At 25.4% G+C, this 72,089-nt stretch overlaps 2 protein-coding genes across 3 annotated transcripts; both read left to right on the top strand.

Moving 5' to 3' along the window:
• The first annotated feature begins 28,723 nt into the window (after positions 1 to 28,723).
• On the top strand, positions 28,724 to 30,783 carry LOC145830135 (actin-related protein 2/3 complex subunit 2-B-like). The gene is made up of 2 exons (XM_082938023.1): positions 28,724 to 29,291; positions 29,785 to 30,783. Exons 1-2 carry the CDS (start codon positions 28,743 to 28,745, stop codon positions 30,142 to 30,144), a joined length of 909 nt encoding a protein of 302 aa, XP_082794149.1. The 5' UTR covers positions 28,724 to 28,742; the 3' UTR covers positions 30,145 to 30,783.
• A 4-nt stretch (positions 30,784 to 30,787) lies between these two features.
• LOC145830136 (DNA-directed RNA polymerases I and III subunit RPAC2-like) lies at positions 30,788 to 34,511 on the top strand. Of its 2 annotated transcripts, none has more exons than XM_082938025.1 (5): positions 30,788 to 30,849; positions 31,913 to 32,004; positions 33,116 to 33,195; positions 33,991 to 34,052; positions 34,358 to 34,511. In XM_082938025.1, the coding sequence occupies exons 1-5, from the start codon at positions 30,817 to 30,819 to the stop codon at positions 34,397 to 34,399; spliced, it is 309 nt and encodes a 102-aa protein (XP_082794151.1). In that variant the 5' UTR covers positions 30,788 to 30,816; the 3' UTR covers positions 34,400 to 34,511. The 2 variants fall into 2 exon arrangements, with proteins under 2 accessions (XP_082794151.1, XP_082794150.1); XM_082938024.1 differs by having other exon boundaries at positions 33,991 to 34,070.
• The last annotated feature ends 37,578 nt before the right edge of the window (positions 34,512 to 72,089 follow it).

Raw genomic sequence — 72,089 nt, 5'->3', positions numbered from 1 at the left:
AAGTACTTAAAAATTTCAAGTTTTTTGATGCTGCAATCAAATCTGCCCATAATTTGATGTGATTTCATCTAAATTATGGTTAGTATTGAGAAGTTACTGCAATTAACTTGCTGCAATCAAATGAAAAATAAAATAGTGGCTAGGCCTTTTATAAATTTTATAGTTAAATATTTATAAAAAAAGAAAATAAATAGAAACTTGAACATACATTGTTTGATTTACAAATACATTTATGTAATTTATAATTAGTAAAGTTATTGAAGTACTGGCTTAGCCTATATAAATATTAGGATTTTTTTTTTAATTTCAAGATTTTAAAACAAAATAAAATTTGAACAAACAAACCAGCTGTTTCATTTTCTAGTATATTTATGTGTTTTATATCTAGTAACGTTATAGAAGTAGTTGCATATTTTGAATAAATATTATTGATTGTGTTTGTATTTGTAGATTTTATATACAAAACAAAAACTTGGATACACATAAATTGTTTGATTTATAAGTACATTTATGTAATTTATATTTTTTACAAAGAAAAATTATTTTAGCTACATATTAGAGCCGTAGACACTCTTTTTATGTTTACAAATTAAAACGACAAAAATCTCATTCAATTTCAGTATCTTAATTGAAGCAACACATAAATGACGTCACATTAAGTTATGGGCAGATTTGATTGCAGCAATTCTACCCATAAAATAGTATCCATAAAAAGACCTACTCATCAGAACATAATTGCAAAGTATCAAAACGATAGGACGTAAAATAAAAGTTTAGCGTCTAAGAAAAAACGTAAATTTTTTTCTTTCATCTTTTTTTGTCTTTATATGTCGATTATGACGTAATATTAGTTTGTTTGATTTGCAATTTAGCATCCATTTTAAGACGACTTATCAGTTCACAATTGCAAAGTATCAAAACGATAGGACATAAAATAAAAGTTAAACGTCTATGATAAGATGTAAAATTTACGATTTGTACGGAATTTTCGTTTTTATATGTCGATTATGACGTAATATTAGTTTGTTTGATTTGCAATTTGGCACCCATTTTAAGACGACTTATCAGTTCACAATTGCAAAGTATCGAAACGATAGGACATAAATTAAAAGTAAAACGTCTAAGATAAGATGTGAAATTTACGATTTGTACGGAATTTTCGTTTTTATATGTCGATTATGACGTAATATTAGTTTGTTTGATCTGCAATTTAGCACCCATTCTGAGACGACTTATCAGTTCACAATTGCAAAGTATCGAAACGATACGACATAAAATAAAAGTTAAACGTCTAAGATAAGATGTAAAATTTACGATTTGTACGGAATTTTCGTCTTTATATGTCGATTATGACGTAATATTAGTTTGTTTGATTTGCAATTTGGCACCCATTTTAAGACGACTTATCAGAACACAATTGCAAAGTATCAAAACGATAGGACGTAAAATAAAAGTTAAACGTCTATGATAAGATGTAAAATTTACGATTTGTACGGAATTTTCGTCTTTATATGTCGATTATGACGTAATATTATTTTGTTTGATTTGCAATTTGGCATCCATTTTAAGACGACTTATCAGTTCACAATTGCAAAGTATCGAAACGATAGGACATAAAATAAAAGTTAAACGTCTAAGATAAGATGTAAAATTTACGATTTATACGGAATTTTCGTCTTTATATGTCGATTATGACGTAATATTTGTTTGTTTGATTTGCAATTTGAGACCCATTCTGAGACGACTTATCAGTTCTCAATTGCAAAGTATCGAAACGATAGGACGTAAAATAAAAGTTAAACGTCTAAGATAAGATGTAAAATTTACGATTTGTACGGGATTTTCGTCTTTATTTGACGATTATGACGTAATATTAGTTTGTTTGATCTGCAATTTGGCACCCATTTTAAGACGACTCACAGAACACAATTGCAAAGTATCGAAACGATAGGACGTAAAATAAAAATTAAACGTCTAAGATAATATGTAAAGTTTACGATTTATACGGGATTTCCGTCTTTATATGTCGATTATGACGTAATATTAGTTTGTTTGATCTGCAATTTAGCACCCATTTTAAGACGACTTATCAGAACACAATTGCAAAGTATCAAAACGATAGGACGTAAAGTAAAAGTTAAACGTCTAAGATAAGATGTAAAATTTACGATTTGTACGGAATTTTCGTCTTTATATGTCGATTATGACGTAATATTATTTTGTTTGATTTGCAATTTGGCATCCATTTTAAGACGACTTATCAGTTCACAATTGCAAAGTATCGAAACGATAGGACATAAAATAAAAGTTAAACGTCTAAGATAAGATGTAAAATTTACGATTTATACGGAATTTTCGTCTTTATATGTCGATTATGACGTAATATTTGTTTGTTTGATTTGCAATTTGAGACCCATTCTGAGACGACTTATCAGTTCTCAATTGCAAAGTATCGAAACGATAGGACGTAAAATAAAAGTTAAACGTCTAAGATAGTGAAGACAGGTATATAACGTATATATGCTGTTTATATATATCGATCAAACTTCAGCTTAGTTTAAGAACCATTATAAAACAACTATTTTAGTCTTTTACTGAATGCTAATATTGTAAAGATATTTGGTTTATTAATAAAAATTATCAATTCTCTAGAAAACAAGCAAATATACTAGCAACTAGAGAATTTAATTACCGTATTAGATATTTTCATTAAGAAAATTAAATTACACTAAAATAAATAAATAAATTATTAAAAAAAAAATTTTTTACTAAAATATTGAATTTCACACTCTTACTTTAAGATTAATAGAACATATATATTTGATATTAGTCAGTTAAATTTAGTAAGTTTTTGTTAAGTTTGAGTAACTGAGATCATAAAACTTTTAATTTTTTTTTTGTTACTGTATCTAAGAAAACCTTTGTTTAAAAAAACAGCCAACAATTAGAAAAATCCCCTAATCATGTACTTGATAAAGAAAAATATTTTGATAACATTTTGAAATTTTTATTAAAACTACTCTTTATTAACACTGTTAAAACTAATTTTTGCCTTAGTTTTTTTATCCACCATTGTTCTGTATCTTAATCAGTTCTTATAGGGCTTTCTAAAAACTGGACTGCGTATGCATTTTTAACCTGTTCTGGTATATTTTCATCGGAATTTTTTTATAGTGTATATTTAGAGCAAATTAGTCTTTTATTTCATAACTAACCTAAACCATAAAATAAAAGACCAATTTGCGCTCATTATACGTTATAAAAAGTTTTACAAGGAAAAATAATAAATATAATATAATTAGTTTGTACATTTTTTACAGTTTTTTTCCTTTATTTGTTTCCAGGTGAGAAACTTTACTGCCGATATCAAGCAGGCAACATTGAATACTTTGTACCTGAATTAAAAGTAGTTAAAAAAGATTCCGAAACTGAATGCCAAAAATATCACGGTACAGTCGCAAAATTTAGTCAAGTGTTAAAGAATGAAAAAAGCAACTGCTTAATGAAATATTTTCCTTTGTTATCAAAACAAAACGACTCTAGCTTTGACAACACGGTGCTGCTAGAATTAAAACTCAATGAGATTACTCTAAAAACAACGAATGAAGGTACAAAAAGAAGAGTTTTATGTACAAGAACATTACTGATCCCAACAAATAACTCTGAAACCAGCAGCAGCACTAAAAGTTCGACGATCAGCATAAATGGCTTAATTTTAGCCATTATTTTATTAGTTGTTCTCGTAGGAATCCCTTCAATTTTATTCGCAATTAAACCAATCCGAGTAAGTTTAAAGTTTTTTTTTCTTAAAATTGTTATTAAGTACAATTTACTATAGCATTGTTTTAAGAATTATGCCACGACTAAATATTTCAATAGATGTTTAAGGAGCACAAGACTTAATGTCTTTTGATATTAATCTTTTAGTTTTAGTGAATAACAAAACTATAACATTTTAAGTTTAAAAAGTTTTTTTTAGTCACATAAAAACTAAAATAATATATATTTGAATTTATAAATTGAAATTCGAAAAGTTAAAATGAAATATATTTAAAAAAAATAAAAAATACTTGATTTTGAACTTGGTAAAATACTGATTAAGTTTGCCGTTAAAGAAAATATTTTATTTCCAGTTTTGCAAATACTTACATGTTATCATTTACCCTGTCCAGTCCAAACTTAAAAATCGAGAATAATTTATTTTAAGACATTCAGGCATTTTGTCTCGATTTATATAAGAAAAAAACTAAACATTAATTTTTGAAAAAAAAGACACTCGATCTAACAGTTAGAGCTAGTGTGGTTTTATTTCTTTTAATTAAGTCCGCACACTCATCCTTTCAAAATAATTTTATTTTAGTTTACATAGTATTCTATTTAGGTGTGCATAGTCAAAAAGCTAAGAAAAATGAATGGAGAGCAAACCAATAACGGGCAGCTTGAGCAGTTTAAAATAGTGGATTATATAGCCTCCGTAAGTATTTCTTCTTTTAGTTAAGTACTTAACAAAAAAAGAAACTTAAGTTCAAAAGGTTTAAGTTAACTTTTTTAATAGTAGGTTTTTCTCAAATAATTTTTAAAATCTAAATTTACTTCAAATTTTAGTATATCAAAATAGTTGTTTTTAAACAAATAAACATTCAGTTTATATTCTTATTTGTTTTGAACCATCTGAAATGTTACAGTTAACAACAATCTATTGTAGTACATTAAGCTTAATTTTTTAGCAAGGCATATATAAAAATGTTTTCGTGCTATAAAAGTAATTTTCAACAAGCATAACGCGTATGGTTTTTAAATAACTAACCTAATACAAAAACAAAAATGAACTTTTCATTTATAATTTTGTTATTTAATAAAATACTGTCGGTTACAAAATAAGGATGCTTCTGATTGGCTAAAACTAGGTTTTTATTACTTATTTCGTTTTTTGTTATATTTTTAGGTAGGGAGTTACGGTTTAGACTAAAAATTTAGTATAAAATGGACAGGGGTTCAAATTTTATTTATATGCTGTTGTATATTACCTGTTTTTATTTGAATAATTTATAAACAAAAAATTTTCTGCAGCGGACCCAATAAATTTTTCTGCGTTTGTCCATTTGTATATCTATAGGTTGACAACTATTTTTGGTTAATTTAGAATTATAAACATAAAAATATAGTTTAAAAAAAAATTCCATCGTGATAAACAGGGGGGATTCGGATCGACTATCAAGGTATTGGACACTTTAGACTGCAAATATATGCGTTAAAGATCATTGTAACCCGTAAAAAGTTAGTAAAATTAAATAGTATAGTTTATAGTTATATGTTTAATCAAAAATTTCGAACTTATTTGCTTAGGAAACAAAAAAAATTACTTTTAATTCCTAGTCTTAATGAAGTTCCCATGTTAGCATGAACACTTTTTAACAGTTTTAAATAAAGTTTTGTATATACTTAAAAATTATGTATTACGATAAGTACTCTATTAGTAGAAAGCACGGTAATATGTACTTAATATAAAATATAGTTAGTACTTATTTATCAAAAGCAACTTTTATTAGTTTTTTGAAAGTGTGTGTATGTAAAATTAAAAAATAGATTTTAACATGTAAAATTTTAGTTAACATAAACTATTTTTTAAACATTATGGATCATTTTATTATTGAAAAAATAACTTCAAAAATTTTAATTTTGAGGATTTTGGTTTAAATAAATTTTTATTGCTAAAAATTTATTTAAGTGAGAAAAAAACTGTAGTCAAAACTTTTGAGAAGATTTATGAAAGTCTCTATCTTACTTTTAAAACTATCATTATCATGTATAGGCAATAAAAAGTACATTTATATCAAAATTACAGTTAAGATTTTAAAAACTATTTTTTATTCATCATAACATGTTATGTATACAGCAAGAATCCGATGCAAATTAGTTTGCACTAGTTATCTGTTTAAAAGAAATACTAATATTTATATATTAACAAAATAGTTTTGTTTAAACTGAATAAATGTATGAAGATAAATGAGTAGGAAATTAATTTTTAGGTTCCTAAACACTTTTTTTTTTAGTAAGTTGTATAATTTTTTTAATATATTTTCAATTTTATACATTGAAATGTTGTTTTTAAATAAAAGAATCTAGAAAAAGGGTAATAGTTGTTTGAATAATATTTAATTATTAATTAGCTTTATTTAAAAAACAAGTACCTATGTTAAACTTTATACAAAGTTTTAAGAAATTTTTTGAAAATGTTGAGTTTTTAAAATTTTTGTAAATTTTGAAGTTTTAAATTTTATATGTTCCAAAGTATTTTTACTCATATGAAACTTTAACATAAAATCATAAAACAACCTAGAAAGGTGTAAAAAGAACCTTTAGATTAATTTCAAGTTTTGTTAGAAAATTTTACACTAAACACAAAAAAGTAGAACTACCAAGACATCATTTTAAGATTTGTCTAAACACCATTTGATGTTTGTTGAAGCTTCAACTTGAGATATTTGTTCTGTCTAGCCATATATCCAAACATACAAACTACAGCTACAATCAAAATTGAGCCTACAGCAATTAAAAGGCTCGTGTTAAAACTAGCAGTATCGCTAGTAATCGCTTCAGATTTGATCGTATTTTTAGGATCACAACAAATAAATAACCTTTCCTTTTCTCCGCACCGCCAGTTAGAACCTATTTGAAGTTTGTTTGTGCGTTCTGGGTCTAAAATTGCTACAGGGCAGTTTTGTGGCATACCAACATCGTTTTCTTGATAAACATGACCATGGACAGCATAATCGAACTTTACTCCGTCCGAGAAAACGCGTGTAGAATTGTCATCAGCTATATCTAATCCAACATGTTTTGATACGATTGTATCTTGGTATTCACATGACTTGATTGCTTCCATTACTGCATCAAATTCAGATTGTTCTTTAATTGGTGCAAGTATCGAGCCGCCTAGTTTGGTGCACCTTTTTTGCGCATCGCAAGCACTAAACACATAGTCATCAGTAGGGATTGTGTAAGTTCCCTTTACAGTTTCTACAATGAGTTTTTCTTTGGTGCATGTAGATGTAACCATGTTTTTTTCTGAAAAAAAAACTGTTTTAATACTAAACCTTATGCGTTCAGAAATTCAGGTAAATGATTAGAGACGATAGGTTAGTTTTAGGTTTTCCATACCACAATTTGGGTTATAGCTGTTGTAATTAACATAAAAAGAGACATTCTTTAAAAAATATGACACGACAGGTAGAAATAAAAACTACTTTACTTAAATCTGATGCTACAACTTAAATATGAAGTATTAAACGAACTTGCCATAGGTTACATCAAAATTCGATCAAGAAAACAAAAATTCTTATAACTTAAAGGGATATATCTTTATTTTAAATTTAGAAGATAAAAAATTCTCTGACTTAATAATTTTTAATATTATGATAGCGAAAAATAAGTAAGGAAAATAAACAGCATTAAAGAAAATAAATAATTATAAAAATGGCCATTTTAGTAAACTTATAGGTTTTTTATCTGAAAATGTATTTGAATTTGACTAATTGAAAAAATGTACAATAAAATCTAATTAATATAACTGTAGTGGTCAAAAGAATAAATATGATCTTACTAAAAGATATGTTAATTTAAAACAACTGAGGAGTAACCAATAAATAAAAAAATTGTACTTGCATTGTCCTGGACATGAAGTTAAACTGTTCTGGTGTATGAGTCGATAAACGAGAGGTTTTTTCGTGCACCAGGTCCTTACACCAAACTTTTTTAGCGTTTTTTGTCGTTTAATAAACAACATACTTACCCCTTGCAACATAACTTAAAAATTTACATAAAATACAATTTTCAAAATAAATACCTAAAGTTTTGTATCAATTTAGTTCATGAGATCTTAAATTTTCGATGCGTAGTACAACATTTATGATAGAAAGTATACATTTCTATTTTTTATTAACATTAAAGATCTTTTGAAGCAAAAAAATATAAATTTGTTTTTTGAAGAAAGTAGTTATTGTTTTTATGTTATAAAGAATTCAAAAGATTATAACTGCTACAGTTTTTCAGCAAAACTTATAAAAAATTTAATTAAGTCTATTTGTTTACACAACTTAGTTTGATTCAGCTTAAAACGATATGATTTATAGGTAGGGAAATAAATTTCTTTAGATAGTTTATGACAGCTAATTATTTTGATAAAAGATTAATAAGCTTTCGTCAAAAAATAGGGCAGGGCAATATACTTATATCTGATCCATGACGTGTTTTTAAGCATGAAAGTTTCTTTTGAAAATTAGATAGATATTATCAATAACAATTACTTTAAAATGTTTTCCTTAAATTATCACAGTAGTACGTATTAAATGGTTATATAACGGAATTTTATTTTAGGCAACACACTAAAATTTTTCCTGACAAATCCGTGCCGCTGACTAGAAATTTTTATCACCCCTAGCATAAAGAATGTTTTAGCTAATACTGTTTATTTACATTTTACGAATTATTAGAGTCATAACTTTTGGTAAATATCTCAGTAAAATTTCTTGACGTACCAGCAACTGAACTTTTCTATATTTAAAAACTGTTCTCAATTGAATCTTATCAGTTAAGTGTTGACATGACAAGTTGTGCTCAAATTGTTCTTTTTTGATACTATAGGGCCGCGCACTACAACGTATTTCAATGTTGCAATTAGTAAAAAAATGCAGAAAGGTAAAAAAAATATTTTGCAGTGAAAGTATAGACGTTATCAAGGCTGAGGCGGGAATTTTTTCCCGTCTCGACAATGACAATGTAACCGGTTACAAGTGCGCATGGAAAATTCCAACCGACGAAAGTTTCAAGTAAGATTTATTTGATGTGTTAAAAATAGTATATAATTTTTTTTAACTTTCAAACATTAAGATGCAATGTAAATTGAGGTGTTTAATGTACAATTAAATGTAATCTTCAACACTTTCTTGTATTAGGCAAAATCAAATATCAACCAGATTATTTTTTATATAAAGCAGTTTTAAACTGTTATAGTTGTATAATGCTGTTACATTTTTAACAAAATTTTAAATTTAATACTTGACTTTATCTCTTAAACGACATTAAATCTTTCTCCTTAATTGTGAACTGTTATTTTTTATTTGACTTTAAATTTAAAACATTAGTAACAAAAGATATTTTTCAGAAAGTTCTTAGCTGATTTCAACAAACAACAACAGCCCGAAACTCATCTCAATGGAAATGTACTCAGTCAAGATTTACTTACACATATTTTTATTATAAATTTCTTAATATAAAATGCTTGTTTTTAATGTAAATGAAAGTTTTTTCGGACAAAATTTTTTCACACTGTTGAATAAAAAATCAGTTAACAATCCAAAGGATTAGAATTAGACTATACTAAGTTATTAGGACAATGACGAAAATTAAAACCTGTTTATAATTAACAAAACATCTTTACTAAATTACAAACAATGTTTTATAATTTTTTAGACTTTGTTTTAATAAAACTAAAATTTCCTAATCTAACTAAAAAATATATATTCAATTAACTTAAAACTGCATGTTTATAAGTTCATACATGAACTTTGTAAATGATTATATGTATATATACACTACGGGAACGGATCAACGAAGACACTTTTGCACGAAAAGGCATTTTTGCACGAGAGTAAGAAATAAAATAAATCCAAAAGACAAAAAAAGTAAATAAATAATAAAAAATAGAAAGTAAAAAGATAAATTAAAAGTAAGAAAAAGTTACCGTCCGAGGGTCAGGTTTGGGGTAACAGTGATATAAAAGAAAATAACAGAAAAAGTTAAAGGAAACTAGAAAAATAAAACATTAGTTAACAAAAAAACGAAAAAGAAAAAAAAAACAGTTACCGACCGAGGGTAACTCATCTCCTTACAAAAATCATTAATCAAAAAAAAAAAATAATGAAAAATAGCTTATAAAAAAAGAAAATAAACGGAAAAAATACCGACCGAGGGTAATGGTTAGCGGTAGTACTGATAGCAAAAAAAAAATTAAAGAATGAAAACACTTAAGAAAAAATTCCACCCGTGCAAAAGTGTCTCCGTGCAAAAGTTCACTTCCTGCGTATTAGACTACTACCCATACACTACAGTTGGAATTTTTAGTTTACAACTCTTGCTTGACTACAACATAAAAATATTAAAAATCAATTGTCCTTTTAAATACTAGAAATTTAAATTTTAGTTCTTAAGTAAAAGATGTGTGCCCACTATTGTTATAATAAAATTGGTTTTAATTTACAGTCCCTACTGTTCTTGCTATCAAAATGGTATATTATAGAAACAACTTAAAGACTTTTGTCCGAAGTAGTAAAAAAAGTTTCAGACAAAAAGTTCAGCTTCTAACTCAAGTTAGTTAATTTTGTATAAAAAAGAAGTTAAATTACATGAGTATTTTTAATAATTGGTATTTTAATTTGCACAAGAAAAAATTTAGTTATTATTTTAATACAGTTTTGTGTGTTAAACTACTATAAAAAAAAATAATTTCAACTAAAATCTAAAATAAAAAGTAAAAACTACTAAAGTATTTATAAATTTTAAGTTTGTGTATAATTTATATTTAAAATATAAACAATATTTGTTATATATCACTTGCTAATTAACGACCATACATATTTTTTTTTAGTTTTTAAAGTTTTTTGATAGTATAATAATAAACAATGACTTTTAAAAATTAGTATAATTAGTATAACATATATTTACAGTACTTTTTATTTATTAAACTAACATATTTTTCTGTGTGATAGTAAGTTTACGCACTTCAACGGAGTTATACAAGTCCAAGAGATAATCGAGTATCTCTAAATACATTGTTTTACTATGGTTATGAATGTTTTTTAAATAAAGAGCCTTTGTTTCAGAGAATCATGAGTTTTTGAAATCATAATTTGCTTAAGTTTTATAAGATTTTAATTGTTGAACTTAAGTTTAATTAACTTGCTATAAAAAAACTAAATTAGTTCGGTTATATCTAAAATCTTAGTAATTTAAAAAAAAAATAAATTTTGAGCAGAAATTTTTCATTTTATTTTGTAGTAGAATAATAGTTTTAAAAACAACATGCTTTATTGTGGACTTAACACATTTTCAACCTATAAACAAAACGTAACTAATACTGTTGTTTTAATTTTTTTACTAAATATAAAAGCATAGTTTCAACTAAGTAGAAACAAAAGACAATAAGTACTTTAATTAAACACTTAATGTATGAAGATAATACATCAAAGTAAAAGCAGAAAAGCTCACAGAACTTTTTTTTCAAAGATGTTCACCGGGCTGGAGTACCTACACCAGAAGTGCATAATCCACCGCGATGTGAAGCCGGCTAACCTACTGGTGGAACAACCCGAAACAAACAAGCTGAATCTTAGAATAGGGGACTTTGGAATATCGTGCTTCGAAGATGAGATGTTGGAAGAAAGATGTGAGGGTAAAAAAGGAACGCCTTGCTTCCGCGCACCGGAAATAGTGAGTTTTAACTTAGATTTGGTTAACCGTGCAAAGAAACACTTTTGAATTTTGGGTATTTTTAGACAGACTCGAGTTAAAAGTAAATTAGGTTTTTATTTTGATAGCAAACAGTTTTTTTTTTCGTTATGAACTACTATTTTGTATAATTTTGAAATTTTGTAAACAATAAAGAGACTCAAGTAAATATATTATTAAATATTACTAATAACAACAGTCTTTATAGTTCTATATTTTTGTAATTTTCAGATGGTAGCACTTTTTTTTTACTCAGCTAATCTTTCAGTTATTGCAAGATTTATTATTCAGTGTTTCACAAAGTTTTTTCTTACTTGTTACAGCTTTAAATAATGGGACAGTGTTTTATAAATAAACGCATCTAGTCCTATAATAAGTCGCGGATTGATTTGCTTAGAAAATTTTGCTCGTGGGCATCATTATTTTTAAATAGTTATATTACGAAATTAAAACATAATTTTAAACATAAAAAATGACTAAAAAAACAATGTTAGGTCGATGGTAAAGAATAATTTTTAGTTTAAGAGACTAATTGTAGTTTTTAACTACGAAATCAATTCACAAGTTAAAATAGAAATACTTTAGCTCAAAAGTATCTCGCAGGCCACAATTTGCCGATCCCTTACCCGTATAGGACAGAAACCCAAAACTTTAATAGTATGTTTATGTAGTCTGTATTATTATAATTATTCTCACAGGAGAACGGAGGTCGTTATGACAGGCGAGTCGACCTCCATTCGTCAGGAATAACTACATTTTGCACGTTCAAAGAAAGCTGCATGAATTTCGCTGTTCTCACGGAAGAGTGCAAGTCTGGAGCCTTCCGTCTGAATAGCTCAAAAAAGCACGTTTTGTTGGTGGTAAGTTCGGTTTTTCCATCACTTATAACTTTCGCTAAAAACTATTTTTTTATTTTAACATTACCAGACGGAACAAAACTGATTGCTAATTGAAATAAAAACCTGTCAGCTTGGGGTTCGACCAGTTGTTAAACAAAGACATACTCTAGTACTACGCATAATAAAATGTTTGACACTTGAACCCGTTCAAACATGCGACTCTGAACAAACACTTTTCACAGGAGAAGCTGATAAAGGATCTCGCGGCGGAAAACCCAGAAGACCGGCCGTCCGCGTCCCGGGCCGCCGCACGAATGAACGCTGTCAACGAAACATTGGAAGAGGAAAATGTCGAAGAGGACATGGGAGGGAGCGCAGGAGACGTCGTGAGGCTGTTTTCAGAACCGGAAGCAGACGCGGCACACGAGGCGGGCTTCATGAGCCTCTTCAACCGGCCCCGTGTGTTCAGGAGACCGCGGCTGGTGAATGAGGGGAGGAGGCCGGCGCGAAGGAATCTTTTGGTGGAGCTTTTGGCGTCGAACGAAGACGAGCCGAGCCGTTGACGCCGCCGAGATCAAGGTTCGAAATCAAAAGTTGTTTTTTTTTCACACGAAACCTACGACAGTGTTTTATAAATGAGTAATACTTTGATCCGTGTTTGAAAATGTATATTTAAACTTTGTTTTTTTTTTTATAAAACTTGTTTTGTGCTTTTTTAACTGAGAAACGTACTCTTGCATCACGCATACTAAGATCTTTGTCGTTTGGTTTTACTTATAAATCACCAACCCTCACCGGAAATTCTCACCAAGAGCTCCACGGCTTCTTCGTTTAGCGCCAAAAACTCCCTTTTTTCCAATTCGTTTTTTTTTCTTTACATGCAACGGATTCTGCGTCTGAAAATCCAGAATCCTGTCTCTTGAAGACTGATTTTGTGTAAACTGTTTAGTATACTTTTCGTTTTAAGTTTTTTGTGTTCTGTTACAAAGTTTTTACAGGTGTATGTGTATGCATCCGATTTATGTTTTGTTTAAAGAAAAAATTATTTTTTTTTCCGTATTGAATATTGAACTTAATTATGCTTATTTTAAAACTATGCTCAACTTTACTTTTTTTTTTTGTAAATTTTGAATAGCAAATTTATTTTGTATAAACTTAAATTTATAACGATGGTATTTTCTAAATTAAAAGAATTAAATAGTTTTAAGAGTTTGATATTTGGTTCACAGTAGTTGTTATTTCAATAAAATAAACTTTGTCTGTTGATTAAAATAATTGTAATTTTTTTTAAAGTTAATATCATAAATAAACAACAAAAAACACTTCTTAAAAATATATAGAATAATTTCATTATTTACAATTGTAACAAAAATTATACAGAGTTAGAGTTGTCAACGCACGACGAACAATGATAATTTTTTTGCTTGATAATAAATTCTCCGAAACAAAAAAAGAACTTTTTATAAAATATTTCAGTAAATGTTCTCTTAGTTTAATTTTCAGCACACCGTATGCTTAAGGGTAATTTAAAACAACTTTGCTTTTATCAACTTTCTTATTACATTGTATTTAGGTTTTGAAAAATTACGCCGCCCATAAAATCAGTATTTTATAAATAAGTCAGACCCGTAGACTAAAATTATAGATCACATGTATATTGGTTGTCTTCAATAAAAGAAACAAGAAATAATTTTTTCATATTTTGAAAGGAATTAAAACTTGCTGACAGGAGTGTTTTTAAATTATAAATAAATTTTTCTACTTTACAGTTTAAGTGTAAAATAACAAAACTTAATTTCTTAAACTAAATTACTTTACTTTAAGTGCTAAGGAATACGACAATAAGTAAAATTAAAAGTCTACTTTTTAAGATCACTTCGTAACATACAAAAAGTTTCATGTAAAACAAATAAAAAGTTGAGATAGATTTGCTGTTAACTTCATAGCTCTTTTAGAAAGCACAACAGATTAAAATTTACATTACTTATCCTCTATATTAATTTACATGAAAATATTTTTTTATGTTGTTAGTAAGAAGACTATTAAATAAGAACAAATAAAAATTGCTTATTTATTTTAGAAAAAAAGTTGTGTCTCAACCATCAAAGATATTAATTTTTTTTTATTCGTAATTGAATTACATTAGCTATTTTTTTGTAATAACTATTTATCTCATAAAACATTAAGTTTAATTCACCTTTTGAATATTATATTGAGTTTATCTAAACTATACATTTTTGACTTGTTTGATTTTATAATTAATAAAGAAACCTAAAATAAATAAAAAATCTATTAGTTAGAAAGTTTTATGAAATATGTTGGTAATAAATACGATTATTTTTGGTGTACCAAATGTTGTGAGGTAGTAAATAAAAATTATTTTTACCTGCTTTTTGAGTAGAACTATTTGTCTGGTTTCCAGTAGCTTCATTTGCTTCTTTTCCGAGAATTACATATTTAATAAAACCATACAGAGCACCATACATTGCTATTAATCTTATTAATAATCTAATTTCTAACAAATCAAAAAGTTATGTTTTTAGCATTCCTTTTACCAAGTAATTCTACTTAGATTTTAAGTCTCAGCAAGTACTTTATTGTTTTTCAAAACGAGCTAAAAAATCTTTGTATCAAGTCTAACTTCATAACTAACTAAAACTGAAGAAATAAACACAGTTAAAAAATAGAACATAAAGTAAAGTAATGTAGAATTTTTTATTATTAAAATGTAACAACATATTCGATAAATAGATTGACAGTTTAAAAAGTTTATTGGCCTGCCTCCACAAGACTTTTTGCAACTATCAAACTACTAGCGATCTTAATTAAAAAAATTGTTAATAAGCTAGCTCAAATTTTTGGCTTATAAATTTAAAACAATTTTCATGTGTCTAGCAACGAACTTAATAAAATTTTATCTTTAAAAAACAAATCAAATGTTGTTAGTACAATTTTACAATTATGCTTAAAAGTTAAATAATAAAAAAATATTACCACAAATATAAAAACGAACACAAATGTAAGTTTTACTTTTTTAAAAAAAGCATTAAAAAGTTAATTAACTTTTAGCTACGTTTTGTATACCTTTTATACTTTTAAGACTGCTATTAATACAGTGCATAATTCAATTTGCAGTTAATCAGTTTCATATTGTTTTATTAGTTTATAACTTAATCAAAATAAGAAAAAATTAACTGAAAATTTAAAATAAATAAAATAACTTTAAAGTAGATCATAGCTATTTTGTTTTTTATTATAGTTAAAACAAATCTAATTAATGTAATACAAAGAATAGATTAGTTTATAAGTATATAAACTATGCTATTGTTTTTAATTCTGTTCTTTTAATCTGACTATTTTTCGTAATAAGGAAGATATTAAAAATCTGATTGTATAATATGCATTTTTGTTAACACTAAGTTTCTTAGTGAATTGTTTCAAATCTTGTCTGTTAATTTTGATGTGCAGATTTAAAAAAAGCTCATTCTTAATAAATTAAACTTTGCTATTATATTTTACAATAAATTATTAAACAATTACAACAATATTTAATCTTTAAAAATGCTACTATACAAAATTATTTAAATTAATCCACTAAAAAATATTAAACTTATATCGATATAAACTTAAAAAATATATTTACTGTTTGAAGCACCATAAGAATTGTTTTAAATTTGTTTTATCGTTAAGTATGGTAAAGATTTTTATTCATATACTAAATCTGAGGTATCTTTGAGTGCGATTCTACGACTCAGTTAACTAGTAGATAAAGAAAATGTCAAGTAGATAACACAATGAAGTTTGTTTCGTTTAAAGATATGAACTCATAATTCGAGGGAATTAAAATTATACTGACTAAGATTTAATGTACTAACTTTTCAACGTCTTTTCATATTAGCTTTCATCGAACTAATAACTATATAGGTTAACGTTAAAGAAACTAGTAAGTTGAAAAACAAGTAATATATGATGATTATGCGTTGTTTTTGAAAAATGATATTAATTTTTACATCAAACATGTTACAATTTAAATTATATTAAATAAGTTTTACTACACTTATTTTTTTTTTTTAAAATAGTGAAGCATATTTTAACAGTTATATTACACAGCAGTTGAAAAATAAGTTATATTTTAATAGGAATCCCAATCTTTTTATCATGAAATTTTTATAAAAGTGTTGAAAACATTTTTAAGCTTTAGTCTTGTACTTAAAGTTCATTAAATACTGAGTAATTCATTAATATAGTGACATTTAAACACTTTTAGAAAACTTAAATTGACTAAAAAATGTTTCTTTGTCATTTACTTTTATCATTAAATTTTATTCTATTTTATTTAATGAGTTTTCAGCTCAAAAAAATTAACTTACATATTTCAATATAATTAATGCAACTAACAAAAGATATACAAACATGAACAAATATAAAATCTTTTTTAAGTAAAACATCTTTAAAGAAACTATAAAAATATATAGTTTATTGAACGACAAAAAAAGCGCTCAAGATAATTGGTTCGAAGACTATGCTTGCAAAAAAATTTTTGGGTTATCGAGTTGGACATCACTTTTTTTAACGTCTTATCCAGAAAAATATCGTTAATTTTAAGTTGCTAACAATTAATCGATAATCAATTGTCACATATTTATTATTTTTTAAATAAATTCCTTTTAGATAAATTAATTATTATAATGCTGTATTAGTTGAAAAAATAAAGTTCATATTTTTTTAAACCTTTTCTTGAGAAAACTCCGATGAAAAAATTAAAAAAAATGGCTACTCGAAATGTTTTAGTACTAATTTTATAGAAAGATACTTATTTTTATCTAAATTTACATACTGTATTTATATAGTGTTTTATAAAGAGCTATTTAAAAAAAAATTACTGAACAGAAAAAAGTTGTGCTACCTCACTCGAATAACCTAGAAAAGCTCCTCGTACAGATGCAAGTTTATATTTTTTTAGTTTAAAAAACTCCATATGTTTGTATGTGTAACCAATTACTTACAAAAACTTAGGTGTCCATCAGTGTCAAACACGAAGCATTTTAGTCGGGGGTGACTCAACTAACAATAATTATACATTATAAAAAAAAAATTTAATTGCCTCAGCTAAAAAAAACTACAAAAAATAAGTTAGGTTTGTCCATAAAGTTTAAACCTGAAATTGCTTTAATTAAAAAAAGGAAACTGCCTGAGTTATCTTGAGTGGGTTGAGTGTGTTACAACAATGAGCTTAAATTGTTCTTCAATATAAACCGAGTTTACACGCATATTAAAAGTTTTCAATAAATATGCTCAATAAAGGCTATTATAAGTCTTAACTTTTTTTTCATATTACTTAAAAAAATATTGAAATATCTCAAAACAGTATTTACAAGCAAATGGTGTGTAGCTTAAATACTTAATAGAAATCAAAATGATAACAAATGACTTAACTTTTAACAGAGAGAAAAGAATAATTTTTAAGTCATTAAGAGTATACTGTGTAGCCTAGCTTTATCAAAACTCTGTTTTAAGTTTCAAATAGCATTGAATGATTTAATTTTTGTTTTAATTGAGTGTTGTTTATTAAAAGTGTATATATCTTATATAACTTTAAAACAGTGAACTTTAATTTTCTAGTTCAATTTTTTCTTTGATTTTGTTTGAACCTTACATTTCGTAATAAATAGAAATAAACTAATAGAATAATTCATGTAGTTAAGTTTAACAGCAGTTTTGAAAGTAGTATATTTTCGTTTATTGTTTACGTTAGATTGTAAAATGATATTGAAACTTGTATTGTTAAAAGAATGCAGAGCAGAAGCCTGTAATTTCGTATGCCAGCAGCCATGCTCAAGTTCAACAAAAGGGTTGATCATATCAATTCGATCATCAGACCACAAGCCTTCGGTAGACTGAGACCGGTTTCGTCCTGATTGAAACTCATCAGTCAGTCATAACCGAAAAACTTGCAGCTATCAACCTAAAACGATTTATAGATGCAAGCGTAAAGCAACCGTTTTATAGTATTAGTCAGTGACGTCAGCATTGTCTTTTGCCGTGCAAGTTCATCTACACCTACAACTCTAATGTAACTTACATTACGTCACTTAATCAGTCAGCTAACAGAAATCTCTGCTAATAAGCAGTAACAAGAATTTTAATTTTTAATTTCATTACACAAGTTATAAGCATGCACTGATTTAAACAGATGTGAATTGCTTATGAAACACTGATCTATGCAGTTATTTTCAAGTACTTATATTCAAACCACTTAGATTTGTGCATCTTAAGCTTTTTTAAGAAGAAACTTTTGATGTATGGATAAATGCGATATTGATTCAAAACTAATAACACTCACTACAGTTTCTTAAATGTTGGGCACCTAACTAAGTGACGAAAAGCTTTTTATCGCATCATTAGGTGCTTAGCATTAAAAAGTTTTGAGTGAATAAAAGTTTTGATAAAGTTTATTTTATAAATATGCTATAAAAACGTTCAAGCATTATATATCAATTTGTATTTTATTAACAAACCGAGTACTTTTGTTATTTGTTTATACACACAGTGTGTATGTCTTTTAAACTGTACTTGTCAATTAAACTGTAAAAACATTTTTATTTGGTTAGTTTAGGTTAAAATGTAAAAAAAATCAATTTATAAACAAATCAAAAGGTAGAATGGTATGACAAACTGTAATTTTAACTAATAGAAGTAGTCCTTTATAACCATTTTTTTAATTTTAACCAGGCTTTTTACTTTCTGTAGAAAGTTTTAGTCTATGTGGTGGTGGCAATCGTTTTACTTATCTTTTATTAAAAAAATCGAAGTGAAACATACTAAATAAGTTTTTGTTATACAACTTCTATTAAAAACTATATAGTGTTACAAAAAAGATGAAGTTAATTTTCAAGTTTATATAATTGAAATATTGCAACGAACTGCCTTAAAAGTAAGTTTGCATAATTACTTGCCTAGTGCTTATTACGACTTTCAGTTACACACTTTAAAACTAAGTTTTCTGTACAAGCTAAGTTTATTTTAAATAACTTATCATGTACTTTTCAGCATAGCGTTTTAAGTTAAACTTCATAAACATTCAGTACTCAGAATGTTTTATTGATTGAATTCTGACAACCCTATGTTATTTACATTTTTAAAAGCCATACTTTTTAAGCAACGTAAAAATACGAAAAAAATGCTTTGTTTAAAATGAAATTATTTTGATAAGATTTTTTGTTTCATAGTTTTATATTACTCTTTTTTTTTTTTAAGAACCTTTGGATTTAAGTTTTATTTGTCTTCTGATTTAAAAGTAAATAACAATACTCACAGTTTTTGTAAAAACATTTTATAATTTAAAATTTTTAAGTATTAAGTATAATTTTTGAATTATTTTAACAAGAACTTATTATACTACACTTCGAACTTATTTGATTTGTCAAAAACAAAGAATAACCAAGATAAACCAAGAACAAAAATTTCCCCAGACATTTTAAATTTTCTAACAAAATGGCTCTAATTTGCTTTGAACACACTTTATTTTTTGAGGAAATAAAGCTTTCAATGGCACTCCCAAAACAAAATAGAAAACCATGTTTTACAACTATTAAATGAATGAAAGTATTAATAAGTTTACCAGGTTAAAAAACTATCTAAAATAAAGTATATATAAATATATTATTACGAAATAAATCTTCTGTTTAAAATATTTCCCCACAGTTATTTTGAACTACTTATCATTCCTGTGGAAAAGAAACAAGTAAAATGTTGGTGATTGAGTAAACAGACTTAAGGATAAAGTATGCCATTGGTAGATAATTTCCATGTTCAATGTTGCCAGTAGTTGATTAAAAAAGTTATACACAATTAAAGTATGTGTAGCTCTACTAAAAAAAGCTTTTTTTCACACCATTCTATGTGACCACTAACATTTTTTGTTTTAGTTATAATCAGGATTGCCTTAAATTTAGGAATCCTAAAAAATCTGAAATTTAACAATTTAGACTAAAAAAAACTGGAACTCAAGAAATTTTGAACAAAAATTACTATAAATCCTGGAATTTTGAACAAAAATAACTAAAACACCAGGAAATTGGAACAATTTTTACTTCTTAAGTTTTAATATTTTGATTCCACACAAAATTTCTATTATAAAGAAATTTTTTTTGTCATCATTATTTTTTTATTTAAATATACATTTAAAGTAAGATAATTTTTTTTTTTAAAGTTTTACTTCTTCTTTCAACAGTTTTTAACCTTAAACTTAACTTTAAACTAAAAATAGACCAAAAACCAGGTACTTTCAAAAATCTGTAAGAAATTAAGAAAAGCTAAAAGAAATTTTTCAAAAACCAGTGGCAAGCCTGTATAATTAGAAAAATACTTTTAGTTATAATATCTCTATACACTTGGAAATTTTTTTTCTTGAACTATAAATAAAAAAGTGTATATTTATATGATCTCAGTATTTACTGTAAAATATAAGTTATATGTATAGTTATTATGTTTTTATAAGTATAATAAACTTGACACAGCTTTCTTTTCTCTTGTAAATTAGTATTAAAAGCTGATTAAAATTATTTTTTTTTCAAATTAGTTAACTGATAAGTATATTTTTTTCAATTTAATTTTAGTTTTGTAAATGTTTTGATAAATGTGTCAGGTAATTAGGTCTTAACAAGGTAGCCACTGGTATTTAAAATAACTCTTAGAATAATTAATTATATTCATCTAATTAATTGAAAAATAAGAAATCTCTCTGTTTCCCAAAAAAATTAAAGTTTAGTAGAAAATTTAACAGAAATGTTGAAAATCAATTGAAATTGCTAAAAAGATACTGTAATTCTATTTTAAATGTAATTTGTAGTAAATTAATTTTTGAATTTATTATTTAATGTACTTCTTATCTTATCTAAAATTCATCGTTTTCCATGTATGGCTGTTAATTTATAATTGTTTTAATTTTAATTTCCTTATTTTTTTATTATCAAATTCTAGGATTAAATTTTTAGTTGTACAAATTGCAATTGTTCCAGTATTCCTTGTTAAATGGAAAACTGGAACATTATGTACCTAATATAATGTACCTTTATAATTTTTGCTATATGTGTTGGCCATGGCTTCTGATCTTGCACACAAATCAGGCCACACAAAGAAAAAGCAGTTTCTGTATTAAGCTTAAGTCTAATTTTTACAATAAACTTCAAATTGAACAAAAAAGTGTTTGAAACTTAAGTTGAAACAATCGGTTATAATAATCCAGATCTAAGTACAATAATATTTATTTTCAAATTTATTGTATGTGTTATTCTTAAATTAATTATGTTTATGTTTTAAGACTACCTTTGCCTTAAATTCTATATAACAACTGATCTTATTTTACTCAAACTAGTATTTTTATTGACTGAAATGTTATGAAAATTCAATAATAATTTTATTAAAAATGTTCTACAGTAAAATTGCAAAGGCTAGAATTTGAGACTAATGATTTTTCCCATATAAAAAATAAAATTTCAAAAAAAGGTTTTGAAAAAGTTTGCAATAAAAGACTATAGACCTTATTTATTTTTTTTAATTTTGTCAGAGATTCAAGTTTTCATAAAAATTTTTCTATACATCTGTTCTTCAGCAGCTAGAGACCTCAAGTTTTATGAATATATTTGTTGTAATTTTTAAAAATATATGTTTGAACAGATTAAAAAAAAGGTAAAATAATTTGACCAGAGTAAAAAAATCAATGTCTGTTTATTTTTGGAAAAATATTGTATGTACTATTATAAGTATTAAACTGAGAATTTTAGAAGCTTACTTTTATTTACATGAAATATTTTTTTATTGCAGTTTTAGTTTGTGCACTTGTTAGGAACCTTTTAAACTTTCAAACTTTGTTTGTTTATATTTACTTTCATAGTTACTTTAAAATTTTTAGTTAAGTCAAAATTAAGGCCATAGGGGGGTAAACCATGTTTTTTACAAGTTGATCTTATTTCATAGAGTTTTTTCTAAGCTTCAAGATGCTTTTTATTGTTTTAATAAATTAGAATTATATTTTTAGATATGACCAGTCAAAGTCAGGCTGCATAACAGGTTCCTTATTGGAAGGGAAAATTAAAACAGCAAAAAAAGACTATTTCATTTAAAATCTATCTCCTCCTACATTTTTCAAGCAATCTTCTTCAAACTTTCACAATGTAATCTTTATACAATAACATAAAAACATTACTTTGCAATTAAAAAATTTGTTGTAAAAATATTATTAAAAAAAAAAAAACACTTTTTCTTTAAATTTTTGTGATAAAATTTTTATTAAAAAAAAAATATATATTTTAATACAAGGAACATTTCTTGAAAATTTTAAGAAAATTGCTTGAAAAATGAAGGAGATAGATTTTTAGTGAATTTCAAAATTTCTGAGAAAATTGACCCCAAAAAATTTGCGGTCCATACGTTTGTATTGGAAACTTTTTACAAAAAATAAAGTATCTCAAAAGTTAAATAATATTTTTAAATTCTATAAAAACTGGCTCGTAGTTTTTATTTAAAGCTTTCATATAAAAGCCAAAGTTATTTTTTGTATAAAAAAGTGTTGAACCCCCCTAATGCCTAAATTTTTTCCTTATGTTATAATGTAAAAAAACTATATGCAGGATTGTGTTAACTATTAGTGTTGAAAAATTCATTAGTTTCTGAAACAAATTCTCTGTTTTAGAATTATGTATTTAAAATTAAAATTAAAAAAAACTTCAAAAACACTTTTTTTTTATCTGCCATTAAACAACTTTTTAACATACTTGTCCTTTGGAAACTATTAAAAAAGCACATTTTTAAACCGTATTTTTATAACTCAATACAAAAAGTATTATGTACAGGGTTGCCACTTTACCTGGAACCTGGAAAAACCTGGAATTTGACAATTTAGGCAAAAATAACCTGGAAAAACCTGGAATTTTGAACAAAAAACCTAGAATTTTTAAGAATTTTAACATGTTCTGTAGTAAAATTTGGGTTTGACTCAAAAAATTTATCATATAGATAAAAAATGTTTGTAATCATTAAATTTTTTTTTTATTACAAAACACACTTTAACTAACTTTGCAGTATGTTTTCAATCTTTTTATACTATTTAACACAGTTTCTTACCTTAAACTTAACTTTAAACTAAAAATAGACCCAAAAATGTGTATTTTTAAAAACCTGGAAGAAATTTGAAAAACCTGGATAAATTTTTGAAAAAACAAGTGGCAACCCTGTATGTATTTAGGTTATAGGGTAGGGGAAATTCATGTTTTTTAAAGTTAGTCTTATTTTTTTACATGTAAAACTAAGTTACCAGTTGGTTCTACTGTTTTAAATATTCATAGTAACTTTTGAGGTTATAAGTCATTACAGTTAAAAGTTCAATAGGCATCTTAAGGGGATTTAAACTAAAATAAAAAAGACTGATTCACCAAAAACCTATCTTCTCTTTGAGTTTTTGAGCAATTCATTAAAAATATTTTAGATGTAATCTAACAACTTTAGGAAACAGCTTTTATATATTTTTTAATACATTTTAATAGAAATAAAAGTAATTTTTTATTATTTATTTTTTGGAAATTTTTGTTGTAAAATTTATTAGGTTTTTGTTATCCGCTTCCTACTAATTGTTTAATTTACTCAAAAAAAACAATAATTTGAAGTAAAAAAAAGTAATTTTTTCTTTAAATTGAAGAAAGTAATAGATTTTAAGTACTTTTTTGAAATTCTGAGAAAATATTAGTAATGAAAAATTTTGTTCCATATGTTTGTATAGGTTTTTTTCAACTGGTCATATCTTAACTTGATTGCATTTTTTCATTTTATGAAATATATCTTTTATTACATACTCTACTTTTAAATGAGAGTCAATGGTTATTTTTTTTAAATGTTGTACTCCCTTATTGCCTAGGTTTGCAAAAAAAATGTTTCATAATATAGTTTTTTATTTGTCTGTAAATATTTTTATGTTTAAATTATTGATAAGGATAACTCTTTTATTAAAAATAATTATATTTATTTAACTTTAGCTAAAAATTCATACATTTCACAAGCAGAGTATTCCACTTTAAAATAGCTTTAGATTTTTATTGTTTGAAAAATATTTATTTGTAAATCTTTATTTAATGAATTAATCATAATTTTAAACTTCATACAAATTTTTTTATTATACATTTTTTTGCGACATTTAATTGAAAAAAATATTAAAACTCAATTGACATAAAAGTTTGTATAATGTTGCTTGGGTAGTAGCTATTGTAGTTATGCTAGGTTGCCACACAATTAGAATAATTCCAGGACAGATTGAATGCTTTTAGATACTCAGGATAACTTTGTCTAGTTTAAATTTTCAAATAAAAAGCAAAAAATAGTTCTAAGATTTGTTATAATCTTAAGCCACTTTTTTCTAGATTTCAAATTAGACTTAATTGATTTATTTTTACTATTTTGTTATTTTATAATCAATAATGTTATAGAATTTGTTGTTTATTGATTTTAAATATGGCAACCTTGCAAATGTAAATATAGCAACTTTGTGGGTTCAGTTTTTAAGTCACTAAATTAATAGCTGATACTATTTTTACTACACTTTTTTTTTGGTGATTCAAAGTTCTTGAAACACTTGAACCTTAAGTTTTATTACAATTTTATATTTTTAGAAATATTTTTAATTTTTGACAAAGCTTTCTTTTCAATAAGGCTATTTTAAAATCTATATTGTAAGTATGAGGCTTGTTTTTAATAATTTCTTCAAGTCAATATTTGAAAAATTTTGAATGCTTGGTTGGATTTTTATTATTTAGTTCTTTTTAATATTTTCCTTAAGAAAAACTTGGTTTGTCATTGTTTTAACAGTATTTTTTTATAACAGTAATTCTTTTCTTAGTTATAAAATGTTTTCTGGGAGTTTTAGATAACTTCAAGTTATCTTAAATAAAAATGTCTATTAACAAGGTATTTAGCATTCTTGCTAATAAGGTTTCCCTTTTTTTATATGTTTTTAAAATACTTACTTTTTTAAAATGAGCTTAATCCAGTTTTAAATAGATTTTAAATAAATTTAAATTTATAACATTAAAACAGTAATCTTATCGTTTAAAGATATTTAGTTTTAATTCTTAATATTGCATAGCATAAGAGTTCAATCATGTACAACCACAAGCTTTGTAATAAGTTGTAAAATAAAGTATGATTAAGATACTATATAGGTTACAATAATTTTTCTTTTAGTCCTGTATGCTTATTTTTATTTGCTCAAAGAAATTTAGATTTTTTTACAAGTTTAGTTTCTAAGCAAATACAATTAGCCATGTTATTTTTGATTATACTCATTAGCAGCAATTAAACTAACTTAATTAATACTTTATAAATTTATCATTTTGTTACTTAAACAAGTATTAATTGAATTTTATTTATAAAATTTAATTCCTTAAGTCAAAACTCAATAATTTCGAAGATTTTTTGTCACTTTGTAATGACTCTTATAAAAATTATTGTAAGACTAGTAATGTTTTGTAAAACTTGTTTATTACATGTATATAATCAGTTTATCATAATTACATTGAATAAGAATAAACATTATTATTATTTTTTGAATTTGTCAGCTAAAAACAAAACAACTATTGAAAAGCTAAAACTAGGTATACTGAAAAATATTAAAATTTTGAAAGGTGAAAAAACTTTAAGTTTGTTTATTTTATAAGGTTATAAAATAAACAAATTTTAAGTTTTTTATTAAGTTAAGAGGAGTTATAGAATGATTTTGTTACTTTATAATGTCAAATTATAATGTCATACTTATAAATTTATAATTTTTTGTATATGTCAGGAGTAAATGGTCAATCATGTTTTTTATTTTAAATGGTATTTGGCTTGCAAGCATGTGAATTTGACCTGTTTTAAATCAGTGGTCTTCAAGGTAATCAAAAAATTCAGTGCATCCCAAGTTGTGATTTAGGTATTGAATATAGGATTGTCACAAAACCTGGAATTTTGAACAAAAATCACTAAAATTTTCAGTTTTGAAGGGCAACAATGCAAGCATGTTTATATACTTTATATGGTGGCTTGCAAGCATGTGAATCTGGACTGGTCTTCAAGGTAATCAAAAAATTCTGTGCTTTCCAAGTTGTAATTTAGGTAATTATTGTTTTTGTTGAAATAATCATTTGATAAGATAAAAAGAAATCTTGTAGTATGTTTTTGAAATTAATAAAATGTAGAGTAAACAAAAAGATAGTTTTTACACCAAAACTGCGGCCCTGGAAGACTTTAATTTGTGGAGTTAAGCTTGAAACCCTTGGTACATATGTTTGTTGGTGTATATTTATAGTTTGAATAATTTGATGTTTCATTTTACATTATGGCCGATTTACTGTCCAAGCTTAGTAAATATGACAATTTGAAACTTAACAAAAACTGTTGTTACAAAAGTATTTGTTGACATGTGTAGGTGGTAAAGTTTTGTATCTCCATCTAAACTATTGCCTAAAAACTTTAAATCCTGGAAAAACCTGGAGTTTGAGAATACACTTTTATAAAATTTAGTCTTATTTTTAAAATAATTAGATAAGCTACTGGTTACTTTTTACCACTTCACAAAGTTCAAAGTATCCTTTGAGATAAATTCATTCAAAGTTAGAGCCTTAAATAGGTTCTTTATGGAAGAAAGAAACTAAGAGGGCAAAAGTAGTCTATTTCAATAAAAATCTATCTCTTCCTTTAGTTTTTGAGCAATTGTTTTTAAACTTTTTCAAAGTAATTTTTAATAAATTTTCAAAAACTTGTAAAAAACTAAAAAATTTAATTTTAGTATTTTTTATTTTTAATAAACAAGTTTTTATTTCAAACTTTATTCATAAAATTTTTTTAAGGCTTTTTATCAAAATTTTGCTTTTTACTAGTTGTTTGTGTTATTAAAAAGTACATTTCCTGAAAATATGAATTAAGTTGCTTTATTAATGAAGGAGGAGATAGATTTTTGGGAAGTTTAAAAATTTTGAAGAGAATTAACCTTGAAAAGTTAAGTTGTATCAAATTTTTTAGTTTACAAATTTAGTTTTACAAAACTCTATTATCTCAAAAGTAGTTTGAATTTTTTTGTTCTATAAAAAGTATCTCATAGTTTGTTCTCTTAGCCTTGAGAGAAGAGCCAATGGTTTTTTTGTAAAAAATAATGTTTGAGACCCTTTTCCCTTAATTTATGTTAGCTGTATTTTATAATTGAACACAAATGTACATTGTTTGCAAGCTTCTGTATTTCTAAAAATATTTCTAATATAATTTAAACATTTATTTCTATTTATTTTAACTGAAGCCATTGGATAATTGTTACATCTTTAACAATAGTCTATAAAAAATTAAACAAATTTATGTATAAAAAACTGTTGTTATACTATTGTTTGTAGATTAAGGCCATAGGTGGGGGGGGGGGGGGGTAAACTATGTTTTTTACAAGTTGATCTTATTTTATAGAGTTTTTTCTAAGCTTCAAGATGCTTTTTATCGTTTTAAAAAATTCGAATTATTTTTTGAGATATGACCAGTCAAAGTCGGGCCTATGGGAAGGGAAAACTAAAACAGCAAAAACAGACTATTTCATTTAAAATCTATCTCCTCCTACATTTTTCAAGCAATCTTCTTCAAATTTTTACAGTCTAATCTTTATACAATAAAAAAAAAATTTACTTTAGAATTAAAAAAAAATTTGTAAAAATATATTTTTTTTGAAAAAAAAAAACACTTTTTTCAATTTTTGTGATAAAATTTTTATTTTTCTAAATTACTAAAATCCTTAAGTAACGTTTTTACCTTTTTTTATAAGGAACGTTTCCTGAAAAATTGAAGAATATTGCTTGAAAAATGAAGGAGGAGATACATTTTTAGTGAGTTTTAAAATTTCCAAGAAAATTGACTCCAAAAAATTAAATATCTCAAAAGTTAAATAATATTTTTGAATTCTATTAAAACTAGCTTTTAGTTTGTACTTAAAGCTTTCATATAAAAGTCAAAGTTAATTTTTGTAAAAAAATGTTGGACCCCCCCTATGGCCTTAACTTTGTTTCCAATTTAAGCTTTTAAATAATCAATTAGTATTAACTTGAATTAAAAAGTTCTAAAAATATATTCCATATACATTTAAGTTGCTATTTTAAGATAATTGTTTCAGTTAAAATTTTTATATATTTAAATCTAATAAGTTTTAACTTAGATAAATTCATGGTTTTTAACTTTATATTAAAGGGTTAAATTTTGATAAGTACCTTACTAAATGTTAATCTTGATTAATCTAACTAAAGATAGATTATCTATCAAATAGCCTAATTGATTATAAAAATAGTGCTTTCAGCTCTAACCTACTTCACTTTTTTTTCAGGTTTATAAAATTAAATAACCATCATGATCATGCTTGAAATAGAAAACCGCCTTGTGCACGACAACCTCTTGCACAAGTTTGAGTCGGCCCAAGCGGGTGGCAAGCACGAGACCACTGACATCACTCTAGCTGATTTTGATGGGGTTACCTACCACATCACCAACCCTGACGGTAACAAGTCAAAGCTCATCATCAGCATCTGCCTCAAGTTCTGGTCCTCCCTTCAAGAGCATGGAGCTCAGACTCTGTTGGAGGAAGTGTATGGGGAGTACTTGCAGTCCTCACCTGAGCCTGGATTCAGTGTTTCTGTCCTTGTTGACTTGACCGCCCTCCCAGAAGACGTCAAATCCCTTGCTTCAAAGATTGCTCTTCTCAAGCGCAACTGCTTTGCATCCGTGTTTGAGACCTTCTTCAACGCGCAGGAGCAAGGTGGATCGACCAAGACTGCAGTGATCCCGTACAGGGATGATGAGACAATGTACGTGGAAGCTAAGAAGGACAGAGTCACTGTTGTGTTTTCAACTGTCTTTAAGGATGAGACAGATGTCACTTATGGAAAAGTTTTTATGCAGGTTTGTGGTCTAAAATCTAAAAATGTGATATGTTTTAAGAATTTAAAGTTTTAATTATATTTTAATATATAGGATTGTTTTAAACTGTGTAATATTTTGGATTATAAAGCTGTGATCTAAATTTATTTTAAAAATTTGTACTAAATTTTAAATAATTTTTGGAATTAATTTTTATGTTTTTTGAAAACTTTCTTTTATTTAAAGTTTTAATTCTGAGTTCTTTTAATATTATTGTGGTTGTTTTATTGTTTTTTAATTTTGAAATCATGTCAATAAATTTTGTTTTAGTTTTTCACCTTGACTAATAAAAATTAGTTTTAATCATCTAACAGCAAAGTTTTTTAACTTGATCTTTACTATCATTCATTTTCAAAACTATTTATCAACATATAGTCACAACAGTTTCCTAACAGAAATACAAAACAGCAAAATAACATTTTCACAAACTCTACTCATATTTTCAAACTTTTATTTACCTTAATAAATCAAACAGGAGTTCAAAGAAGCCCGCCGCAGGAACCAGACCGGCCCCCAGGTCCTCTACTGCCACGGCAACCCGCCCGCCGAGTTGCAGAACCAACCCCAGGCCGCTGTGGGCGACAATATCGGTTACGTCACGTTCGTCCTCTTCCCGCGCCACACCTCCCAGTCATCCAGGAAGAACACCATCGACCTGATCCACCTGTTCAGGAACTACCTGCACTACCACATCAAGTGCAGCAAGGCGTACATCCACCAGAGGATGAGGGCCAAGACCAGCGGCTTCCTCAAGGTGCTGAACAGGGCCAGGCCGGAGGAGAAGAACAAGGAGAAGAAGACCTTCAGCGGTAAGACTTTTGTGGGAGGAAGATAAATTGGAGTTGTGGACATCCCATCAGAATTTGGGCTAAATTTTGTGACATTTTTTTGTATGATATAAATCTTTAAAAAGTTTCCTTGTCCAAATTTATACATTTCTAAGCATTATTTTGTGCTCCATGGGACAATTGTTATTTTTAAGAGTATAATTTTATATACAGTTTAAAGCTTTCTATTTATATATTTCTACTTAATATGTATTAAAAACACCAAAGACTTAAAATTTTACCAGTAAGCAAATTTATTATGTTCTTAGTTAACTATTTTACCAGAAAACTATTTTATGCTTTTTTCACTGACATTTGAGATTGTTTGTTTTTAAGATATTTAGTATGTATAAACATTTTTTTGTCTTCTATTATCTATTTACTGCTTAAGTTATGAACTTACAGAAATTTAAAAATAAAATTTTGAATACCATTACTTTTATTGTAGGTTTTAAAAGCACAACAATAGTACCTTTTATTTTATTTGGCACTCGTTGATTAATTTTTTTGTCAGATCACATTTTGATTAAAAAACTTATGAGTGTCAGCTTCATCGTTATAAAATCGTATTTATAGTATTTAGATAAAGCAATTACTTTTAAAACTTCCATTTCTACTTTTTATCATGTTTATGATCGATATTTACTTTACAGATATTAAAATAAAATTTTAGCTTCACTATGTTGTCTCAGAAACCGGAAAAACTTAAAACTGTTAGTTTGTTTTTGTATTTTTAATTTATTTAAATGAGTTTTATATTGTTGTATTACCTTTAATTATATTTTATTTAAGATAAGGTAATTTAAAAATGATAATTTATTAAAAAGTAAATGCATTTAGTTATGTTAACTCTACATTTTTGTATTTTCGAAAATTTAAAATATTTGTTTAATATCTTGCTTAAAAATAATCATCTATAATTGTAAATTTTCTAATTAAAGTAATATAATTTTGTTAAGCAAATATTTTAACTGCCCTCTATTTAAACTAAAACAGAGTATTGGTTTACTATTTAAATACTAATCAATATTTTCAAGTTTAAGTAATTTTAGTTGTTACAAATAAGTAAAATATTGTATGCATTATGTTAATTCAAAGAAATTATCTATATTTAGTAAAATTAATATATCTTTTATAAGTACGTTTAGTATAATCTATTATAAGGGTTACCACTTACTCAGGGTGGTTAGAATTTAAAACTGAGTAAAACACAGGCTTGTTTAAAATTTTCAGATTGTTCTAAAAAACTCAGATTTGTTTAAAGTTTTTACAATACTCTGGCTAAAGCATAAACTTTCTTTAAACCTCACGTTATAATTTTATATTTTTCTAGGCTGTTTTACTTAATGTTTAGGCAATTTTTTTAGACAATAAGCCCTTTGTTATAACTAGTATTTATTTGAGGATACTAGCTTAGTCATAACTTCAAATAGTTATATTTTGTTATTTAAACATTGTTTTACTCATTAAAAAAATTAAACAAGATTTCCAGTTGATTTCTTATTGAAATAAAATTTTAGTTTGATAGTATTCTATACTAGCTTAGTTAATGTTAATTTTTTTATGGCGTTCATAAAGTTTTTTCTTTAATTATTTGGCTAGTTTTTATTCACTCAGGCTGGCTATAAAAAGTGGAAACCCTGTATTTGGAAACTTTTTGTTGAAAATTTACTATTTAGTTTTCAATTAAATGCAAGTTTTAGTGGCTTATATGTTTTTAAAAATAAAGTAAAATACTTTTAATTTTATTATTTTTTATTTTAATATAATTAATAGTTGCCACATGGTAGCAATACCGAGAAAACATTCATAATTGCAGATGAGGATCATACTCTTGGTAATGCGCTCAAATACATACTTGACAAAAAGTTTGTTTAAAAGTACTTTTGGTTAAACAATTAATTGTATAGCTGTAATGTTATAGAAGACTACTAAAATTTGTTTGTTTATATTTCTATTACAAGTATATTTGAACAAAAAGAAGTTAAATTTTTTCTACTCTGCTAAAAGTTTTATCAAGTTGTAAGTAAGTTTTTTTTTGTTTGAATTGAAAAGTGTGTTGTTCGCAACATTAATTTTAAAATTCACAATAAAAGTTCTTCAAATTTGTCTGATTAAATATTTGAAAGTTTTTTACAGTCTAAGTTGTGTACATCATAAAAAAAAAAAAAAAAAACTTAGAGATATTGCTAATCTGTTAAATTTAATTAATTGAAATAATTAATGTCATTATGTAGTTATTGTCTCTAATGCATATATGTCAGAGTTCTTATAAAAAAATGCCCTATGAGTTTTTAGCTATATTTTTTTATTCAACAAGCATCACTAAAACAGTTTGTGCAAAAAAAGCTTTCACGTTTTTGGTTTTCTGTTTACAAGTTATCACAAAATCACTTTGTGTGGAATTAAAGACAATTTTGAGAGAGTTTTATGAAAGTATTATATATATATATATATATTTAAGAAAAGTTATGTTACAAAAATCAAGAAAGTCCTCCGTGAAACTTTTTTCAAATTGTTTTTAATTTTGCGCAATGTGTATTTTTTTTATAACTGCCACATGTAAAATTATTTTCAGAAAAAAACTTTAAGGTTGCATTTTTTGGTTACATTCAGTGTAGACTGGAATTGTTTTTAGAAATTCAACAACCGCCCCGTAAAAGCTTTTTAAGATCTGATAAAATTTTGCACAACCTGTTTTTATGATATATTCTAGAAAAGTCTAGCTGAAAACTCAAAGGTCATAATTTTATAAGCACCATAATTCTTTTTTTGCACATTCAGAAGTGTAAACAATGGTCTAAAATGTTTGGTGTAAGATATAAACTTAATTAAAAATTGTTATTTAATAATTTTTTTGCTCAGCAACTTTGTGAGCAGTATATGTTCTTTTTGTTTTTTAAAACATTAGTTATAGTCCAAATATATATTTCCAATTCTAATTGCATATTTCAAAACCTAAACTGCAAAATATTTCAGCCCGAAAGTTCAATTTGCCGGTTATTCGAAACCACACCCTTCTGAAAATAAAATCCACGTCAGAATTCAGACTTATAAAGGTTTGAATTATTTAATTTTGAAATGTTTATAGTTAATACTTTTTATTAACTTTTTATTTTTATTACTTTGGAAGTATTGACTTATAGAAGTTTACTTTTAAATTAAGGTGTTTTATAATTTAAATATAAATAAAATAATAAGGTGTACAATTTATTACCAAAAATACTTGAACTTTTTTTTGCAATAGCCCGGATAATAATATTTAAAAGTGCAAGTTTAAAGCTTTTTATTTTGTTGTTAAATCAAATTTACGCTCTGTTATTGTTTTCTCAACCGTAAAGTTAATTAGTTTTGTAGTAAAATTAGTTTTCGTTTGGTGATATTCAAATTTTCAGTGGTATTAACTCAGTAATATTTTAAATTATGTTATAATTAGATAGTAAGTTGAAGTTACTACTGACCTTCATATTATAATTTTTATGAGTTAAAATAAAACATAAGTTTTTCTTTTAAATAAAATTATGTACACAAAACATTATATTTAAAGATATGCACAATTTATCAATTTTATAGAGTTTTTAAATTGTTGGTGGGAAAATTTAAACCGTTATCAAAGAGGTTTAATACCAATTATAAAATAAGTATTTGAAAATACCATAACAAAATTTTTATTATTTTAAGTTTTGCTTATATGTTTTGCTTTAGTTTTAAAAATCTGTTTGTTTTTTTTTTAATAACAAAATAAAATTTTTAATCATATAATTTTTAACATTAGAATCATCTTACAACCAAAGACTTTGTATAAGTTTAATTTAATGAATTATAATTTCAATAAACAAATAAATTTTTTTCAGAGTTTTCCGCCGTCCAGGTTTTCAAGGATAGTCTAAGAGATCTTCATGGAGAATGTGCCCATGTCTTAAATTTGTTTAAAGTTTGTGTTAATAGTATTTACACTTAAATTTCAAGCTTTATCTGTTTTCAATTTGTTTTAATATTTTAAACAGCTAACGAGTGATGTTTTAATTATATCAATTATAATTTTATTCAAAACTTGATTGAAATGAAGATTTAAACACAAAAAATATTAAAAAATCAAGTATACTTTGATTTAAAACTATATGTTTTTAAACTTTGAATTTTTTCTTATTTGATTAAATAAATATACTATCTTTAATATAATATGAGAAAAATTTAAATATATATTTTTTAATTTAACAGAAAGAAGTAGCAGAATACAAGGAAACCAAAATGGAAGAATAAATTATTTAAATTGCAAAATTAGGAAAGATTAATCTTAAAACTTGTTTTTTTAAATCCAAGATGGTTTTAAACTTCCCATTTTTTGAAAGTTTAAGTTTCACAAAAACCTTATTTTGCGCTAAAGTTGTAAAAAAAAGTTTTAGTTTATATTTTGAAAATGTGCTTTTAGAAAGTTTTAAGCATTGTGTGATAAAAACTTTTAGGTAATTTTTATTAATAGAAAATGTTTCACTTCTTTTAAATCTTTATGATTCGCTTCATTCCGAAAAAGAAGTGCTATTTTATATCTTTTTAGTAACACTTTTTATGATAATTTTCTTTAGTATAGTTTTCTAAATAAGAGAACTACTTAAGCATGTTTTTCTTTTAAGAAACTGATTGTTTTTAAAGAATGAAATTATATAAGAATGTAACTTATTGTAATTAAAGAAAATAAAATTTATATAAAAGTACAAACTTTCTGAAAAATTTATAAATGAACTTTGTATATGAGAATAGTTTTTATTTAAATAAGATTTTTTTAAAATTCCATTTTATATCATAAGTCTAGTATAAGTATTTCTAATCATGATTGCAATGCACTCAGGCTATTTTTATATTTGAGAAATTAGGGCAAGCTTTAATATATTATTAAACTAATCTATTTTTTTTATAATATCGTAAACTAGATTGAGGTAAAAATATTCTATAAGAAACTATGTTGTAATTATCTTATTTTAATGTTGATTTAAAATATTAGGTGACTTTAGCATATATATAATTAAACTCATTTATTAAGCTACTTTTCTTAAATGTAATCAAGGCATATTTTATGCTCTGTATAAACCTCTTAGAAATTAAATTTGTAACCCTGCTCTTAGAATAGGGTTGTCACTACCTGGAATTAGTAGTTTAAAATAAAAACCTGGAATTTTTTGAACTTTGAGTTAATGTTAATTTTTTATAGCTATTTTTTTACACTGTGTTAAGTAATACAACATGTTGCTAATTCTAGTTACTTAATATTTTTGATATCGTCTAAGATATTTTATAGTAGTATTATACATGAATGTTTGTTATAATTTATAGTTTCAGTTATTTTAGTGTTTAAGTATGACACCACGTTTTGTGATAAAGTAGTTTTAATTTAAAGTTATGCTTAAAACTTTAAATGTATAAGGCAGAACATTTTACTACTTTCGTTAAAGTCAGTTGTTTTTAACGGAAGTTAAATAAGCTGTTAAGGGATGAAATTTAGACTTTAAATATTGTTGTGAAATAAAAGTGTCAATAGAAGCAAGTAGAAATCAAAGAAAAATAGTAGTTACAACAAATTTTAATTCTGCATACTTGTTAAACTTTATTTCAGTTCTAGGACTTAGTTCTTAAAAATATTAGTAATAATTAAGTAGTTATCGCAATTATTAAAATATCAAACAATCATTTAGTGAAATAGATTAAGAAGAATCAATAAAAGATAACATGTTCAAACTAAGAAAAAAACTAAGTAGACTTTTAGCTATTTGTATAAACCAACACAACGACTTTTGAACAACCATCTTAGAAGAATTTAGTACATGTTCCACTATAATAAAATAAGTTGCAATACTTACAGTAATACTTAAATATTTGTATCTTTTGAACAGCAGTTTTTTTCCTTAATAATAATTAACTACTAAAAATCATCAAAAAATGATGTGCTTTCAAAAACCTGGAAGAAACTAGAAAACCTGATTTTTTTTGTAAAAACGAGTGGCAAGCGTATATATGCCAAAAGCTTATGTTTACAATGTTTAAAACATACACAATGTATAAATTTATCTTTTTTATCAAACAAGTACGTTAATTTTTTATATTTTTTTTTGTCTTTAAACTCGTAATAACTATGGAGAGTAACCGATTTTACATGTATTTAAAACATTTCTTTGCCTCTAAAAATATTCTGTTATACTGGCTTGTAAATAATTTTATTGATAAATAATAGGTTTAAGCAAGTTTGAGTTTAATATGGATCTAACGCGATATATATACTGATGTAAATTTTAAATGGTCAGCTTAAATTTGTTTAGTGCCTGTTTTATTTATTAGTTGTATGTTTTTTCATAATATTGATAAACACCTAAATTATTTTTTGTCGAAAATAGTTTCAAAGTAAGAGGAAAAAATTGTACTTTCATACATGTCATAAAATTGACATCGAGGCTTGTTTAAAACAATTTAACTTGTTAACTCTAACTAAAATGTTAAATTCGAACCTTTTTCACCTTTGGAATATCAAATGCTGACATAAAATTGTTTTTAAGCATGAGACCAGTACAGTAGAACTAGATTTAAGTTACGATTACTTTATTAAACGTTCAACAACTTTTAGAAGCAAGTTTCGATTGTGAGTCGGTAAAAAATATCCAAAATTTTACCTTATTGATGGGTAAGATGAAAGACCTTAATTTTATAGTTGAGGCTGTGAGAAGAAACTTTATGACATATAAAATATCTTGTGTAAAACAGAACCTAGCATACTTGAAAGAATAAACTCTAATGCAGAATAGACAACAAATATCTGAAATTATCGAAACGAAGAATAGTTAATCACTTTTATGTGACAGATAGAAAAATAGAATTTTATAAAATCAGTTAATAGTTTAGTATGATTTAAAAAAAATAGTTTTTGACCGAGAAACAGTTTGAACTTTCTAACTATTTGTACTTTATTTAAAAGATCTGCTTCAATCAAAACGTCTTTAAACAAAAGTACACTTTAGTTAGATTTTATCTAGAAATAAGTTATGCTGTAATAACAAAATTTTAAAACAATTCTAAAACTTATTAAAGAACCTAAGTTTAAAGTTTATTTCATATATCTAAAAGAATAAATGCTATACTTTTTTTATGGTGTATTAAGACTATGTAATACAAAATTGTTTTCGACTGGACAGATATTATTTTAAAAATAATTTTGTTGCTTTACTTACTAACAACTATGAATAATTACCAAAAAAATACTTTTAGATGAATTGATAGAAGTTGGCTGTAAAGACTCTTTTGGATATTATCAAGGCTGATAAAAATTCTAAGTTATGAATAAGTTTAGAATATCACCAGAAAAAATAATAAGGTTTAAAAACCATAGTAGACTATACAAATGTAACAAAAAGCTTTTTGTGGTTCAAAAGCTTTTTAACGAGACTACAGAAGTTTTAATTACCGGGTAAAGTGAACGACTTAAACTGCGGACAATGCAAAACAGAAACAAGAATAATAAAAGTACTTTTCAGATTATTATTTTTTACCTTATAAGATAAACAAAGAACTAAAGCTTTAATTGTTTACGAATTAGTAAAAAAATACTTTTTAGTTTGCTTGAAAGATCAAAAAGTAGTTATCTAAATATAATACTTGTTAGAAAAATTACAGGACCTAAGGACAATATATGTAAGTTACTATTTTAGAATAAAAACTCATTAGACTTGCTTTAAAGAATAAGCTTGACTTTAAAGCTAGTTTTGATTATTTCTATGAAGAGGGCCTAATTAAGATAAATAAATTGGCCAGCAAAGTTTTTGATAGTAGACGTCAAAAAAAAATTAAACCTATAAATGTTTTACAAAAGTGGCATACAAAACCTATGCAAATTACTTCATCTTTTAAAACAAAAAAATTAAGTAATGTGGGAATAATTGCCTTGAAATTTTGATGCTTAATATTAATTGTTTCTGTCAAAAGATACTATGTTAAAAAAAGTCACTTTAGTTTTTGATTTGACCTAAAAGTTTAATCAAAATTTAACGAAAAAAAAAACAAAAACAAAGTTTAAAAACCAATTGCTTAAAAACAATTTTCTACTTTTTTGTAGCACATTTAACGTGGCTAAAATAAATAGTTTTTCGTTAAATAAAAAATTTTATAAAAACTATAAAAATTTGTTATAGCTGTTTTGTAATTAAAAACAGCTTTATCATGTTAGTGGTTGTCTAAAGATTACTTAATTTTAAGCTACTTCACACAAAGTATTGATGATGTATAAGTATTTTTTAAACTTAGAATTTTTTTGTAGGTGTAATTGTAGTAAAGTTGTTTATTTTTCAATTAAAATTGTTTGGTTTAGTTTTTTTAAATAGTTTATACTAAATTCCTCTCCGAAAAATAGTAAAGACTTTTTCTAATTCGATAGGTATAAACTTTCAAATAAAAAATTTCATTAAAAATTTAATCAAAAATTTGCTCGTTCTTTTTACCTAATGCCTAGCGTATACACTACTGTGTGTTAAGGTTTTGTTAAGCTGGAAGTATGCAATACAACATAGTATTGTTTTTGAGTTTCAAATGATAGAAACAGATTAAATAAGTTAGATCAAAAAAAACTTACTTGATTTTTAACTTAAGTAATTGAAAAAGAAAAAAAAAAGTTTTCTGATAATAAAGCAAACTACAAAGTATTACTTTTAGTATGTCAAAAATTTATGAGTACTTTTCTGACTGAAAATATCAACTGGTAACTAAAATTAAAAGTTAAAGTCTTTATTGATAATAAAATTTAAGATTAAATTGAAATTATTTATAAGAGTAGAAGAAAAATCTGCTTTAAATCAGGCATTTAACAACACAAAAAATGTAGTTCTCAATTTTTTAGTATAGTATAGCTTTAACTTTTTTTTTGTATATTGATATTAACAGCTTAATCGATTTTAAATTATAGTATTTTATTTAATACTGGATTTTAAGTAGATAACTCATTTGGATGTATTAAGAAGTAGAAATTTTGATGTTGCCTAAATTAACAATAAATCAGTTGGCAATTTCACATTATAACTAATTAGTAAAGTTGAATAATACAAACAAAAAATAAGTAGTAAGTGATCACTTTAGAAAAAGTTTTTAATTGTGCCTAAACTGATGATTTAATTTTTTTTAACTTTTAAAATTTGAGTTTCTCAAAAGGTTATATAACTATAGTCGAAAAAAAATTTGCTATAAAAATAATTAGTATTAATTTAAAAACTGTATACATAATGAAATATACAAAATCTCACATTGCTAAATTTAAGATTTAACGCAGGTTGAGATTCATTTTAAGATATTGTATATAAGGTATTTTTAAAATACTAGAATTTACAAATGCTTTTTTTGTCTGTATACATTTAAATAAACTTAGATACGGTTTTTCAAGTTAATTTTGATTAAATAAAAAGACCTGTATAGCTTACTAGTAAATACCGATAATGTTGAAAAATAACATGTTTATTCCTTGGTGTAGTTTTATTACTTTTGAAGTAAAAAATCATTATTTTGTTTTAAAAACGTTTAGCTTTTACTTTCATAACTCATTTAACTTACTAACAGGTAAAAGCAAGCGACTAGTTAACACTTTATTGAACCGAAAGGTTTTTATTCGGTTCTTAGACCAGGTCCTTGGACCAAAATTTTACCTAGGTTATATAGTGTAACCATTTTTCATTTGCTAGTTTAAAATCATATATTACGTTAATCGAGTTACAAAAGGACTTATTTGAAAATTTGCTGAATATAGAAAACCCGTAAGTTGTACTAAATTTAATACTTGACAAAATTATTGTTACTAAACTCAAAAAAAAACTTTGAATGTTTTTTAATTAATATTTTAGCACCTTAAGTAACTTTGTCGTTTAAAAAATATTGGTCTTAAATCTTAAGTGTTTTGCTTAATAAAAACTTTATTATATGATCAAAGCTTAAAACTTATACTTTATACAACAGAAACAATGAATCAGAAAAATAAAACATATTTATGATTAATCTTTTAATTCTTTCTATACTGTCTATGAACGATAACAACAAAGTTCAACAATTCACTTATGGCTAAATGCGGAAACAGTTATTTAAGTTTCCTTATCGTTGCTAAACGACCTAAATATTAAATAAATTTATCTTGTTTCAAACTTCTTACAGCGAATATTTGCTAACAATTTACGGAAACAACTAATGTATTATCATTACATTACCATTAAAGCGCAAGTGTTTATTCAAATGAGTCTAATTACAGTTTTCTTGTGCTAATTTGCAGCTAAAAAGTAGGTCAAAGTTAAAACTGTGTCAAGCTCCAGTTTTCGCGTTGAAAACGAGAACACGTGGTTTTTAATGTTAAAAATAGAAGAAGATTACACAGTGTTTTGTTTTGTAGCAGTTTCAAAATAGTTATGTTTATTGAAGCAGTTAGACTGTTTTTTCATACATTTTTTTATGCTTGATTATATAGTTGATTTTTAGTATAAATTTTTATTATATATGGCTTTGTCAGTTTTACATTTTTGATTAATATTTTTGTTTTTAAGTTGCTGTAAAGATAAAAATGAGTTCTGTCAATTGTTTTGTTAAATAAAAGTTTTTTGTAACTTTTTTAAAGTAGTTAAGATAGTTTTTCTTACAATAACCTAATAGTTTTATTGTTATTAAAACAAAATATATTTTTTTTATAAGTCTATGTTTAAAAGCTTAAATAAATACTTTCAATGTAAAACTTCTGAAATTAAAAAAAATTTAACATAAACTATTTTTAATTAAAATAACATACAAAACAACTTTTTATACTATTTTTTATTGTATATAAGTGATAATATGTTATCATTTCTTAATATTTTGTTTATTAAAACAGTATTATTGTTTTACAGTTTCTGAATGTTTATATTTAAGCTACTTAATTACTTAACTTTATTTCTACAGCTTAGCAGTTTCAGTTTTTTTGCTTGAGATTTTTGTATATTTAACAGAAAACTTTCTTTTTTGCTTTGTTTATTTTGTCTATGTTATGATTTTAATTATAAAATGTTTAAGAACTTTTTTGTTAGCTTACTTATTTATCTTATAAATTAATCCTCTAAAGTTTGAATTTCAATTAAAAATCAAGGTTTTTTTTTTAAATTTGTGTTTAAAACAATATATTTTATAATAACAATATATTTTATGTAAAACTACTTAAGCTTTTAATAAAACCTTTTTAAAGATGTCTAGGACTGAGTATACTTTTTGTCAAAACTTTACACTTTACATTGTACTTTAATAAAAAAATGTTTAGAAATTTCTTATTCTAATATATATATATATATATATGAAGAAGGAAAGACTGAAAACACTGACGGTGCTGTATCTGGTTTTCTGCATTTCTTCTGGTTAGTTCTACTTTATTTGTATGAAATTTAGATTAATATTTTTTTAAATATACAAATAACAAATATAGTATTTAAGTTTAAAGAAATATGACTTGGATTTTTTACTTAACATTATTAATTTAAACTCAAGTTGTAACTTTAGAAAAAAGTAGTTTCAACATTATTGAATTTAAAAGTGTAAGCTTATCTTAGTTGAAGCTAACTTCATTCGAATAAATCTTATCATTTTTAACCACAAAATATCGTTTATAATCTTTGACTTTCGTAGTATAATGTTCTAGTGTACTGATAATGATTTGTTAACAAACGGTTAAAAAAAACTTAAATTTTAATGACTTGCTATTTATACATTAAACGTATTTTGTAAATTCAATAAGATTTTTAAACTAAAATAGCGATTAATAATGTGTTTACATTTTTTTATTTACGCAAAAAGCAAAATCTAATAACAAAACTTTTCACTCAGTTGTACCAAAATAAAGTTGTATAATAGTTTTATTTCCTTTTGAAACTTGATCATATAGGGTTTTGATTCCTTTTAGCAAATGTTTAAAAAATTATACTTTTGTTTTAATCTGAGCTTAAACTTTTATTGTGCTTTAATATTTTAATAACTTATTAAAGTTTATTTTATGAACAACACCAAATAAAGATTTATTAAACTATATGATACTACTGGTTTGAGTTTTTCTTCTTTTACTGTTGTTTTGAAACAATCTGACAGTTTTACCTTTAAACATTCCTTAAGTGTTAAAAACAATTAAACAAAAAGTATACAGTTCATAAAAATTAAAATATAATTTTAACATTTATAAACTACTTAAAAAACTTAACTTACAATGGGTATTTTATTTAGAAACTAATATTTAGAACTATTAAATTACTAACAAAACTTTGCAAACGGATGTAATTGACCGACATAAGTGTCATTTATAAGTTAATCCAAGAAAAAAATGTAACAATAGTTAATATCATATTCATAAAGATTCTATTTAAATAAACTATTTAAAGTAACTAAACTATTAGAAAAGCACAACATGCTGAAAAACTAAAATAAAAACTGTTTTGTTTTAGAAATTAAAACAGCTGTAATAAAATAATCTTAGCAATAATTGTACACATGAAAAAAGTATTACTCAATACTTTTGAAACAATGACTTCAAACTAATTAAGTACTAGACATTTCAAAAAAAAAAAAACACACTGTATATTTAGTTTATAATAATTACACAGGCCGCCCTTTGGACCGCATCGAGCCAAAGGAACCAGAAGATAATGCAGTCACCAGTAAGCAACGTACAGGTCAGTCAGAATTTATTGTAGTTTTTTTTTATGGTAATATTTTTTATGTTTAGTGACAAATAAATTTTTTTATAAGCAAAGAAAATTTGAGTTTACTAATAACTACATTTGTAAAACCAACTTGTGCACTAAAACTGTATACCGTAATCTTTTTAGCAATTAAAAAAAAAATTAGTTGTTTATTTAAGATGAAAGTTTAAAAAAGTAATACTTCAAGAAATAAAACTATGATTAATTAATAAAATAGAAGCTTATTAACTATATAATGCCACACTACTTACAATCTTTAAGTAGTAAAATAACAGGTTTTTCTTTTAAATAAACAACTTAAATAAAATTCTATATTAACCGAATTTTGAATTAAAAAACCAAGTCCCAGAAAACTTTTATTTCACAAAATGATTTTTCAAAAGATTTAAAAATACGCTATCTTTCTACAATTTACTCTGGTTTTTCAAGATTGAAAAATCTAAGTTGATGAGCTTAGTGGATTTATTTTCTAAAGAGCAAATAACAACGATGAAAATTCTTTATAACTAAATTACATCTACTTCTTAGTTGTACAATACATCATCATTTTGATCTTTAAAAAATAATTGTTGCTTTAGTTGTCTCTTTTTTTAATAAAACCGTTTTAATATGTTAAGTTTAATTTCATATATACAAACTTAATTCTTATAAAAAACTAAAAATTGATAAATTATACTAAATAATTGTGGTTAGCATTAAAATCAAATTTTAAACTTTGTTGATATCTTAAACAAAATAAAAAATGTTTACTATATACATTCATTAATGTAAAGTTTATTTGAAACAAGCAATATAGAAAACAAGAAATTGAGAAAAGCATACAAATCATAAAACTTTATGTATTTTTTACAATGATGCACAAATATAAATATTCACATTGTGCACACTAGTGCGCATAAAATTGTTTTAAAATGCAGAGAATACTTAGTAAAGGAGAAAAACATTAAATTGTAAAAACATAAAAGGTTTTTAACTCATTTAATATATATTAAAATAGTCAAAACGCACAAAAATTAAAATAACTACTTATGTTTTTTAGTCTAGTGTGCAAAAAATTTGTTTTCTAACAATTTGGTGTGAACAGATTGTCAAAATATTAAAGACCACTAGCTTTATGTGATGTAAAATAAACGTAGTTGAAGTTTAAATGTGTAAATTGAAACTTAAAAAAAAGTATTTAACAATTTACTTGAACAATGATGCATAATTAAACATTTTAACACTAGAGCAACCACACAATCATAGAAGAAATCAACTAAAATCTCGTCACGGAAACGAAACAAAAAATCAGCCAGGTCTTAGTTAGTTTAGCATTTTTGATTAAGTATTTAAAAATAAAAAAACATTTTTGATTTAATGCAAGCATTACTTGTTGTCAAAACTAATTGTTCACTTTTATAATTTAAAAAATAAAGTAGTTTTATTGTACATAAAAATTCATGGTTTAAAAAATAGTTATAGTCTAATCAATTAAAATTAAAACATTACAATATATGTGAAATAAAAATAAAAAATTATTAGAATTTATTACAGAGTAAAGTAAACCTTTATTATTTATTTCTAAAATCAAAATTTGAAATATAATTAGTTTAATCATAAATGATTTAAAAATATATAAAAGGTAAATTTTTAAGGTAATTTGGATAAAACAAAAACATACAATGAATGTCTAACTTAAAATATATTTGTTTAGAAAAAGTTTGAACATTTAAGATACATTTCTTTGAAATAACATTTCAATTGAAATAAATAATAATTGAAATAAAAATAATAAATTGAAAAAAAAAACACACACAGTTATAAAATTAGTTCAAAGGTAAACTACCTTGAACTTGAAAAAGAGTTATTTTATGAAACTATAGGAAAATGTCTAGTTCAAATGTTTTCTTTTTATTTCCACGTACAGAAAGAAACGCTCTGAACTTGATCCTGTTAATTTTAAAAATATTATTAGTTATATAAATTATTAATATTAGAAAAGCTTATTAAACAAAATACTGGTTTATTTTAATTGAAAAGTATCAAAACTAAACGTTTCAAAATAGTAAACTGTATACAACACATGTATACAAAAATGTATAGTTATGCTATAAGTATGGATCATATTTTTGTTTGTATCAAAGTTACTGTAAAATAAAATGTCTGATGCATAGTTTTACAGAATGAACTTTTTTTTGACATTTTTCTCTTCACAGAAAGCCTTCAAACTTCTTTACGTTATCTAAGATTTTGACAATCTATTCCCTGGAGTTAGTAAATTTGTCCAAAAGAGGGCAATATTACTTTGAATATTTGACTATTAACAACTCATATTGGAAACCGTCCTTTAATCTAACAAGCTTTACTTAAATTTTTTATCTTTTGATTTTAATTATAAAGAAAAAAAAAACTCTACTTGTTGAAGGGCATAGAAGGGAGTAAATCACTTTTTTTCACAATTTTATCTTATTTTGGAGAGTTGTAACCAGAGCTACAAGTTGATTTTAAAAGATTTTTATTATTCTAAAATTTTTTTGAGATATAGCAGGTCAAGGTCAGAGGCAACAATAAGTTTCTTATGAGAGGTATAAACTTAAACGACAAAAAAGACTACTCCCCTAAAAATCTATCTCATACGTTTTTTAAGATAAATACCTTAAACTTTTAGGAATTATTTCTTGTTAATATTTAGAAAATTCATTATAAAAGATTTAAAAATATTAAACAACAAATTTTATAAAATTCTTTCCAACACAATTTTCTAAATATTGCAAGGAACATTGCTTATTTATCAATTACTTTTGTTTTGATTATTATTCTTTATTATTTTTTGTCTCTATGTAACTCAGACTTCCTTTTTTTTTTACTTACACCCTGAAAAGCTGAAACTAGTAGATTGAATGAAAAGTATTTGTTAAAATCTTGTTTAATATAAAAGCTTGCTTTTTTCTTTTATAAGTGCTTAGCAATGTAATAAGATAGTAATCCATTGAATAAAAGTAAGGTTTACTATAGAACTTAAAATATAAACAACAAAAATACAAAACTTCCTTCTAACAGAAAACTGTTATGGAAAATTTGATCAAGAACGGGATGAAAAGGTGGTTAAACACTTGGAAAAACGGGGTTAGTTAAACGCTTTTAGATTTAAGTCAATTTTAAACTCGTTTAACATGTGCTTTTTTTATTACATAAGACACATATTAAAATTAAAAAGATTAAAGGCATATGGGGGTACCTTATTTTTTTACAAATTGACCTAGTTTTGCAGAGCTTTATCTAACCTAGCGGTTCTTAACACTTTTTTCATGTTTTAACTCTTATTGGAAGGCTATTACTAAATATAACCCCAATATACAAAATAGTGTTTAATTTCGAGAAAAAAAAACAGACTTTTTGAACTTAAAGCTTATTGAATGTAAATAATTGTAAAATTCAAAGAGTTTAATAAACTTAAAAAAACACAACTAAATACTAACTTATAAACTAAGAAGACAATTAATAAACACTAATTTACATAACTTTTAATAAAAAATATTTACTCTCTAAAGCAAGGGAATTTACCCTCAGGAATAATTTTACTACAGGTTAAGAATCGCTCATCTAAGCTATCGGGCACTTTTAAATGTGTAACAGAGTTTAACGTAACTTTTGAGATATAAGCAATCAAAGTTGGTGAGCTTAATAGGTTTTTAATGGAAAGCGCAAATCAAAAATTCTAACAAAGACTATTTTGATAAAATTTTATCTTATCCTTAATTTTTTAACAATTTTTCTTCAAATTTTACAGTAATCAGGGTTCGTGCGCTAATTTAAAAAAATTTAGAGTGATATTTCACAATTTACACCGATTTAGCCTGATGTTCACCTTCCTCTTAAGTATTTGTTTTGAGTACACACTTTCATTAAATACACACTTTAGTACGCATCTTTTATTAGTTACAAACCAAGATAAAAAAATTCTGTCAGCATTCTTTTTTTTATTAAAATTATAAATTCTTAGTTACAAACTTTATATTAAGTAGCTGCTGTGTTCAGAATGTGTTAGCACTGTTAATAACTTCAATAACTTTAAATAAACAAATAGTAAAACATATTATTAATAATCTGCTATGAGTTTTAGTCTGAAGTGTATTTGGTATTGAGTTTCTAATTTAGGAAATATAACAGTTTATCTGTCTAAGCTTTAAAAAACATAGCTAATTTTAACAAATTCAAACCAACAGCTAAGTTGTTTTGATTTAACTGTTAGGTTACATGACTATTAAAATTAGGTCAATTCAAATTCCTACAACTCAAATTCTTAAAATTTGTTTAAATAAGCTATATCTCTAAATATAAACTGAAGTTCAGAAAAATAAAAATAGGTTTCTAGACCTGATTAAAAAAATATGACTATGAAAAATAAAATATTCTTATAGTAAAATTTTATAAAAAGAATACTAAAGTTTTTATACTTGCTTAAGTTTTCAAATTACATGTTGATAAATAGTTTGAATTTGAAAAAATAAAAAATTCACACATAGGTCTGATTATTATATTCATGATTGTGAAAAAAAGTTCAAAAAAAAATTAAAATAAATAATTCAGTTTTCATTAAAAATAATAATTTAAATAGTGGAATTCGAATTGTCAGAACTTGAATCGTCATGAACCCAAACTGTAATGTTTAAACTGTATATTTCTTAAAAACTTTCATAATTATGACGCATACAATCTACTCAAAACAAGATAAAAAAGATATTTAAATTTCTATTAAAAACTCAAAAACTTTCAAGCCTTAGTTTAACAAATACTGACTGATTTTGTCTTTAATAACTAAATTTAAATTTAGAAATAGATTCACATCTCAATTTGATCTTAAAATACTTCTCAGTTTTTTTTTTAATCAACATTTTTTAAGCATATAAACTAAAAAAAAAATTAAAATTCTCGAGTTTTTAAATAAAAAACTGATTTAGCCTGATGTTTTTCAACTTTTTCCAAAAAAAACTGATATAGCTTGATGCGCACGAACTCATTCTTAAATCAATTCAATTGAGCAATATCTTAATACTTCTACAAATCCCAACATTCAAAGTATTCTAATTTATATAACGAATATTTCTTAGAAGTTTTAGGTCATTAGCTCAAAAATGAAGAGTTAAAAAAATATTTATTGAATTTTTTAATTTTCCAATATATTTGACAGTGAAAAAGTTACTGTTTGAATGCTTGTATTGAAAAACTTTTCAAATTTCTGTATTTTAAAACATTTTTTTTATTCTATAAAAACTGACTTAAACTTAATACTTTTAGCTTTAGAACCAAGGTTAAATAAAAAAATACCCACCTATGCCCTCAAAAATGTATTTTAAAGAACAGTACGTATAATGCTGCTTTAGACTTCATCATAAACATTTTTCAGTCTTCAGGTAATTTAGTATATATAAAAACTAAACTTTGTGCATTTAAGTAGACTTATTAGAATTTAACTTTTTAAAGCTATTGACAACTTGACAAAAAGATTTAAGAAAATAACATTTGGGTAATTTTTTAATTTAGATTTTAAATTATAAGTTAGGACTGACAGCATTTTATTTATGAGAAATGTTTTAACAAGCCACCATTAAATGAAAACAGCTTCTATGACAACAGTATTTAAAAAAATGCTATCTATAATAGAAAATGTATTTAAGGGTTTAAATGTCACAAAAAACCATGAAGAGAAACAGTCCAATAACAGCATAAAAAAAGAGTAAATTTGTAAACTTTTGAGATAAAATAGTTTTTTTTTTGCTGCATTACCACATCAAAAACGAAAAACTTTTCAATAAGCAATATTTTTTCTGAGGACAGTAGTTTGCTGACTCCTGATATAAGTGATGAAAATAAGAGCTCAATAGATTCTATACAGGAGTTACTTTTTGAAATTCAAAAGAAAATTTATAAGGTATTTTTGTTTGAATAAAATAAAAATAATAGTTCATGTAAACCACAGTCTCTCTTAAGTGGGCATTATCCCCCACCATGGGCAATTTTGATGGTAGGGAAAATAATTAATAAGGTTGCAAAAAAAAGGTAACTTACTACTAAAGAGGCAATATTGAATAAAGGGGGCAATTATGACAAAGAGTTAAGAAAAACCTGATTTAAACCACCATTAAAGAAAAATATTTATATTCCCTCCTTTGTAAAAATTGAAATATATTGGTACCCTATATTAGATACCACTCCTTCACTAGTTTTCTTTTTATTTTTACATTGCTAGTTACTCCTGATATCCAAAGTTGCCCAAAAGGAGAAATATTAACTATTTTTCTAAACCTTGGGCTAGAAATTTAATAGTGATTTCATTTATAAGTGTGTTTCATAAAATATATGTGAAAAAATATTTAGTTTAATTAGAAAATGTAGCCTGAAGCACTAAAAATTTTTCTACCTATACATATTATAAAAAACAAACTAATAAGTAAGAATTCTTTGACACTGAAAAATTGTCCTGCCTCTTACCTTATATTGCTTTTGATAAACGTATGAACTTCTTACTTTTCTTTTATGTCAAATTTTTTTCTAAATACAAGTGGTATACCTGAGATTACTTTTTTACTTTTTATTTTAAACCACATAATATTAGCTTAAAATTTTAATTTCTTGTAATTCTACCTGAGACCATCTTTTTTTACTTTTAAATTCAGATCCTATAATATTTTTTAAAGTAAGGTTTAAAAATTTACAATTTGCTCGCCTGCCACAGTTTGCTGATCCCTGCTTTAAACTAATATGCTTTACTTTACTTATTGTAAGAGTGAATAATATTTGTATTTTATAAGTCAGTTTTATTTTGTAGAAACTTTTCTAAGCTTTAGGGGTTGCATGACTATTCGAATTCAGACAATTTAAACTCTTAAAAAAGAACTGAATGGGTCACAAATTAAAAAGTGATGTATATTTGTCAAATATAAAAAATACGGTATACTAGAAAAATTGACGGTGATACTTTTTATAATATTTTTTGAATTTTTTTATTTACTTTTTGTTTATTTTTTACTATAACTTTTACCCTTAACCCTTACCCTCGATTAGTATGCGGTTCTCAAACTTGACTGGGTGGATATTGATTGTGGATTGATTTATTTTGAACGTGTCCCAAAAATACATATGTATGTCATATTAATATCTACAAACCATTTTTTTTTATTTTTGCAAAACATTAAGTATTATTTGAAATATGGCTTAAAAAAAGTAAAATCATAGTTATCTTTAGTAGTTTTAAAAATGTTGAAAATAACAAAGATTTTGCAAAAAAGAAAAAAGTTGCTCGTAGATATTAACAAGATCTACATATGCATTTTATTAAAATTTGTATTTATTGTTGATTTGTATTTTTGTATTAAGTCTTTAAGTATTTTTTTTAATTTGTACTGTCGGAATTTGAGTTGTCCAAATTTGAACTGTCAAGTAACCAGCTAAAATACAGGGCACAACTCAGATACTTGTATAACATTATAAAAATGTCTTGGTAACCAAATTTTCAGGCTGACTTGTAGGAACTATGTGTTAAAGCTTCTGCTAGATTTAGTTTAGTGTATTCTAGCATTGAAAACCAAATACTCCTAGTTTGGAAATTAAAAAAAAGCTGAGAAGGATTTGAATGAAATCTGGCAACAGATTAGTGGTGATTTTGAAAATTAGTTTTTACTTATAAAATTCATCAAAGTAACAAAATATTAACCTTTTTTATCATTTTGATGATTGTAAAAAGCTTGTCTTCAATCTATTTATTTGATTATAATGATTGAAATAAAAACAAGCTGTTTGTAACAAAATAAACACTAAATTGTTTACATTTAGAAATATTTGCTTAAAAACCATTGTGGAGATAAACTTCAAATACTATAAAAGTTTTTTTGTCCTTTCAGTTTGCTTCTTCAATCGGAAAAAAATTGTACTTTCAATTAGACAGTTCCTATATTAAAAAAAAAGCAAAATATATTTAAAATATGTGTAAAATCCAACTTAAAGCTTATAAAATATACTACAAAATGAAAGTAACTTATGAAAAGCAACTTTTGTCGCCTTTTTATGACTTAATAAAAGTACCAAAGAGTAAAATTGTTATAAGTCATTAGCTTAAATAGGTCAACAGCTAAGAAGGTGTATTTCTGTGTTGTCTAATTGTATGATTTTCTAATATAAACAAAATTAACTCAGTTTATTTCCGATGTGAGAACACAGATTGCACCTTAATGGACACTCCTGAAAACAAAAAAGTTTAAAAGGGGGAAATATAGCTGTGTTTACTTTTGTATAACAAGCTGCACAATAGTATGAATTTGATTTGCTAGATTCAACGAAAAAACTTAATACAGTGTAAAACAAAATAATGTAGTCAAGATTTTCTAATTCAAAACCATAAAGCTCAATTCTAAAATAATCTTACAGACAACCAACATAACACTGAAAATGGAAAAAATGGCAACTATACAAAGATCGAAAAAATAAGTTAGTTCATCGTTTTACAACTACATATTTTTTTCTTAATAAGTATTTAGAGCTAAGAGATAGGATCTTCTAAAACTCTAACAATAGGACTTTTTTATGAAACATGATGTTAATATTTTTTATAGGCAAAATATTATTTATTTTATTCATTATTTCTTTTATATGCCACAAATCAATAATTTAATAAAACCACATTAAAGTAGAATAAGTTTAATATTGTTTTTATATCTTAACTTTTAAGGTTAAACCAAGTAATATTTTTCACTTGATGAGCTCTTTCAGTTTTACTTGATACTATATTAACCCTACAAAACCTGGTATACCAACTACTTATTTATCTGTTTGACATTTAGATCCATAAGCTTAATACTAATATATTTTATGACACATTAATAACATTAATTAAAATAAATTATATATAAATACTCAAAGGGTGGTTTACCACTAAGCAAAAATTGTAAATTCCAGAGAAAAAAAAGAACTTTTATGCTTTATTTCAGTTTTATCTTGATAAGTCAAATGTTTTCAAGCATAATAGGAATCTTAGTTATTGTGCCAAGAATTAAAAAAACAACAGAAAAAACATTAAATAATTATTTCACTTGATAACAGTTGAACAAACTAAGATCAGTTCAAATTTTTAAATTCTATTAACAAAACAATGTTTCACTCATTTGAACTAAATCAAACAATTTCATTAGTTGAATAAAATATGTTAATTATTTTATATAAACATGCAAAAAGGTATTATGCTAAACTTGAAAAAAACTAGCATTTATAAGTAAAAAAACAAAATAAAACTTTTAGTTTAAAGCTATCAATTAAGGAAAATCATAATATTACCAGGTTAGTTCATGTTAAGGTCAGAAAAATGTAAGCTACTTAATAATACTATAAACTTTAAAACTTAAACAACTAAATACACTTACAATTAGCAGGCTTGTTAAACTTGTGTACAATAAAAAACAAGAAATCTGCAGAGAACCTGCGTGACATGTACCTATGAGAAGATGAAATAGCAAACGCTGATGGGGAAACTTCATTAAATAAAAGTAACGAGTTAAATGCTCATGTGTTCATTTTAAAAAGCTTTATTTTAAAACAAAAGAAAATTTGATAAATACATCCCTATTTTAACTTGTACAAAGTAAATATTAATACTGACAAAAATAAACAGTAAAAATAGTTCAGTCTAGTGTTTTAGTTGCAATAGTTGCAAAAATTTATACTTTATTGTTGAACTCAAATTTTACGAGTCTGCTAATTGCAAGTATGTTTATTTATTTAAGTAGGGGTAGGGAGTACTTGGGTGATGTTTGCCGGACTTATGAGTCTATAACATTTGGATGTGTATTTGCTTCATTATGAAGAATCTTAAAAAAAAAATTTGCAAAAAAAAATATGCCACTCTAAAACAAATTTCAACCCCAATAATCACATATTTTTTTGATTTTTTGACTTAAACAGTAATAAAATCACTTACACATGTCCTAGACTTATATTTTATATCTTAAATGAAAGCTTATACTTATAGACACAGATTTAAAGACATATTAAGTGCTTTTGATATATTGTAACGTCGTAATCACCCTAAATATGCGAATTTTGACTGTACAATGGTGCTTTTTGAAAATTAAAAATCATAGCTTGTTGATGTTTTTAATATTTTTTTTTATTGTGAAACAAAACTTTTTAGGTAAACTTACTTACCTTACTAAAATTTAGATAAATTGGTATATATATTAGTGGGATATTTGACTTCATAGTTCATTTAGCTTTAAGTGTTTAAAAAACCCTTTAATAATTATTCAATTAGCACTACAACAAATTAAGTAAATATTGAAAAGTTATTATTAATTATAGGCAACATAATACTGTATGCCATTGAACATTAAGTTAATGATTGTTAAATAAATACTTTTACAAAGAAATAAAGAACATTGCAAAATAAAACAAACATTGTACTGTATTATTTAGTATTAACACTTAACATTATTGCAAATTGACTGATACTTTCAAAAATTTTATTATAAAAAAGCTGTCATATGATTAATAAAAAATCTAATGGAAAATCTGTTTGAAATAATTAGAAAAACATAATGCTCTTAAAGATTAAAAAAAACTATCATTTTAACTTTATGTATAAGACATCTGTTATACTAAAAAATTTATGTGGATATGGTTTCACAGTAAAAAAGTAGTAGATCTTTCATTAGGAAAATCGCCCTTCAATTTTACAATCAAAAATAGAATCTATAAGCAAGTTCAGCAAATCACGTTTAGGTGGGTGTTTCCACTTCAAATTGTTTCCCTCTCAAACTCTCTTAAGGTGGTCCATCTTGTCTAAACGTAAAAAAAAAGTTGATTAACTTGTAAAATTCTGATTGAGATGGAGTAAAATGGGTAGCAGAACAAAAAGTTTTAAAGCTTAAACAGATAAAAGAAAAAAATTGAAAAGAGCAAGAAAAGGGATCAATACATACAGAAGCATCTCAAGCTGTGTAAAAGCTGGGATTGGCCTGTAGTGTGCGTGAAAAAGCTGCATACTATGTTAAAATCCCATCTTGGTCAAAATGAAGTTGTTTTTTGTACTGAGTCAATTTAATTTAGAGAGTCACACAAATCTGAAGTGTTATACAATCAAGAACTTTTTAAAGTAAATGGTAATACCCACAAGGAAAGACTCCTAAGTTAAAGTGCTCTTGTTGCAGAAGATGATGAGTGCTTTTAGTCTCTGTTCATTACCAACAAACGCTGGTGCAGCATTAATTGTAGGGGCTTATTCCCCCAATATACAGAAAAAAAAATGTAAAGCATTATTATATCGAGATTTAAACAATAAATTTCTAGAAAGCTTCACACTTAAGGAGCCTTTATACAATTGAGACAAAAGTTATATTGAGTTTATTACTTAACACTTGTTTCACACAAAAGCGATGATCACAAGTAAACAAACTAACAAGTTGCAATGGACAAACATTTTATATAGTTTTAGATAAATGATTAGGTAATTAGTTAATTAATTGAATTTTAGTAAGATTTACTATTTGAAAAACTTTTCAAAGACAGGCTTTTAAAACAAAGTTTACCTTAAAACTTGATTTATAGTTACGTCATAGTATACTTTTTTTTTTAACTTTTATATGCAAGAAAATTTTGAATTAATCAGTTCTAATTGCCTACTGAAGAAGAATTTGAAAGTACTTTAGGCAATATAACGAATACAAATAAATTTGTAGATTTTTTTGTTAAATAAAAAAAACTTTTTTATTTAAAACGGTTGTCTTAAATGTATAAAGCATTATTATGCCACATTAACTAGTGAAGGATCATAAGACACATGGTATATTGCTACTTGTGAAGGTAAAAATAATGATGGAACTTACAAGATAGATTACCTCATGAGAGTTCAAGATGGAAATAATTTGATGTGGAAACACCCACCTAAACGTGATTTGCTGAACTTGCATATAGATTCTATTCTTGATTGTAAAATTGAAGGGGGATTTTTCTAATGAAATATCTACTACTTTTTTTACTGTGAAACCATATCCACATAGATTTTTTAGTAGAACAGATGTCTTATACATAAAGTTAAATAATAGTTTTTAAAATGATTATGAGTATTATGTTTACCTTATTAAATCAAAAAGGTAGTCTATTAGATTTTATCAATCATGTGACAGCTTTTTTATAATAAAATTTTTGAAAGTACAAGTCAATTTGCAATAATGTTAAGTGTTAATACTAAATGATACAGTACAATGTTTGTTTTATTTTGCAATGTTCTTTATTTCTTTGTAAAATTAATTACTTTGCAACCATTAACTTAATGTTCAATGCCATATAACATTATCTTGCCTATAATAAATAATAACTTTTTAATATTTACTTGAATTGTTGTAATGCTAATTGGATAATTGCTTAATATTTTTTAAACACTTAAAGCTAAATGAACTATGACATCAAATAACCCGCTAACATATATACCAATTCATTAAAACTCAAACGTAAGTAAGTATACCTTAAAACTTTTGTTTTACAACAATTTTTTTTAAATTACTAACAAGCTATGCTTGTTAACTTTCAAAAAAGCACCATTTTACAGACGAAATTTGTACGTTTAGGGTAATTAAGACTTCATAATACACCAAAAGCATTTAAAGCCATAGGGGGAAAGCGGGTGCAACACATTTTTTTAAAAAAAGTAACTTTGACTTTTATTTGAAAGCTTAAAGTACAAACTACAAGCCAGTTTTTTTAGAATTGTAACATATCAATTAAGTTTTGAGATATTTTATTTTTTGTAAAACGTATTCAATACGAACAAATAGACCGCAAACTTTTTGGGGTTAATTTTCTTGTAAATTTGAAAAATCACTAAAAATTTATCTCCTCCTTCATTTTTCAAGAAATCTTCTATAAATTTTCAGGAAAGTTTCTTTACACTACAAGAAAAAAAGTGTAACTTATGAATTTCAATAAAAAAAAAAAAATTTTATCTCATAAATTGAAAAAAAAAGTCTTTTTTTTTAAGTATTTTTATTTAAATTTTTTTGAAGTCTAAGGTAACGTCTTTTTTGTTATTTTATAAAGGTTAGACTGTGAAAGTTTGAAGAAGATTGCTTGAAAAATTTAGGAGGAGATAGATTAAAAAAAGTATTTTGCTGTTTTAGTTTTCCCTCTCCATATGGAACCTATTATGCGACCTGACTTTGACCAGTAATATCTCAAAACTAATTTGAATCTTTTGAAATGGTAAGAAGCAACTTGACCTAGTAAAAACTCTATAAAATATGATCATGTTGTAAAAAACATGGATTATCCCCCTATGGCATTAATATGTCTTTAAATCTATTTCAATAAGTACAACCTTACATTTAAGATATAAATTATAAATCTAGGACATGTATAAGTGATTTTATTATTGTTTAAGTCAAAAAATATGTGATTTTTGGGCTTGAAATTAGTTCTTTGGGTGGCATACTATTTTTTTGCAATTTTTTTTTATAAGTTCTTCCTAATGAAGAAAAAGCACATCAAAATCATATGGACTTGTACAAATTTTACAATATTACCAAAAAAATGTGCTGTACTTCCTACCCCTAGTTTAAGTTTAAAAATTTATAATATTATCAAATAGCTTACATTTTTCGAACCTTAACATGAACTAACCTGGTATCATTATGATTTTTTTTAATTATTTGTATTGAACTATAAGTTTTATTTTGTTTTTTTTACGCATAAAAGCCAGATTTATTTTAAGTTTAGCGTAATGTCTTCTTGCATGTGTACATAAAAAAACGTTTACAGATTTTAACTGATAATATCGTTTAATTTAGTTCAATTGAGTGAAACATTGTGCAGAAATTTTTTATTGTTAATAAGGTTAAAAAATTTGAATTGATTATTTTCCTTATGATTAAGTCCAGACGTTTGTTGTGTTCTATTAAGTAAAAAGAAATAAAACAAAATAACTAACATAACAACCATAAGAACATCTTTTGATAAGAATTTTTCAAGCTTCATCTACATTTACCACTACCATGTTGTAATAAATTCATCTTTTCTTCCTTAGTTTATTTTCAATATATTTTAGTTTTGCCATCAACAAGTGTGAGGTCAGGCTGCAAGATAGCTTTCAACTGAGCTGACATCAGCATTGCCAAAAAAATTAAACCTTTTAGCTACTAAAACTTTCACTCAATTATAGTTACACTGTCTGAAATAGTCAAATATTGCTGGAAGTATTTGACAAAAGCCAAGCAATAAGTGTTGGTTGCAAGACCAGTCACAAATAGTTTGAGCTATTTTGTTAAGTATTTTTTAGTACTTAAGATATAGTTACTTGAAACATTATTTTTCTTGCACGGATTTACAACTGATTTCTTTACATAAGCCTCATATAAATCTTAAGTTAAATACCAGCATTCAAACACATGTCAACTGAATCTTACAGATTCATAATTTTTACATGAACTTGGCCCACAAAATAAAACTTTTTTGATCTGAATGCTCTCTGTCACCATAATGTACTTTTCTGAGGTACTTTTTACATATAGAAGCTGTATTGTAGTTGTTGTTTTTTCTGCTCATTAAAAATATTTCTACAGATTTGCCACACATAATACAAGTTTTTCTACTACAAGAGATTTTAAAATTTCTTCAATGATTTGTATACCGTTCTTGGAATAAAACTTTTAGAGCATTTTTTTGTTTGTAAAATAAACTATTACAGATACTGAGGCATTGCACCACATTTTATCTCTTTTTCCTCAAAAAAATTATTGTGAAATATATAATTTTTTTATCAATTTATAGTTTAAATATCTTGTAAACATTCTCATCTGCTATTCTCATTACCTTGTTTATTTACCTATATTATGTATTTTATTAAATTGTCTGTGAAGGTAATTACTTGATTACAGCCATCACTTTGATATGTACAGGTGTATGGGTATGTATTGGTTCTTCTCTTAAAATTGGCAGCAAATGTTCAAGTATTCTCAGCCAAATCAAGTTTTGTATAAAGGAAGTCTGGGAAAGATAACAAAACAACCTTAACAAGAAAGCCTGCATGCTGATAGTGATGTGTAAAATCATTTGCTTTACAAAATATACTTTGTCTGTGTGACTCTTTAAGATAAGATTGCATTGATCTGCATCAAATCATTAGTGCAATTGATGATCATTATCAGTTCATCTTTGAAGGCATTGGTTTTATCAAATAAAATTTGTATTTAAAGGATATTATTGTGCAATTATTATTTATGTTTTGATCTTGTACAACTCTCCATCAATTGATAACATAAATTTTTATTTAACTTTTATATAGATGTTATCTTAAAGAAACGTCTTTCTTTTAAGTACTGTATTTAAAAAACAGCTTAACCACTAGTATCTGTACACAAAATAAATATAACAATTAACAATTTATATGTATATAGCTAAGCCAATAACTATATAAACATGTTTTTTTAATATTTTTAATATTCAATATAAATATCTTTTGATAGTTTTTGTTGGACTTTATCAAAACAAAACTTTAATAATCTATTAAGGGTATAGGGGAGAGAGGGGTAAACACTTTTTTCAAAATTTGATCTTATTTTATATAGTTTTTCTTAAGCTACAAGGTGCTTTTTACAGATTTGAAAAATTCAAAATAATTTTTGAGATATAGCAGGTCAAAGTCGATGGCAACAATGGGTTCCCTATTGGAGGTGCAAACTAAAACGGCAAAAATAGACTATTTCACTAAAAATTTATCTTCTCCTACGTTTTTTGAGATAACTACCTCAAAATTTTAGGAAGTGTTCCTTAATTATTTAGAAAATTCTGACGGAGAGAATTTAAACAAATTAAAACATAAACAAAAAATCTTTTTTTTTTTTATTAAATTTTTATTTTTTAAAATTTTGTTTAGACAAAATTTTCTAAATATTGCAAGGAACATTTCCTAAAAATTTTAGGTAGTTATCTCAAAAAAAAGTAGGAGGAGATAGATTTTTAGTGATTTTTATTTATTTGCCGTTTTAGTTTGCGCCTTCCATAAGGATCCCATTGTTGCCTCCGACTTTGACCAGCTATATCTCAAAAAATATTTTAATTTTTTTAATCTGTAAAAATCATCTTTAACCTTAGTAAAAACTATATAAAATAAGATCAAATTTCAAAAAAAATTTAACCCCCCAATGCCCTTAAAATTGCTTTACATTTATATAAATCAAGCTTACAGTGAGCCCTAGTTGCAAAAATCTAGAAATAAAAATTTATTGATAATTAATATTATGCTAGTTTAAACTTTAGAAAAAAAACTTTCATGCAGTATAAAAATTTGTCAAAGGATTAATTATAAAACATTATTTGAGGAACCAAAATTGCTTGGCTTTAAGGGCATAAGGAGGAGGGGTAAATCACATTTTTCATAACTTGATCTTATTTTGTAGAGCTACATTTAAACTACATATTGTTTTTTACTAATTATTTAAATTCTGAATAATTTTTAAGATATAGATAGTTTAAGTCAAAGATTGCAATGTTTCTTATAGGAGGTGAAAACTAAAAACACAAAAACAAATGCTTCACTAAAAATATACCTATTTAGGCTGTAAAAAGGGAGCTGCAAGGCCATAGTTTGAAACTTACACTAGACACTCTGAAGTGGGTAATGAAGAGCAAAATAAAAGGTCAAAGCATATTTAATTGTAGCTTTTTTATATCTTAAAAGGGGCCTAATGATTAAAAATTGGGAAGCCCTGATTTATAATATTTGTAAATAAAGAAAAACATTTTAAAAAACCTAGATAGAACTTGAAAATTTTTAACTTATCAAGCATCTAAAAGCTAACAAAAAAGTATACAAACATAAGTTTAATATTTTTATAAAGTTTAAGATTCCATTATGTTTTGCTATATAAATGCAACTTTAACAAAACATTTTAAAAAGCTTTAATCAAGGGCATGGGGGATTAAATAAGTTTGCTCACATCTTGATCTTAATTTAAAGAGATTTAAAAAAGCTTCAAGTTGCTTTTTACAAATTAATAAGTTTAAAATAATTTTTGACATTAAGTCAGTTAAAGATGGAGAGTATATTTGGTTTAGAATAGCGGGTTCAACAAGTTTACCGGATCCAGTAGCTCAATCCATGCTCATAATGACTTTATCCGGATCTGAATGGATTTAAAATCTAGATTCGGATTGAGTTAGATTCTTATTTAAATAAAAGTTTTACATCCAGACGCAATTAAGTTTTATCGGTCAAATAATTGATCACTTTTTTGGATCTTTCTAATTCACAAAACTTTCTCAAGTCTGACAACTTAATATGTAGACATTTCAGATGTTTAAATAATGTCTATAAATAGAATTAACATGGTAATTGACAAAGGTACGTATGTAAAATATCATATTTAAAAAACCATTTTGCTTGGGCTAGAAAAAGATTTTCCAACTAAGTTAAAACAAGACAAAAAATTAGGATAAAATGGTGTAATAAATACTATTATAAAATACTACTATATTAAAATACTGACTCTTTAGGGCCTGCCACTTTGCTTGCGGGCCAGTCATTTTCATTTGCTGGCCAGATACCATTACAATTTTTTAAACGTTAAGGTTGGTCATTTTCACTCTGAAATGTTACTTGCAATATTTATAAAATCTTTAATAAAAAAACTAAAAAACAATAATGAAAGTTTTGACAAGAAAAATCAAAAAATTAAGTTTTCTTGTTTGCTTTTTATAATTTTTTTTTAACTTGTACAAAAGAATATTTATAAAGAGTATAAACATGGTTTTTCAATTTTTTCTATTTGGCCCCCTTTAAGGAAAAAAAGCTATGGCCCTCTCTGGCAAAATTTCTAAAAAAATACCCTTAAACACATCTAAGACAATTTTTTGCCTTTCATCATCAACTTCAGAATCATCAACCAAGTCTAGTGTAAGTTTCAAATTATGTAAATAATTATTACTTTATAGCCCCTTATGGCTCCTTAGCTACTTAGTTTAAAAAGTTATATTATAACATCCTGCTCCCTTATAGCACTTAATTGTTTATTAATCATGGGTAAAAGTGTCAACTATTTTGACTACCCAGACATTTAAAAATATATACACAATCTTTGTTAAAATATTATTTTGTCAGTTTTGTAGAATCGTTCTTATCTAGAAATAAAAGCCTTCAAGTTTTAACTACTTACAGGTTTTTAAAAATAATTAACATTCTGCCTTATACTACTTTTTTGACTATTAAGCTTAAAATTTTATAATATGTTTCAAGCCAATTTTAGTATTAAAAAACAATCAAAACTGTTAAAAACATGGTTGCCACTGATCAAGCTGAGAAAAACTTCTTAACTTTTCATGACTTTTTACCAAAATTTTCCTGACTTTTCTAAATCAAACTCTTAAATTAAACTTATTCTAAAATACATAATCTAACACTTGAAACTATATAAAGCTTTAAATCGAATTTTACTACAGGTTAAAAACAACAGGTTTTTGCTGAATTCTATCATCAAACTTTCAGTACATCACTTAAACCATCTGTGTATGATTGATGTTTGTAATAAACAGCTCTATCAGCAAAATACTTGTATTATTAACTTATTAACACAGCTTGTCTGAAAAAAGACACAATTTTTAACATTTCCTAGCATAAATTTATCTAGATAAACAAACGACATATAAAGAACTTTTACAATTAAAACCTTGAATTAATAACGAACTTTCACAACTAACATCTTAAAACAATAACAAATTTTTACAGTTGAAACTTTAAAACACTAAAGAACACATTTTTTTAGAATTTCCTAGCATAAATGTATCTAAATAAACGAAGCACATATAGAACTTTTACAATTAAAACCTTAAAACAATAAGGAACTTTCACAACTCAAACCTTAAAGCAATAACGAACTTTTACAGTTAAAACATTAAAACAATAAAAACTTAGTCAATACTGTTTTTTTACATGTATGCACTAAAATTTATTTTCTCCTTTTTTTTTTTTTATTAGCACTTCAACCTCTTCATCTAATGAAGAAATGGTTTCCTTCATCTGAACTGCATTCTGTTTCATTTTCTTGGCAGTTAAAACTATTTGCCTCATTTTATTTAAATGGCTCTCATCTACTGCCCCCACACTTGTCAAAGAGAATCTTTTCTCTAAATTAAGCTACAACTTGTGGGCTTCATTTCTTTTCTTTTGGCACTCATTTATTTTTACTTTTATTTATAAAATATTTCCTCTTATCATTTAGTAGAAAATTTGTAACAAATAAATATACTCTTATTTACTTTAAAAACTTAAGTTATTTACAAAAAATACAAATAATAAGTAAACTTAATCTTGGCATACACCTCTCTTATAACTTATTTTATAAATTCAAACAACTTTGAAAAAAATATAAAGAGGTAAAGTATACACATTAACTTATTACATAAAATACTAAACTAAGTGCTTAGTTATAAAGAACTCAATTATTTACTTACACAAAAAACACTTTGATTCTAAAATTATGCGAGATAAACTTTTGTGTATATATCACAGTTACACTATGGAAGTGTCCTTGCTACAGATCAAAAATACTAAAAAGCTTACAAAATCTGCTTGCTCAATATGTTAATAGAAAATGTTTGCAGTTTTGTAAAGAATATTTTACTAATGTATACCAGATGAAGGCATTGGAAATAAATTAAATATTTTTGTAAATTTCTAGGAAAATTTTGGAATTTTTTTCTGACTTTAAAGGACTTTTAATTAATTTTTACCATTTAAAGGCTTTGGAAAACAAGGATTTTTTAAAATTTAAACTGACATAATCTGACTTTATTTTAAATTTTATCAAATTTCCTGACTTTTTTTCAAAACCCCCCATTTTTTCCTGACTTCTCCTGACTTTTGTCATTTTTTTAAATTTTTCCTGACTTTTCCTAACCGAGTGCAACCCTGTAAAAAGCTTAGATTTTATTTCAAAAATTGGAAATCTGATAAACTACTAAAATATTTTATAAATTAATAAATTTTTATTAACTTGGTATTTGGGTTGCTTGCTTGATAAAAATAAGTTAACCTATTTTTGAATCAACTGATTAATGTTTTATTCCAGTGAAAAATTACACAATGTTAGTGTACATTGTGTATTGGTATTTTTTCTCTTAAACTTTAGTTAGTTGTGGTTGACTTTTTTTTATTATACTTAAGCTACAGAAATTTACATTTTTCTGATGCTATTTATTTTATTTTTCAATATAAAACAGGTCAATCTCTCTACTTGTATACAAGACCTTAAAAAATATTTTTAAGGGCATAGGGGTTGGGGGTCCAACACTATAATTAACAAATAATAACATTAGCTCTGATTTGAAAGCTTAGTTAGAGTATATACTATAAGGTATATTTTATAGAACAAAATAACTTCAATTAACTTTTGAGATATAAGCATATTTATGAAAAAAAACATCTAAAATAACTGTATGAAATAAAAAACTCATGGTTTATTTTCTAATATTATGCAAAGTTCACAAGAAGTCTATCTCATCATTCACTTTATAAGTTATTTACTTCAGGGAATGTTGTTTTTAGTTAAGGTTACTACTGGTCAATATCATTTTTAACAATATCATACTTTTTAGTCCGTTGTTTGGCAGGTAATTTTTTTTTGCCTAATTATTGGTAAGTAAGCTATTTTATGCAGGCTAAGTTTTTAAAGACTAAAAATTTTTAAAATAACAAACAAATTCTTTTTAATTTATAGTCGAATGTTATGGCTTTTATAGTAAAATTAACTTAAGTATTATTATGGCTTTTTAAAGTTAACTATTATTACTCAAAGAAAAGCACAAATTAATTTTTTTCATAGTTTGATTTGCTCTAAAACTCAAAACTCTTTAAATGTTTTACTCAAACTTTGCAGTAATTTGCACTAATACCAAGCTGAATTAATATTATATTCAATGTTGATTTTAAATATAATTTTAAGCTAAAAATTTTTACTTTATAAATACAAAAATAAATTAAAACTTATTTATCATAAACTAGTAAAACTAAAATATTTAATCGCTTTTATTTATAGAATAAAGCAAAAACTACAATAATTTATATTGGTTACAATTTTGTAAAATAAAATCAATTGAGTATTTTAGTTTATTATACATTAACTTAAAATTATGGTTACAAAAGACATCAACTACAATATAATTTCAGCTTGATGTTGGTGCAACATCATCCAAGGTATTTACCAAATCTTCTTCATTATACACTTACTTCTGAAACTTTATACTAAACTGACTAAACACCAAAAGTTAACTTTGTATTTTTTTATTCAATAATTAAAAACTACAGCACACTAATTTAGGTTTTATACAAACACTACAGGCACAACTTTTTGATACATTTGATGGTGTTTTCTATTATGTACGTGTGCATTTTTTTTCCAAAATCCCTGATTCAATGTGTAGGAAAAAGCAATAGGAATAATGTATAGTCTTTTTATAATTATTTAAAATAAAATAGTCAAATAGTTTATAAATATTTTTTTTTATAATTTTTTCCCTTTGTTTGCATGTTATTTAAATACAATAAAAAAATATGTTTATTTTATAAATAATGTTAATATCTTTTACGATTTGCCCCCAAAGCAAAATGATGTATATTACACTATCATTTGTCTTGGCCTAGATAAAAAATTGATAAAAGGATAAAAAAAATTAATAAGAATGTGAATTAGAACAATTTAAATTAAATTATTTTAGTTTACTTAAATTTGTTGTAATTCACATTCTTATTGATTTTTTAATAAATAAATGAAAAATAAAAAAATATTTATTTTTGGTTTTAGTACCATAATAATGAAAAAAAAACCTTTATTTTTGGAGGGACCCCATGAAATAATTCAAACCCAAAACCAATGTTTTTTTTTAAATTAAAGACAAAGGTGCGTTCTCCAAAACAAAATAAATCTTTTTAGATAGCTTTTAAGATAGGGTAAATAATTGACATTAAAGTTTTATGTTTTTTGAAAAATTTATAAATTTGCCTATATAATTAACTTTATGCTTGTTACAAAACTTATTAAAATATCTTTACTAAATTGATAAGTTTATAGTAGCTATTTACTATCCAAAACTTTAGTTTTCATAAAAGGGAATATCTTCTGATGCAGTCTTTTGTGGCTTTTCTAAGTGATCATGACTGCCCTTTTTCTTGACTATTGTTAAAGGGTTAGCTGTCAAGTATGCACGGCACAAGCGTACAAAATTGCCTAGGGGACAAATCTGCACGAAGATACTTTTGCACAAAGACACTTTTGCACAAGGGGATTTTCCACGAAGACTTTTTTTACACGAAGGGTCACTTTTGCACGAGCAGACAATTTTGGACGGAGAAATTTTTGTTCGGGTTGAATTTTTTTTTTACTATATACTTTTCTTATTTTTTATTTACTCAAACTGTTACCACTAACCTTTACCTTCGATCGGTGATTTTTTTTTGTTAGTTAAATTTATTAATTTTCTTTTTTGTATTATATATATATTTTTTTCTGCTTTCATTATTCCCTAACCCTTACCCTCGGTTGTTAGTTTTTTTTCTTCTTACCAATTTTTTTTTATTCTTTTATTTTAGTAATAACTTTCATTAGCTAATTTTTTATTTTAATTTTATCTATACTGTTACCCCTAACTCTAACTCTCGATCAGTGACTTTTTTTATTTTATTAACTTATCTTTTAGACATTTTCTGTTTTTCTTTTTGTATAGTTATTTTTCGTTTTCTTTTTTACTCTCGTGCAAAAAGAACCCTCCATACAAAACTGTAACTCAGGCAATTTTGTCCTTTGATGCAAATTTGTCTTCATGCAATTTTGTATCCTCGTGCAATTTTAACCCGTTCCTGAGAGTAAGGTAAAAACCCTAGAGTCGTCAAAATGCTAACATTGCTATGCCAATTGAGAACTGATACTAAATTATTTATAAGTTAGTTTTAAAAAGTATGGTAAGGTAAGACTTCAAAAACTGATTACAAGGCTCTAGTCTATAACTTAAAATATTTGATACATAAAAGCTTTTCAGTACATTTCGACTAAATACACTTTATTAAATTTAAAGTAAATTTATTACATTTGTTATTTTAGAGGGTAAGGGTTTTATTAGAACATTCATCTAAATCAGGGTTTCCCAAAGTGGGCCAAGTGGCCCCCTCCGGGGCCATGACAGATACTCAGGTGGCCACGAGCAGCAAAGGGGGAAGAGGGGGGCCATGAGGCCATAACTTGAAAGTTACACTAGATATTCTTGAGTTGCAGATGAAGAGCAAAAAAGAAAAAAAGGTCTTATGTGTATTTTATGGTAGTTTAGAAACTTACACTAGATATTCTTGAGTTGCAGATGAAGAGCAAAAAAAAAAAGGTCTTATGTGTATCGTAGTTTATGAGTAATCTTGTTGAAGGGGGCCATTTGCAAAAAAGTTTGGGAAACCCTGATCTAAATTAAAGCAACACGTAGAGCAACTATTGAAGTTTATGTAAAAAATGACTAAAATAAAATAAATAAATAAAAATTTTGATAAAAATAAAGTATTCCTAAAAAATAGAAAATTCCTATAGTAGAAATGCTTATTATTTAGTTAAGATTTAAGTTATAAAATTTAAAAAAGAATGCTTAAAAATTTCAGAAGATAATAGATTATTAATGATTTAACCTTTTTTTTCTTTTTACTTTGGTCCTTCATAGAAATCTATTGGGCTTTCCGACTTTGTATCCTCATATGTCAAAAACTAACTTGATTTAAGCTAACCTAAAAACAACTGCTAGATTAGTTAAAGATTTTTAAAATAAGATGAACATGTAAAAATTTGCTGTACCTCTATCCCTTGAGTTATTAAAAAATCAAAAACAAGCTAAAAATTAAAAATTGTTAGAAGTACTAATTAGATTTTTTTTACATTATATTATAACATCTCTGCTTAAAAAACAGTCAGGAAAAAGTATGGTATGTTTTACTTAAACCAGATTTTCCCAAACTCCATTTCATAATCGTCCCTTTGTCATTAAAGTTTAAATAGTTGATCATTCCATTCATAATAACCCCCAAAATGTCTAAAATAAGTTTTAAACCTCCTGTAAAAAAATGATATCTTTTATTTGTTTTAAACCCCAGAATGTCTTGTGTAAGTTTTAAATTTACCGTAAATAGTAAATTATGTTTTTTTTTGCTCTTTATTTCAAACCTTAGATTAGATAGTCTAAGTTTTGATTTTTTGTGAAAAAAGTACCTTATAACTTTTTATCTTTTGTTTTAAATATCAGAATGTCTAGTTTAAATTATCGCCTTACTGCCCGACTTTCAAAAACTGTACTCTTTTGCCTCATTAAAATATTTAAATTGATGAATATGAAAAACAAGTCAACAACACATTGCATTGTAACTATTATCTTTACTAATGTTTATAACTACTGTTTATCTAAACAATATTAAAAAAAAATGTTTTTGGTTTTGAATAGTTTAAGTTACTTACCATAACAAACATAACATTACACAATACATTTTGCTTTAAAATTTTATGTTTAAATAAAAGCATTTAGCGATTTTTAGTAAAATAATTTAGCATGTAAATTTTTATAACGGCTCGAATTTATTTATTTCACTAAAACAAAATAGGTTTAAAGTCATGAAAAGGGTAACTTTTTTGGATACCATATCAAAAATATGTGTTAAAGATTTTTAATTTTTCTCAAACAAAGTATTTTGTTAAATTTTTTTTAGTTTTCACTAACTATGTTTATATAAAATTACATTAAAATTTTCAATTTTAGACGAAGATTTTTGCGCCGTTGATTCCGAGAAAATACAGTTTTTTGTACCCCAACGAATTGTGGTCGCTGATGATGCAGAAGGTCTTTGCAATACTTTTAATGGAAACACAGTCCAATACAAGGACAACAAAAAAACATCGAAAATAGTAAAGAAGTTTGATGAAAAGGGATGTATGGACTTTACTTTTTTTGTTATGACCGAACAGAACAACGAAGCAGTAAGCCCGCTTCTTGTGTTTTCAAATTACGATGGCATCCGTCTTGTTAGAAAAATAAATACAAAACTCAAGTTTAGAGTACTTTGTAAAAGATATAAGAAAACAGCAAAAACAAGCTCATCAAGCAATCAAAACACAGAAGGCGTCATTGTTGGAATTATTTTTGCTGTTACAGTGTTAATTGCAGCAGTTTTGTATGTCATCCCCTTTACTCGAGTAAGTTTTTTTTTGATTATCTAATCAAAACAATCATCTTAGAAGTTCACTTTGTCTCAAAAGTCTAAATTAAATAACATGTGTGACTTGATTAAAAAAGAATGTTCAATTTACTGAGCTTTTACTTTTAGCTTACTAGATTGAATTGAAAATAAAATTAGCTAATACTTTTTTTTACAGTGCGTACATGCTAAAACTAAAAAAAAAGTGTAATATAATAAGACTAATATTTATACAAACTTTAGCTATAAAGTTTAAACTAGTATTGTTCTTTAATAAATCAAAATTAAAAATTATTTTATTATCAAAAACGAAACTAATTTAGAGTTTAAGAATTATAAATACTTACTAATTTAAAGTTTTATATTATTCTATGCTAATTATCTATTGTAATGCAATAGAAAAATTTCCTTTTTTTAATGGGAAAAGATTTTAATTATAGAAACATACATATTTTAACTATTTACGTTAACATAATTTACTCAGGTGAAGATAATTGAGTTCTTTAGAAGTCTACGAGATGATTCGCAAACTAATTCTAGAAATTCTATTCATAATAACCCCACGTTTCAACTGCAAGATCGTAATCGAATTGTATCTAGAGCTCAAGTTCCTGATGAAAATCATCTTGTAACCTCATTCCCATCAATCGTAGAAGAAAATCGATCCCCAGCCCAGCCTAATACTACAAGTGAAAATAGTCCTACATTTCAACTACAGGATCGTACTCGAATTGTATCTAGTGATCAAGTTCCTGAAAAAAATCATCTTGTAACCTCATTCTCATCAAAATTAAACGAAAAATGTTTTCTTATAAGATCCCAAGCCCAGTCTAATACAACAACTGAAAACAGCCCTACATTTCAACTACAGGATCGTACCAGAGTTATTTCAAGAGTTACAGTTCCTGATGAAACCAGACTTGATACATCGTTCCCATCACTGCAAAATACAGGGCTGGAAATGTTTTATCTGCTCGAATATATATCAAGTGTAAGTGTTTTAAATGCTTTATTAAAGTTAATTTTAGTTTTAATTCTATTTTCTAACTATGAATCGTTTATATATTTTTTTAAATTAGTTAAAGAGATATCTTAAAGTATTAGAAAAAATAAAAAAATTAAAAATTTGCTTTAAGTAAAACAAGAAAGTCTGAAGTAAAAATATTTTTTCCCTTAATTATTTTGTTAGTAAACATTTTATTAGTAAAATTTATTAAAATTTTGAAAACTTTATTTAAACATTTACGCTTTTTAACAGAATTCCAAAAGATTTTACTAAACTTATAATTGTTCTTGCTGCTTAAGAAGCATTTAATGAACTTTTGTTTTGACTTAACGTATAATGAACAGGGCTCTTTTGGATTTATCTTAAGAATGAAGCATTCAATTGACAACTTCGATTATGCAATTAAAATGATTGCACCTCGCGAAAAGTTAGTAATAAATTGTTTAGTTTTGGTCAATAATAAAGTAAGTCTGTAAAATCTACTAAAATTTTAACTATTAAAGTCGTAAGGTTTTAACTTCAGAGAGTATATTTAAAAACATAATTTCATACTTTATAAATTTTCACAGTATAAAAATTTTTGGACAAAAGCCTTTAAAATACCTTTTTTTTGAACAGAAATTTCTAACTTTTAAATTATTTTATAAAAAATATTTTGAAAAAAAAAATTTATGTAAGAAATAAAACAAATATATTGCTAGTTTTACATTACAACTAAAGTATAACTATTGACCCTTCAAGTAACTAAGTTCCTCAAAAATTATAAAATTTTGACTTTATAGCTCTAAATTAGTTGCCATTTATATTTTCCCAAGTTCTTAATAAAGTAGTTCTAATAGTTATTATATAATAGCTTTGATCAATTCAATAGTTGAATCAAATATCTGTGCACACTAATTGATAAGTTTGTCTTTGTTTAACCTAAAATAATATACTAAAAATAAAACTTTTAGAATTTACCTATTTTTTAATGATTTTCACTGTTTATGAGACAGTGATTTGTTTATATTGTTTGTTTAAAAGTTTGTATTTTTAAGTTTTAATTTATTATAGTAACCATTTCAATTAACTCTGCGGGCATCTTTTTTATAAAAAATCGTTTGCAAGACTTGTTAAACGTTTTTCTTAGATTGTTACTTTAAATTAATAAAAAAACTTTTTGAAATGCGAAATTGAGAATTATCTTATATACAATATTGTACATGAAAAAAAAAAACCGTAAAAGGAGCACATTATAAAGTTTTTGTTATTCAAAACCTATATTTTATTTGTTTTGCTTAAAAAATTTCTAACCTAACAAATGCGTTGAAGGCCGTACGTTGTCCACCTTAACTTTAAGTACTGTCTAAAACTATCAGAGAAAGCTAAGTTGAATTTTAGACTTTTGGCCAGTATCATCGGTTTAAAGCAAAAAAAGTATAAAACATTGAAATACCACTATTTTCAGAACAATACACAGAATTTGATCTTATAAGAATTGGTCATTAACAAAATACGCGGTTTTGTCAGTATAAACATACATTAAAATTTAATTCTAAACATAATTCGTTTCACAAAACTACATAAAATTGTAAGGACTTTTTATATAACCCGAGTTAAGTTTGCTATAGCTTATAACTGTTTTAAAAACTTTTATACCATTACACAATTCATTCTTAGTTGTTAATTGTATACAATATTAACTCAACTTTGTTTGTGGAACTATTTTTTATCTTAAGTCAGTTTAGTATATATATCTACTTCACTTCAATTTACTTTAAATTGTAAAAAGACTTAATTTTAGTTGTAAAACATTTCAACAGTTTTAATTTACCATCTTCGGTAAAGTTTATAAAGTTTAATAAGATAAAGTTTTATAAAGTTTTATAAAGTCTTTGAGCTAACAGCTTCAAACTTAAGATAAATAATGATAGGAAAACTCGGTATTGCACAATTAAAGACATTTTAAAGCAAATACAACCGTCAGTAACTTGTTTTTTTTATTCACGTGCTTATTAAAACCGCAACAATATATATTTAAACATTATTTGAGTTTTGTTGGAGCTTCAACTTGAGATTCTTGATTTGTTTAGCCATAAAACCGATGATACAAACTACAGCTATAAGTGTAATTGAGGCTACAGCAATAAGAAGACTTGTGTTAACATTGACAGTATGACCAGTAATAGCATCAGCCGTAGAAGTTTTCTTCGCTTCAAAGCAAATATACGGTCTCTTTTGAGGTACACACATTCGGTTTACATCAATCTGAAGTTTGTTTGTGCGATATGGATCCAAAACCGCAACAGGACAATTTCTTGGCATACCAACGGGGTTTTCTTGGTAAAGGCCTCCATGGACTTTTTTGTCAAACTTGACACCGTTGGTGAAAACTCTTGTTGAGTTGTCCCTGGAAATCAACAGACCCACCCACTTGTTCGCATATGTGTTCTGGTACTCACACGAGTTGATCGCTTCCATAACAGCGTCAAATTCAGATTTTTCTGTAAACGGAGCAAGTACGGCACCTATCTCGGTGCAACGTTCTTGCGCGACACAAGTCCCTTTTACATAATCTGAAAAATCATTTGCACTTGGAATCGTGTATTTTCCTTTTTCAGTTTCAACAATAAGGTCTTTTTCATTGCATTTAGAACTAACCATGTTTAAGTCTGAAAATAAAAAACAACTGTTATAATACTGTAAAATCTAAGCTTAATTTGTAAGTTTTTTAAAGTGAATTTTGAAGTCAAAAAAATAATTTATTCAAATTTTACTAAAAAAACGTTTACAAATAAGTATCTTGACTACTCCAGAATCACACAGACATACTTTGAAAGCTTTAAATTATTCTTTGTTGAAATCTAGTGGATTAATGTAAGGTGATAGATAAATAAGTTTAGTTTAAATGCTCAGAATTCCTGATTAAAAGAATGAAAAAATTGTTGTGCGCAAAACTAACCTCTACCTAAATTTACTTATATGAAGAAAATACAAAATTAATTTTTTAAGTAAAATCTTTTATTTTAGTGT

The sequence above is a fragment of the Thalia democratica genome, chromosome 2, assembly GCF_965202585.1.
Source record: "Thalia democratica chromosome 2, ktThaDemo2.hap1.1, whole genome shotgun sequence".
Lineage (NCBI taxonomy): Eukaryota > Metazoa > Chordata > Thaliacea > Salpida > Salpidae > Thalia > Thalia democratica.
Note: the sequence above shows the minus strand (reverse complement) of the source record. Positions and strands in the feature narration are given on the sequence as shown.

What these genes read in the sequence shown, in the direction of transcription:
- LOC145830136 (XM_082938024.1), top strand. Translation starts at nt 30,817, where the DNA reads ATGTTGTCTCAGAAACCGGAAAAACTTAAAACT. An exon ending in AAATACATACTTGACAAAAA is followed by an intron (nt 32,005 to 33,115) that starts GTTTGTTTAAAA and finishes AAAATATTTCAG; the next exon opens with CCCGAAAGTTCAATTTGCCG. An exon ending in ATGTCTTAAATTTGTTTAAA is followed by an intron (nt 34,071 to 34,357) that starts GTTTGTGTTAAT and finishes TTAATTTAACAG; the next exon opens with AAAGAAGTAGCAGAATACAA.
- LOC145830135 (XM_082938023.1), top strand. Translation starts at nt 28,743, where the DNA reads ATGATCATGCTTGAAATAGAAAACCGCCTTGTGCACGACAACCTCTTG. An exon ending in ATGGAAAAGTTTTTATGCAG is followed by an intron (nt 29,292 to 29,784) that starts GTTTGTGGTCTA and finishes TAAATCAAACAG; the next exon opens with GAGTTCAAAGAAGCCCGCCG.